Below are 69,472 nucleotides of genomic sequence, written 5' to 3' on the forward strand. Positions count from 1 at the left end.
AATCATCAATCAACTTATTTTCCTGGAAACAACTTGTATTTTAATCTGGATGGATAACCATGCTGTCAGGTGGAAACCTTCTAACTCCACATATTGTTGTGGACATACTAGGTTTCTGACAGTGACGATAAATATCAACATAAAAAGAATGGGTTGAGCCTTTTTGTCATATTTTTGTGGAGCCTGACAAAAAGATACACCTTCTTTTTCTTTCTCCCATCATGAGGGGTCCCTTTCTGCTCAAGGGCCCCTGGGCACACTGCCCGAATAGATCCAGCCATGATAATACCTGAGTGTAAATTTCCTTTTGTCAAGTTTCCCCAGTTTTTACGTTTTCGACACTACTGACCCTGTTGCTTTTGTCAGTTTTTGCCTGCTTCACAATCCTTCACAATTTTCATATGATGCCTTCACAGTGCTTGATTTTGCTCATTTTTTATTCAGCCCGCCCCCCTGGCCTTTTTCGGCAAGTTTTGGAACGATCACACATACCCCCATTTTGGAATTTTTCAACACTACATCACTCCTCTTGAAGTTTAAACTTGACATTTCATTTTCACTGGAAGTTTGACACTGCAGAATAATTCCACAAGGAAACCTGCAGTGTGAAACTTTTACATTTAAGGGACCAGTGTGTAAAATTTAGTGGCATCTAGCTGCATGGTTGCACACTGCAACCAAATGAATGCTGGCTGAATAAAGGCTGCAAAAATGGAAAAGTCCCTTTCTATATTCAGTGTTTGGGTTGTCTGTTCTAGATTACTGTAGAAACATGGCGGTACAACATGGTGGGTTCTGTGGAAAAGGACCAGCTCCCTACAGTAGGATACAAAGAGCTCATTCTTAAATTACAAAACAGAACAACAATTGATATCTTCATGAGATTATTAAGTAATTAAAACATACATGATCATAATCATATTATCTTCCATTTCTGCCAAGTCCATTCCACTTAATACCACAAAATTCTACACATTGCACCTTTAAATGACTTTCCCTTGTCAAATGAATTCACACAATGCTGGTTAAGCCTACACCAGATAAATCTCTCTGTATTTCACAATACAAGCAGTTTTAAAATCTGGTGCCGCTGGCGACATTCCCATGCTGACTGGATGAAGAGACTTCCACTGGCCAAACATCTAACTTCCGGTCAAGCCCTTGCTAACTGGAATGGGGACACAATCATTTAATTGTGCGGCTCTAGATTTTCTAAATGTTGGACCAAATGGATCAAATTCTGGTAGTGACGCGAGTAATTTCTCACGAGTTGTGTGGCACTCAAAATAATTGATGCACCCTTTTACAGAAGCAACTGTAGCAACAGAGCAGGCTACAGCAGAGCCAATAACTTAAGCATGTCAACACTGTTTTGTAATTATTCTCATTGTCAGAGGGGGGAGACAAAAGTCCCACACTCAAGCTTTAAGTTGCTGCAGGTTGAAATACCGCAATTGAAAGAGTCAAACTGGAAATTGTGAGGTTCCATGATGGTAGTACTATCTTTGCATATGAAATAACTAGTAGCGTATGATGCTGTGTTTTTCAATCCTGGTCCTGGAGCACCCCTGCACTGCATGTTTTAGTTGTTTCCCTGCTCCAAATACACTATTACATTGTGACGAAGACCAACTTTTGTTTTTCACCTAGCAGTAACCACTCTTCTTTAAATAAATGGAAAGCCTGCCATCTAGTGGGCATGTATTGTAGATGTAATTTGAATTCAGGTCTGCTCCTTCACACACCCTAATACAACACTGGGCCTGTCATTTATTAAACCTGTAAACATTAATAAATAGCCATTTAGTGTGGCAATAGTTGATTCAGTACCTATTCTAGAGATTACAATATCACTTCATCAACAGATACTGCTTGCAAGTTTAAGTTCTGAAATTCAATCCTATTAATGAAATTAATGCAATATAAGTCCCAGAACCTTGAGGTGAGATTGCTTGGTCAACCACACAGTCTAGCTAGAGTTTTAAACCACATTTACAACTGGGGCTCTGTAACTTTGATCAAATTTACCTTCATTGAAATTTTTACCTCAAAATGAAAAACCTATGAGCTATGAGTCAAAATCACAAATTACACCGAGGGTTTCAAATACTAACACAACTAATGACGTTTTATTTAAAAGTATGCACAAATATTGTGCATACTAACATTCATTTATTTTTCAAATAGCACGTTTTAATGCAAACCCACAAAATAATTTGTTTAAAAGGAATACATTAAATGACACAGAGTTGTCTATGCCAGCTGTGATGTCTGTGACAATCAAATTAAACAAGCTTATTGATTTTAAATACATTCACCCACCAAATACAGGAAACTGAAAATTTCATCTTGTGTGAAGCAAAAGAGAAAAAAATAGGTGTTAAGAATATTCACTGATTAAAATAACGTTTTTTGCTGTGTTTTTTTTTTCCTTTGCACGTTGTTGGTTTGGAAATTCTCTCTTCTAGAGTGACATCTGTGGTGTAGACAGCTGAAATGATATGTAGGCTGATGGATGGGTTAGAATATTCTCAGAAGGGCGTAGCTTTAAAGTAGTCCTCCAGTGGAATAAGTGACGTCCCTCCGATCCAGTCCTGCAGCCAGACCTGGATCAACTCCAGCTTCATGAAGAACCAATTGTGTCCCACTGGCCACTTTGCCATCACAGGATGTCTACAATAAACAAGAGCAACTCTTTGAGATTCTGCACATCTGCCAAATATCTTTGTTCTTTCTCATTTTCAGGGTCTCAAGGAAGCCAACTTGCATTCACACACTTTCCTCCATACACTTGGTTACCTTGAGAACATTGCCTCCTTTGCAAAAGTGAGCTCCTCTGGCAGGACTTCCACCATCTTGCCTGTTAGGGTAAGTCGAGCACATCTTGGATCTTCTGGATCATACACCATTTGCCTTGAGACATATAAGACCATGTTACTATAGTAACACACAAGCACGGATATTAAGTGTCTATCTTTTTTAGTGTTTCAGTAACGTCCCCGTCAGGACCACAGAACTAAAGGGCCCCAAAACCTCCAGGCTTACTGTATGGTTACTAATTAAACAGAAAATATCAGCTGACCTAATCGGCGCACTGAGATAGGTCCTGTTTCATTACCTAATCTTATGGCCTTAGTTTTAAGACCTTGCATTCAGTAATTTTGCATTTAATCAAATGATCACACAGCAAACTTAGGGCAAGGTATTTACCTTAGAAATACTGTACACATTGCACAGAGTGTGGGAGGAACAGAGGAACAACAATTCTGTGGAGGTCCATTAAAAGTTGAGGCTTACCTGCAGAATTCTCCCTCAGCCTCTGAGAATGTGAGAGAAGCGTAGGGGTTAATTTTCAGATCTGCCACAGTGTTGTCCATAGGAGTCACATAAAAGTAGATAACTCCAGTGCTGTTGTCCAGCGTTCCATCACTGACTGAGAAAATGTTCCCAAAGGGGAGACCTTTGATCTGGAAAAAACAGGATGTTACCAGACGCACATTTTTACACAGTAAATTCAGTGTTAAGGGTTTCAAACAAGTTGATTCCTGTGAATTTCAGTGGCAATATTGAACTGAACATGAACAATTAATTACCAGAGTTGATACCCTCAGTATTGTGTGGGGCGGATATGGACCTGAGGCACAGTTTACAAGCCACACATAGGAAATAGGTTTTTATAAAGGCAGTCACCAAAATATTTTAGACAATGTATTTAAAGTAGAGAATTTTTAGGTTCAAGGGTTCATGTTACTTCTGCGGTTCAGTTTAATCAAGATCTAAAACCACACCAATGGGCTCTCAGGTCAAGAGCTGCTACAAATAATTATTTTTATTATTGATTTAATCAATTAAATACTGCTTGATTCAACAATTTGTCCATAGCCCAAGTTGACATCTTTGTATTGCTTGTTTTGTGATATTCAGTTCTTTATTATAGTATAAACAGGGCTATAGCCAGGATTTTAGAAATACTGAGATGGTGAATCCCTACAGCTGCCAGAACATTTTAACCAGGGACACTAAAGGTCTGCAAATATTTAGAAATCATCTGACATATGAACTTCAATTCATTTTGTTTTGTTGCGTTTTCCTTGGGTAAATGATTATCCAAAATTAAGATTTATATATTGTTTGAATGTTTTCTTCACACTGAAAGGAATTATTTAATTAACTGGAAAAAATGCCAAATGCCTTTATCATTTGTTGGACCACCCAAATTCACAAATAAATACAGTGGACGTAACCACAGTGTCCTAATTTAAAGGAAAATTAAACCAGTGAATAGGTATTTGCTTGAATGTGACTTAAATGATGAATCAATTATCAAAATTGACAATTGGCTGTTATTTATCCTATCAATTAATTGCACTGTTTCAGCTATGGTCAGGTCCTTAGTGTAAATTTAGTTTATTTTGAGAATAAAGTCCTCCTCCAATCAAAAATATGTTTTTCCTTTTGCTTCTTCAGATGGATATTTGAGTTTCACAGTGCAGTCTGATATGTGCAGAGTTTGACACTCGAAGACTGTTTTCACATTCATCTGCTGAAGCCAATTGGGGTATACAACTTACACAAATGTGATTGGCAATCGTACAATTTGCAGTGCACATACCACGAGAATTAGTGACACCTTGTGTCCAGCAGTTCAACTTCCAAAATGAAACTTTGCACTGATTCTTAATTTTGAATGAAGTATAAGGAGAGGCAGCCATTTTAAGGATTTTAACAGTTAACCTAAATATTGTTTGGTGGGAAAACCATGCCAGACACTTTTTATTACTCAAACAAACAGAGGCAGCCTGTTGTATAGGACACACAGGTGGTCACCTAAGGTACCAGTTCAGGAGAGGAGCAACAAATGAAGGGGACTTTTTGTTTTGTTATTTTCTTGCCAAGAGGGATGCCTGTATACAGCTTTTGTACCTTTTCCTCCCATCTTAACATTACTCCTCTCTCTTTATCTTCATTGATTTCAATAGTTTTCATCAGATTTGATATTCCAAAGCCTTACAGGTCAGTTGGTCGGTCAGTTTGAGCCCCGACCACCACCAACCACAAAACTGGAGGACTTGGAGGATACCAGGGTACCATTGCTGTTCTTCATTTGAGTTTGAGTGAATATTTTTAAATTATTATTTCTAGGTAAGGTGTATGACTCCTAAACATGTTTGGAGGGAATCTTTAAGCTTTTTTCTTGGGTCGTCCCGTTTTAAACATGCAATTAAAAACATAAAGACTATTCTTCCTGCATATAGCTGCTCTTACTCCCTGTGTGTTACCTTGTCCTGAGTGGAAATGGTGGCCAGATGTCCCCAGTCACTGTAATGAGCTATGTATCTGGCAGTCCTGGCTGTCTCCTGGTGCGGAGGAGGGCTGCTGCTGGCGGACTTCTTCACTTTCTCCAGGCGATATGAAAACAGGCGAGAGGAGAGCTGCGCCACATTGTCGCTTTCGGGCTTGACTAGTTCTCCGGGGGTCTCCACACTGTCTCCGAGGACGTTGGAGGACGGATACGCCTGCTTCCACAGCCCGGCGCTGTCCACCAGCAACGCCGGGGCGACCTCCTCCGACAGGTCCGCGTCCTCCACCACATCATTGGAGGAGACGACCCAGGACACCGAGCTTCTCAGTGTGTAGGTTTGACCCAGGTACAAGATGTTGGCAAACAGTGCCAGGGGGAAGTATAGCGGCCTCATCGAGCTGGAAGAATGGCCGCTAACATATACTCACTCTCCGTTGTTTACAAACTCACGTGTATGCGCTTTTGTAACGTGAGTGGTGTTTTGCAACAGAGAGCCTACAGCGACCTCTACTGAGGTGTCAGGGGAATTGATTTTATAATAGACTTTATTAGAATGACACAACCCTCCCTTTGCCATTGAATGATCAGATATGAATGATCAGATATACACTTAAGATTACTGAAGAGATAAATAAAGCTTAACTACAAGTAGCCTAAGAATGGTTAATTGACATTAAACTACACATTCAGGTGCGAAATTGGAGCAAGTAGCCTACTTTAAGGCTCTGCACATGTTTTCACTTTTTCAGTCTGCTTCAAAGTTCAAGGTCTTTATTTATCAAATGTGCAAAAAATTTAAAAAGTATGAGTCATTGCTGGGAATGACATGCGTGGCCTTTAAGCTCTCCTGACAGTAATCATAGGTTATATGTAAAGACAAATGAATAAATGCAATAAATAAAACCTAAAAACCTATGAAATTTTAAAATGAATTTTTAAAAAATAGTGCAAATGTAAAGTGTAACCACGTCCCTCTCCAAGAATGATAACGGGGCAAGTTGCCCTGCCTTAATAGGTGCTATAAAGTATACAGGAAATGTCAATGTCAATGACACTCTGACCCGCAGTTGTAACCATTACGCATGCTACACTGCACCACGCCGGGCTGCAGCTACATGCCCGCTCAAAGTAGAAGGAGAGGGATTAGGAGTGGCCACATACCTGAGGGTCACAACGCAGCCCAACAATTAAGGTTCCAGTGAAGTTGGCACAGTGGTAGGGAGGAAGCTTACCTATCTGGTTACGCTTAAAAGGTTTGCACATTTAGGGGAACCTACTGAATATGCAGCAAAATCTTACACTATATAAAACAACTCATGCAAGTATAGAAGATTATAATCCCAACCTGAACAGTTCCATTCCACACACTGTTCTCAGAATGTGACCCAGCAGTGATCTAGAACCCTAAAATGGAACCACAGAACTACAGAGAGACAGAGACAGTGCTATCTGAACACATCAGTCCTTCAGCTCACTTCTACTGAAATGCACCAAAAATCAACTCAGAGAGACTTTTCTTTTGTTCTTGTAGTTCTTTTCATGCGAATTTCTACATTTGAATTGAATTTGCTTCACAAACTGTTCACGGTATTGAGTGACATGTCAAGTAAGCTGAGAGTGGTAAGTTAAACATTGATAAAAACCTCTAACAAGAGACAATCATTATATTTGTCTTTAAAGTTAGACTACCATACATTTAGGGTTAGGGTTAATATAAGATAATATCAGTACAAAGTAAATACAACAATGGTGAAATAATGTTTTGTTTTTGTTTTAAATATTTGATATGATAAAGCCCTCAAACTGTCTATGTTAATGAGATCAAATCTGAATTATTCTCCATGTGTTGTGATCTGGAAGAAAATGCAGTTGGAATAATTCAGGAATGACTTTTTATATAAGTTGTATGTAGGACATTTGTCTGTTCTTCCTGGTATAAGATTCATTTATCAACAAAAAATCTGCCTGCCTACCTACCTACCTATCTATCTAGATTATAAACATTTTCTATTCTTTTTGACCACTCAAAGCGCTTTTACACTACATGTCTCATTCACCCATTCACAAACATTCATACACTGATGACAGGGGCTACCACACAGGGTGCCATCCTGCTCATCAGGAGGGAACTAACATCACATCCATTCACAAACTGTGGGCACAATTGGGGGCATGTGGACTGTCGTTGAATCAAACCGCCAGTCTTGCAATTGGTGGACAACCGCTCTACCTCCTGAGCCACAGCCACTCCTAACAGACCTGCAGATGGGGCTATAGGCTAAATAAGCATAATAATGGATTCCATTGATACACCAATACTTGCTCTTTTACAAGGAAAAAGCTTTTTTGCCATATTTGGGTTTTCAGTCACTGACTCAAACCTCATTGTATCAACTTTAGTGTTGAATAATACTTTGTACATAAGTTCCTGAAGAAATAATGCAATTATGATTGTTGTGTCCACATTGAGTTGTTATAGCCCCACATGGACTCGGAAACATAATTTCTGTTTTTCTTGAGTCAATAAAGACAGCTTATTTATATTTTAATGTTGTCATTATATATCTTATCTATCGTTACATTAAGGCACTTGACAACATAGGAACTTAACATTAGAAACTTTATTATATAACATACACTATTAATAGCAGTAAAATACTGAATCAAATGAAACATTATTTAGAAATACCCTTTATCTTAAAGTGGCTGTGGTAGAGAGGAATTATAATGAACTGTATTAATTCAATATATACTCGCTGTGTCTCTCAAAATCTCTCTCAAAAATGTTAACATTTTATACTTTTCAAGACACAAACACAACAGCCGTACGTCCTCATAAATTAACTGACTCAATACTTTTCTCAAAGTCCCATTAATAAAACAACATAATAACCTTCATTTGTTTGTGTGGCTGTTCATAGTGTTGTGTCTACATCCTTCAAATCTGTTTGCCTTCTTAGTCCATGGTCTTATCACTCCAAGCCATTGACTTCCTTTTGGCCAGTTCCATCCAGGACGGCTGGCCACTCTCTGACATAGACTGCAATGTTGATGGAAGTGTAGGTGATGACGAGGGTGATGAAGATGGCCCCAAATTTTTGCGGGACCATTTGTCCTCACGAGGCCTGTCTGGAACTTTGGTGGGGCTTGACTCTGAAAAAAGAAACCCTGTGTCATGTTGCTGCATCTGGAGATACTAAATACCAATTCAGTATTTATACAGTTCTCATTCATAATTCATGAGTCAACACACCTGCAAGGTTCACTCCTTGTCTTCCCTCCAGTTTTGTGTCTTTGCTTATAAGTGTGGTTTTCACTGAGGCAGGGGATTCACCTGATGTCTGCATTTCTGCTTGAGTTTTCCTCACTTCCACCTGAGAAAAACAGTCCGAGTTAGATCATCTGCTCAGGTAAATTATCAGTCTAGTAGTTAAAGGATAAATCTGATGATATACTATATATTTCACTCAACAAAATCCTGTGAAAAGACCAAGACAATTAATTGATCCTACTAACGAGTATTGCCTGTGTAGCCAAAGCCTGACATATCGTTCCTCAGTGCCAAAGAGATTAAAAAAACATTAGTGAGTCATACCATGTTCCTTCATTACAAAGAATATTGGCACTGCAGTTTATTTAAATTAAGTCATTCATACACTTTCCTGCTGTCATAAATACTCACTAGCACACACAGTAGTCCCAACAAAAACACTATGTAGTCCTGTTTGAGTAACATTTACAAAAAAACTAAAGTGCCCTGCTTTTTAGGAAATACCTAACCCAATTTTTAAGATCACATCTTTAGTAGGAATTAATGGGTTTGGTGTTGAGAGCCACATACAAGGAATGAAGGGATTTTTTAATCAGAAAAATGTCATCATCACCAGAATTATCCTGTAATCAATTCACAGTCACAGAAAGACAGCTATAAAGAAGTACCACAAACCCCCTTGGTTTCAGGAAGAGTGGTCCACTGTGCTCGTTTCTCCAAAAAAGCAGCCTTGTCACCCCTTATTAACCCATCCCAAACTGTCTGCTTCTCTTGCAGTGGTGGGCTCTCTTTCTCCAGCACAATTACTGGTTTTTCCCCTCTTCCCAAGGCAGACAGTAGAGATGGAGCTGCGGCTGTTGAGGTGGTAGAAACTGAGGTCGGAGCGGACGTTGTAGATTTGGGCTGGTTGGAGGGCTGGAGACCTCGATTGCTCCACGGGGGTTGCTGCTGATCTGAGGGAAGATATGACGTTTGGGTGGCACTCATTTGTGCAAATTGAGATGTGGTGACTGTTTGTGGAGAAGAGCGCAAAGGAGACTGGGTTGTCCATAGGTTTGTCTGCACAGCTGAATGAGTCACAGAGTGTGACACAGGCTGAGCTGTAATTGAGTGTAGTTGGTGTTCATTGATTTGTTTTGACATTTGCTGCTCTTTAGAGGTGTTTGACTGAACAGGAAACGTTGTTGACGACTTTTCTTGCATAGTTGGCATAATTGATGATTTGAAAATTAGTGGTTGGCCTCTAATTTGGACTGGTTCTGCTTTGACTGTATCAGTTAATGGCTGCTGTGCAGCCAGCAGAGGTGCTGTACTTTGTTGTAATTTTACGGTCTGTGTCTGTATTTGTGACTCGGTCGATGTCTCTGTTTGATTTGTTGGCTGTACTTGCACTTGTGGTCGAGGCACGGGCTGCCCGCCTGTAAAGTCTCTGGGAAATCTACTAGTGAAAAGCTGTTGGATGCTTCTGGTCTTTTCCATCGCCAGGCTCATCCAGGACACCTCAGATGAAGCAGTTTGAGGGGCTGGCTGGGGCTCCTGAGAGGCGCAGAGGGCAGCTTCTACTTCTTTGGAGCATGTTTGGACTTCTGTACGTATGGTGTGAGAATCATCACTAGATGGAGGGTTATTCTTGACAGGAAGGGAGAAGCCAGAGGGGGATGGCTCTAAGGAGTGACAGAAGTCTGTTAGACACACTTGGCAGCACTGTTAAACTTAGCATGGGTGGCATTTTAATGAGTGCAAAGGTTCCCTGTGATCAGTAAAAATCTTATCAACGCTACAGTGATTATTTACTATGTGAAATCTCCTTTCACTGACATAGCATTATCTTTTAACCTTATAAGGAACTGAAAAGACAGCTGTGAGTTGTAATTTCAGACTTTGAATAGTAGCACAATATGGAGTAAAAAAAGACCTTTGTTTAATTAAAAAGGTAAAATTCGCACTCACCTGTCGCCCTGAGGTCTCCAGAGGTGGATGTAGGCAATGTTTTAGACATGTTGTCGGCATTATCACTTATTTCCTGTGTTTTTTGTTTGTCACGTTGCTGCTCACATGACAGTGGCTTTGAATGATGGTTGGAAGGGGCGTCAGACCTAACTCTCATGGACTGAGATGTGGAGCGCAGTTTAACACCAAATGTCGTCTTTCTTTCTTCTTCCTGGAACTCCTTTGCTTCTACTGCCTCTTCCACCAACTCCTGACTGCTCTCCATCTCTTCCCCCTCTAAAACGCCTGCATCTGTGGTTACATTTTTAGGTGGTGTCACTGATTCCACTTTTTTCAGACTGTCCCCCCTGTCCCATGGAAGAACTGAGCTTTTGTGTGGAGCTCCCTCTTGTCTCAGTCTTCCCACAGCAATGGGGCCCCCTCTTGGTTGGAAGTCTTTACGTTCCTCTCTTTCCTTCATGCTTGGAGGGGCTGTATCCTCTGATCCCCCTCCAGTCTTCTTCCAGGCCCCCACCTGCTCCAGCACAAAACTGCCTGATCGGGGTCTCTCACTATCTCGGCTTTTGGCAGTGGCAATAGGGAATTTGAAGGATCCAGATCCTGGGGTAGGTCGCTTTATTCCTATTATGTTCTCTGGTTCACTTTGAACCTGTTGATAAACAGAAGGAGACCTGGGTGCCACCACTGAGCCAAAGCCAGTAGAGAGTTGGTCAGAGGAGACTTCTTTAGAGTTTATATCAGCCTTGGTTAGACTATTCCTCTTGTCATAGGACATGACCTGTATTTCAAACTCTTCCAGGCCCTCTCTCTTTTCCTTCAGTTCTGACGGTATGAAGGATGAGTGTGGCCGTTCACTCTGCATTATATCTCCATGTCTAGGAGGCTTAACTCTAAGTATCTGGGAGGATATAGAGGGTGATCTCCCAGGAAGAACTGGGTCCTGTTGGGAAAAAGGAAGACTGGATGATTTGGGTGCTGCCTCTGATGTGATCGACACTAGTTCTGGGGTTTTTGAAGGAAGTTGTTGAGATGTCATAGGGGTGTTGTCCCTTCCTTGTTCTTTTTCCAATGTCACCTCCTCTACTGCAGTAAACTGTTGCTCTTCTTCTTTCTCAGACTCATGGTGGTCAATATTGTTCACCGTGTGTAAATTAGAATCATGCTGCCAAAAAAGACAGAGAAAGCATGTAAGCGAAATGCAGTAGGTGTCTTTACAAATAGTGTACTGTGTAAGATGGCAAAACAGGTAACTCACTGCAGTGATCCTCTTCTTGGTGCTGGCCCTCTGGTTCCTAGGCTTGATAGACATTCGGTGGCGTGCGGCAGACGTGTCCAGGCAGGGAGTAAACTGAACTGGAGAACTGAAGTCCAACGGGGGCTCAACAGCAGCAGGAGAGGGATTAGAGGGAACAGAAAGAGGGAAGGTATGGGATGGATTCGGAGGCACTGATTTGGTAGATACAGGTTTGAGGATGGGCGAAAGTGGACGACAAGATGGCTGGGATATGGGCTGAGAAGAAAGGCAAAACAAAATCATATGACTGCAAATAAAAGCCACACACAAAGGCTCATAAAAACTTAACTCGTACCCTAAACTAAACCAAATCTCAATTTGAATCTCAAATCATAAAAACCTAAAATCTTCCTCATGCAAACTCAAACTGATCAGTAAATCACCATGCTCAGGGCTCCCCCAGTTGTAATGTCACATCCTGAGATTTCAGAAGGGCTGTGAGGAAGACCATCATCCTCTGAGTGGCTGCATAGCTCTTCTGGACGTCTGACTGGCACAACTGGAGGTGGTGGCCCCAAATGCATCTTCTGCTGCTGAAGCTTCATCTGTCATATCAGAGCATAGCTTTGTGTTCTTAAAAGAGCAACAGTGATAAAGACTACCCTTGAATGAGTCTTGAATGAAGGGTTACCTGCAAATCTTTGATCTTGCTATGAACATTCTCCTGGGATAAGACCCTGGCTGGCTCAGCGTCTGAAAGGACTAGATCTGCCAAAAAGATACTGTCATGGGAAAGTGCCCGGGATCCCATCATTCCTTGGGAGCATCTGAGGTAGCAACAGAGAAAAACAGAGGAGTGGTGAAGGTACAGACTTGAAATCAGAACAAAAATTGAGCTGTGAAAACGACATGCATTGCACAAGATCATTTATCACTCACGCCAAATCTTCATCTGATCCAAGTCCCTTTCCTGGAGTGATATCACTGGTCGACTGGCTGAGTTTGTATTTTTCATCTACACTGTCTGCTCTCTTGCTCCTCCCGAAGAGACGAGATTTTAGAGACTTCAGCTTGGACTTTTTACGTTCTGACAGAGATTGAGATGGAGATGGATCCAGGTCACAACGGCTCACACATGCATAGAGCTCTCTATAATATAATCTCTCTACATTGTGCATACTCCCTGATGATCTTTATTTAATTATCACATCAAATGGATGTGCTGTAGTTTATGATCGATCAATCATTGACAGCAAATGGTCCATGCTCTTGTTATGTTGACAATGTACCTCATTTTGATAGTTATTTTTTTAAATCAAAGACTTGCTTTCTTTTCACCATAATTCTCTTACGTATAACTACATGATGGACAATCTCACCTGGAATGTCCTCCGTGCTTCCTTCTGTATCTCGAGAGAAAGACTCCATTAGCCTGATACCTACAAGAAGCGCAGAACAGATGGCAGGAAAGAGTAAAGAGAGGACCTGATAATGAGAAGCAATTGTGACTGTACAGACCTCAGGCAAACAGGTTTTAGAGGCTGTAGTCATATGCTGGAAGGCAGCTAATGTGGTGTGAATGCACCAGTGACAAGTGCTCACATATGCACACAATACACGGGTGTGATTGCCTGAAGATGTGACGCTGGACTTGAGGTTCAAAGGTTTATTGGCATTATCAGTAACAGAGCAAACCTTTACAACAGCTGGGTGGGGAGTGGTAAAAAAGTCCTTATGATCAACAAACAGCTTTTAAAAGGGGACTATATATAAGACACATTAAATACAGTACTCCCAAGGGCATACATAAATAACACAGTATCTTAAAACACTGCACCCTGGATAATGTATTTTGTGAACAAAGCAAAAGCTCAAATCTTGCTCTCAGGCAGCTTATGCAACACTTGCCTTACAAACACCCAGACTGGGTTGATATGTTACTGAATGCAAGATTCACTACAGTGTGCTTGTTAACATTTGTTTAAAAGACTTTTATGTTTTTGTTTTTATTACTATTTTAAATATGTACACACCATTTTCAGTGTACCATACAATTCTGTCTGGGTAACCTAGGAACTGATGTCAGCATAGTGTGATCCTGCACTACACAGGTGCCTGATAAGACAAGATGTGTCAGGTTACAGATAAACATGCAAAGTCCACGCTGCCCCTCCCATATCACAGATGGCTGTCAGACTACTAGCATGTTCTGCTGAAAAGGACACGGGCATAAGAATGGGCAAATGAATGTCCAGTAAAAAAAGTTTAATGTAATATTTCCTATTTCATTAACACATCTGAACCTTTTTTTCCTGCAACAAATCAATCTCCTGCTTTTGGTATTACGACCATAACCCTGTACAAAACTAAAGCGCTCATGAATCAGGCTATTCCTCAGAGTCTTGCCATCCTGTGACCCAAACTATAGTCCCAACAGAATCAGAGGATAATCCTGTGGATTATTGACATTGCAGAGAGATCCTTGTAAGATTTCAATGCACTATAATCCACAACAACAGTTTGATCATAAACTTTCCATGTCACGCACTGCAGCACAAAATTCACCTGACATTCAGAGGGAAAAGTACTCCTCCATCTCAGTGTGAAAACATGTCAAATACAAACATTAACACAATATCCAGCACAAAAATGAATGATCTTACCTGCTGTCTGTGGCCTCTGCTTCTCTGCGTCCCCCTTTCTACACTGAGTTGTCTTGTCACTGTCCTAAACCTCAGGCTTGTATCGTCCACATCTGCAGACGAGGGGGGGAGGTAGAAAAGGAAAGAAGTAAGGGGAGTGGAAGGAGGAGAGAGAAAACCAGGCAGGGAGAAAGAGAAAAAGAGAGAGAAAGAGAGAGAGAAGGTCACTCCATGGCAGGGTAAGCAAATGCACAAAGAGAAAAGAGGACAGAATATAATGAGAGAGAGGGAGAGAGAGAGGGAGAGAGAGAGAGAGAGAGTGACAGAGCGACAGAGCAAGTGAGAGAGAGAGAGAGAGATACTCTATTACATTAGTGGCACACTGTGGCCCTCTGCGCTAAGCTCCTTATAAAACGCTAACCTGATTTTAGGCCCAGAAATGAGAGTAGAGGGAAAAAAATAAAGCTCCAGTTGGAAAGAGGACAAGCACACAGGAATTACGGCTCATGGAACTGTTTACACATTACACCAGGTTTCTTACACCCCCCTGCCCCCCACCACGCTGGCTGATCACAGAGGGGAGTTTATGTGTGTGTGAGTATGTATATATATATGTGTGTGTGTGTGTGTGTGTGTGTGTGTGTGTGTGTGTGTGTTTAGGAGTAAAAGTTTAAATTTAAAAAACATCAATCTAGTCCTAGTGAAATGCAGTATTCAAATCCAAATATACCAGGCATGTGTGTGTGTGTGTGTGTAACACTTTCAATGATGCCTGTGTCTATAATAAGTCTATAAACACGCTTATGATGTGTTAAAATGTGCTTACAGCACTGGATAATTACAGATAGACGCACTCATAAATATTCATAGTGCTTCATATCAATAATCATAACACATTATAACACATTTTATATTGACTTGTAAAGTCAGGTATCATAATACTTCATAATATCCAATCACTCACTGACATGATTTTGCAAATATTATGTGTATTACAATTCTCATAGTTGTGATACATTTGAATCATTTTACAATGCATTATAATGTGATTATAAATTACTCTATGTGGTCATCAGAGTGAGGAAGTAATGAGGCAGATATAATAGATTACAAGCTGATATATATCACTGTAAATTGACATTGTTTGAGTGAAGTAATGTTAAACAAAAATAGTATTAAATCTATGCAAGAACAGCACAAAAAATTGAGAACTCCATTAATGTAATGTTTCCCCAGAAAACTCACTCTGAACATAACTGATTTAAATAACTGTAACAATTTCCCCTTTTCCAATAGTTGTATATTTTACTTTTTTGTAAACGTTTGATCAACAAAAGTGGCACTTAAAAACACTTTTCAGATTACAATGTGTTACAACTATGAGAATTATAGTGCACTATGATCCTTGCAATTGTCTGCGAGTGACCAGCAATTATCAAGTATTATCATACTTGAGCTTAAAACTCATGAAATACTTTGTGTCATGATTATTGTTATAAAGGATTATGAATATTTATGAGTGATTATAACTACAATTATACAGTACTATTAGCAGATTATAACACATTATAATCATGCTGATATTGCATTATGGACATGGGCATCATAGAAGGTAGTACCGAATAGGTATTTGCATGCCCACACATTACTAGTCAGGTATTTTTTGCATCTATAAAATCGAAATGATTGCCCACTATCATTCAAATTTTAACAACAAAAAATGACTCATGAGAGACAGCTCCCACATACACTCTTTACAATCAGTAACATGATTCCGGTGTTGCAGCAGTGAATCCCACTCTGTGAACATTCACACAGAACAGGATTCAGAGATGGAAGCACTATCTAGGCCACTGGGCTACAATCTGTGAGAGGGAGGGCAGGAAGTGGAAAACAAACCTTTGCATCCACATTTTTGTCTGAATGTGTGGCAGAACAGATTCTCTGATGAGGCTCCTCATTACACAAATCCTTATCTCCTCCACCAGAATATAAACCCAGCCGGTGACATCTGGATTACATGCTACAAACCACATGCAGTATGTTAACAGGCCGCTGTGACATAAGAGTCTGGGATGTGGTTTCCCTTTTTTCCTCCATTCATGGATTTATTGTCTGTAATCTACACACAAAGGGCAATGTTGTGTTTACAGCTGATCCTACAGGAAGGCTGTTTGTACATATTGAAATATACTCTCTGTTTACAGCATTGAGTGTCTTTTGCATTGTGATCCTCACCCTCTTCAGCTCGAGGAGATCTTAGGTTCTGACGTGTGACAGTTACGGTCATCTCTGGTTCATGTGGTATTCTGATGGATTATAATTTCTTCCTCTCAGAGCCCATGCAGATGAGGACTGAGCATATCGAGATTAAGGCCGATAGATAATCCGATCACAGCGTTGTTTGAACTCATGTTGGTTATAATTCATTCAATTCCCCATGAAAATCTAATGAAGGAAATATTCTTTCCCGTTTCTTTTTTTTTTTTTTAATGGAGAAAATATTTTTCTCATGAAATTTTAATTGGGCTAATATTAGATGCATCCCTGTAAGCAGGAGTATAGTCGGTTATTTACCAATATCTAAACCCCAGAGGAAGTGCCAGTTTTTATTATGTTATTTTACATAGATATGACTCTCATATTAACCATTAACTACATGCCACTGTCTGCGCTCTTCATGCAAACTCAGGAATGTTATATGTTAATGTATTAACTACACTTTTAACCACCAGTTTAGAAACTGTGTGCTGCAAGCCAGCAGCAGAAATTCAAAGGAATTGCATAAAAATAATGGCTGTATATACCTGATATAGCTGCAATCTGCAATAGATTTAATCTGCACAGTAACCCCTCATGTCTGACAGATACAATACAGTATTTCCCTCTGAAATGTAGAAAACCCATCACTGGGAAATAATAAAGTAGGCTACATCAGAATTGTACTGGACATAGTTACTTAAGCATAACAGTTATTAATTTTTAACACTGTATTTTATAAGAATTTAAATTTGAATATACTTATATTGCAACAAATATGCTGTAAGTAACTGGACGATCTCAAGCAGTGGTGAAAATTAAATGATAAAACACAAAGAGGTCTGAAGATATTATAAAAGCACTTTTAATATAGTTTTAATTTATTTTCTACCAGATGACAGTAAAACACCTTAATCTGTAGATAACAGACCCATAAACCACCCATTTAGTCATATAAAACACCACTTGAAAGCATCATCTACATATACAAATGAAATACTTTCCAATTAATACATTTCATAAATATTGAATATTTCATCACACAAATGGCTGAATTAAAGACATACCAGTATGACTAAAGGCACACTGTAAAATTGTAAAAACTGTAACTGAAATTGGTCAGTTCTATTATTGTTACAATGGTCATCACATATTCCTGTATGTTAAGGCAACTTCAGCAGCAGCAGATATGTGTGTTTGTGGCAGGTAAGTAAATGAAGTCACAAAAGGTAGATAAAAAGGGGAATCTCATAGAGTTTTTGTGTGTTTTGTGTGAAAAATGTCTACGGTGGTCTCCTGGCACTGCCTGAGGTCATAGTCACAATAACCAATGGAGAATCTGCCCTGTGGGACAAAATGAACATGTCTTACAAACAGAAGTAAACAACTCTCCATTAGTAGAGCAGCAATAATGGGACAAATATTAAGTATATGTACATATACTATATATTCATATATACAAGTATATAACATGCAAGTATGAAGGATGAAGTCTCACTTTAGGTCTCTTGAAGTAATCCAGCCCTCTTCCTATCTTGATGATCCAGCCATTGTCAAACCTAAAAGTATGTTAATTTCAGACTTCTGCCACAAAATGAAACCATGTGGAGTGACGTGCTGATCACAAATCTCAAATGTGATGAGGCTTAATTAGAACTAGTATGGAATCCTCATGTACCTGATCTCCCTGTCATGGATGGTGGAGGAGTACTGCAGATCCAGAGTCACTCCCTGTGCTCTGAGACTCTCTTTAATCTCAGCCAGAGCGCTGCTCTGCTGGCTGCTATCCGCCTGCTGGATAGGACGAATGGCAATGAAACAAAACAGCATAAACATAGAGACAACAGACTGCTATGGCTGCTATGCATACATGTGACCTTATTAGTGACATAACCTACTTCATCCTGTGAGGTGAGGAGATGGATCCTTTTCACTTTGCAGGACGCTTTGAGCAGCATCTCACAGAACCGCAGGAAGTTGTACAACTGTAGCAGAGAGAATGATATGTTCAGCATGTTAGAGTAAAGTTTTATGTTGATGTTAACATTCTTTCATTGTTTTCAGACAGCGAGCAGTAGCATTTTGTTTCCATTGCTTTCAATGTTAACACGACGGTAGTCTGGCCACTGAAAACAAAAAGGTTACAGTGTATAGTAAAAAAGGTAAGAGTTGAGAAAAACTACGTTTCATGGCATCAACTCAATGGGGTCGGCTCATACAGTATTATCTAGTTAATACATTCAGAGCCAATTCAAAAATTATAATCATGAATCCTTGATGGTAACTTAAAATGATGACTTGACTTAATGTCCAGTTGATTGCTTACTTAACCAAACTTTTTGTCTTTGTAATTAATCAAAAGATTCTGTTATTGGCTTTTGTTGAAGAAGAAGTCAGTTTGTTTATACAACTTTTTTCTTTTTAATGCTGACAATTCATATTTCCAAGTCAGAGCAACTTGTAATACAAATTCATAATATAAGATGGCATTTCAATGTGGAGGCAAAAAGATGAAATACTGTATATGCAATGAAATAAAAGGAAAAACAAACTTAAGAACAATTTGGTGTATATGATTAATAAATGTTTTGATGCCAAATCAGTGCTGTATAATAATTTGATTAAATACAAATTAATTCATGAATATGCAGCATGGAAGCAAGATCAGCCGCAATTATGGTCTTAAAAATAGATTTTGACCCTCTTCAAGACCTCAAGGTTGGGTATTAAAGCAGCCTGAATGATAAAGAAGATCTTACCTGGTGAGTGTGTCGTATGTATGGGTCATCCACCCAGACCTCTGTGAGTGCGCTGCTGATGTACGGTTTGAACATAGCCTCATAGCTGTGACCAGTGGCATCCTCTACTATTCTTATTTGCTCATGGTACTTCCCATCTGAAAAGGTACACAGATCAGTTCTCCAAAAATGATGAGTTGTTTGTTTTTTACACAGAAATATTGATGTAGAAAAAGGATCACTACTATGAATGTAACTGTTGTAACTGTTACAAATAAAAGTATTCAACATACTAACAAACAAACACATTCCCTCTCATGATAAAAGGGTTGATGGTTTATTCCTCTGTCTGTACAGGCTCTCCATTGCCTTATATGGTGCATCTTACCACCATTTTGTAATCAAATCAAAGTACAGCAAAGGTCTTGCTACACAGACCAACTGGGGCCAAAGGTGGATTACCAGCCAGGCAAACCAGTCAACTCCCCAACCCCCTGCCCAAATCCCTCAGAGGCCTTAAAAGCCCCATATTCATTGTGTGGGAATTATTAATTGAACATTTGCTTGGGTTCTGCAGAATTACCTTATAAGACAGACATAAAAGGAGACACAACATTAATATGGTATATATTCCTAACTTTAATGTGTGTTGAACTAAATAACACAGTCACTGACTTTTTAACCCCACAGCTCACTACTCTTTTCAGGCTTAGTTGCCCATTTTTCTCGAGTTGATCATCCACCTTTGAGTGCTTGTGATAAGTACCTTCTTTCATCTGGTTCACATGAACTTTGATTTGCTCTGCTCTGTCCATGTAGCCCTTTATCTTGTCCCTGTAGTGCCCTCTCTTGGAGTCATCTTTCACAGCTGTTGACAGGAGAGAAAGAAACAAGACAAAACATGATGATCCATAACTGAATAATTGCTACTGCTTAATCAATTATAGATCTGCTTATAAGATACCTTTTAGCACGTCTATGAGCAGCTGGATACCCTCCTGGTAGCACACTAGAGACTCCTGGAAGCGGCCGCTCTGGTCCAACTCCACTGCCCGTTTCAGGACAGAGACTGCGGAGGTCTCCATCCCTGACACGTGGTTCTGAGACATGTTTCACTTTCTCCCACTTTTTTTAAATGGCTCCTAGAAAACTAACAATACATTCATGTCTAACTAGTGACAGGGAAGTAAACGGTAGGAAACGGTGTATTTTCCCCAATCAATGTAAGTGGCTGAGTACGCCACAAAAATAACTCCCGAAGGAAACGTAACAGCTGTATAATGGTCGCGTGAGGGTAAGATGTGTAAACTTTAAAAAACAACACAGTGATAAATTACACACATTTTAATTGCATCTTAAACACTGTAAATATTGTAATGGTATGTTTTAAATTTAACATAAAGTTTTAAAAGAGTGACTGTAGGAACCTTATTGAAGAAACATGTGTCACGTCGGCGCGGTTTCAACTCAACGGCACTTCCGGTGAAAAGCAGGTTGTCATGACTTCAACGTGAACGATTAATATTGAGCTTCATATATCAGCTAATGGTTTAATGAACCTCTGAGTTTATTAAATATGTTATGAGTATATATTTTTAGTCGTGTTTTATATTCATAGCCTTTAGTTACGTTTGAACCGTACGCTCATTTCTCTCCGCTCTTCGGGGCTGTAACCTTGGCGTGTGCAGCTGTAGAGGATCTCTAATAAAACATGTCGGGGCTGTGTCGCAGTGTGAGCTCTTCATCAGTCAAGGTAAAGACAACACTAACTGTCCAGTCAGATTCAGACTTATGTATGTTGTAATGTACTTGAAGATCCATTACCCCCTGTTATTGGTAGGACACATTCATACTGCACTTTACATACATGCACTAATGTTTAATACAGACTCATCCTTACTCAGTCAATGTAACATACTCTCTGTTTGCAGCTGAAAACAAATGATCAGCAACTATTTTGATAATGAGTCTTTTTTTGAAGCATCTATGTCAAACTTGTTGATGATTTCAGCTGGCCAAATGTCAGGATTTTTCTGTTTCCTCGTCTTGACATCCACAGGAGTGAATGTATTTGGACTGCTGTTTGAATTTATCACATCAAGCTCTCGGGAATGATAATGCACATGTTTTACTGTTTTCCGAGACCCAAACACAATAATGAAAATAATTGTATGGTAGAGCTCTAGAAAAGTTTTATACAACTATTTTTTTAATACAGAAATCAAAATCCCACAACCCCAAGTGATATCACAATATTTCAATCTAGTAATTGAAAATCTGACTTCACCAAGAATCAACTAGTGGAGAAAAAAAAAACATCACATGAATAAATGACAAACCAAGTACAACAATCATATAAAAAAAACAGTATTGCTATAAAGTCCTCCTACTTATTGACTTGCAACAACCCACAGCACCCTAATAAACCCAGATAATAAAGAGATAGCTACCATGGTGTAAACTACATAGTTGACACATTTCTGTTGTTCACATTAGTGTTGTATTGCCCAGGCTTACAGGACATTGTATGCTTCTACAGTAGTCAAAGCTTTGCTATAATACCACGCTGGACTTTTAACAATGTGTCATCACTGTTTGTGTGTTTTTACAGATCCTGACAGAAGCTGCACTTTCACCTTGTCCTTGGTTTGTGTCAGCACGCAGCAAGTTTACCAGAGCAAGAATCCCAGAAGAGGTAATAATCAAAGCTGGATTAGCAACATGGACAAAATGGGCAACTGCACCTGTGGCCCCAAAAGCCTCAGATTCACTGTGTGTCCAGTGGTTGTACAAAAATGTATTGCGAATATGTCTAGGAATTTGCAACACTTATCACATTATCAACTACAATACAAGCAGGGCACAAAATTAGCACCCACCACCAGCCATTTGCTTCACTCACCAGCCAAAAAAACAATGGTAATCTATCGAAATCTTGAGCTATTGTAAATTTTGCATCCTTCCTAAATACAATATCAACTCTGGCATTATTACCTGGTCTGTTTCCCCCATCTTGTAAAAGGACCCTGTGTCAAAATCTAGTTTTAAGACCTTAAATCATGTTAGTCTTGATTAATCAAATTTCTTGTATCTGAAGCAATGCAATTTTATTCCATCATTGAAGCACTGTTTACTTGCTGGGTGTGTAATGAAGCGTTATAGTCTACTGTGTGAACTTGTGTGTGTGTGTGTGTGTGTGTGTGTGTGTGTGTGTGTGTGTGTGTGTGTGTGTGTGTGTGTGTGTGTGTGTGTGTGTGTGTGTGTGTGTGTGTGTGTGTGTGTGTGTGTGTGTGTGTGTGTGTGTGTGTGTGGGTGCACTCACTGATAAAGTATAACTTCAACTCATCCAGTCTGCCGTCAGTGTTCAGGAGTTCTGTGTTTGTCTTCACAGCATTTCGCACAGAGATCGCAAGAACATGAGAAATATGGTGGTGACCCAGACCAACCTCATAAACTCCACATAGTGACGCGTGTTAGAAGTGTGAAGCGAAGGCCGTACTGGGAGAAAGAGACTGTGAAACACCTGGGGCTGGAAAAAGTAAGGCTTTCATTCTGCTCAAAGCTGACAACACATTCATGTGTTGTCAGCACATTCACACACATTCAAATGTAGTTTTTTATATTTAACGTTGAATACATTTTTTCCTGTAATATCCTCCTCTTAATTTCTAGCACTGACTTTGCTCTCTTTGTTATCTGTCTAGTCACATGTTCCTGTGATTCACAAAAATACACCTGCTGTCAATAACCAGCTGAAATTTGTCAAGCACCTTGTGAGGTAAGATGAAATGAATAGAGTAAATCATAACATACAGCAAAAATTAACATTATAAAGTATCTTTTAACAGTGTCTGTCTGTACATTATCAGGGCTTTTAAAGAGACATTTTCTATAATTCTGCCTTCTCTCTGGGCTCATTCAGGATCCAGCCACTGAAGACTCCCTATGGTCTCCCTGCTGAAGAGGACATGGCAGACACCTACATTAACACCAAAGGAGAGCTGATTGTACGTCGACTCCTCCAACCTGTAGAACCCAAGGCTATTGAGTCGTAGCTCCGCTCCTAATCCAACAAATAATTCAGCTGTACATAAATATCATGTAAAATCCTGTTTTCCATAGCAATCACGTCTGATTTCTTAGATGCTGTGGCATCAGTCAGATGTGGATGTTCATGTTCTATATTAAAACCTCAACATGAATTAAAGCTTTTTTACTTGTTTTTTGAGGTCAGCTCTTTCAGAAGCCAGGTTAGATGTCTTTCACACACACACACACACCTGATTTCACATAGGACAGGAACTGATGCATCACATCTTCAGTGCAAAAGCAACCTAACTGACTTTAGAATGATGCAGCTGTGAGCAACCTCTCCATTGGTATTGCATTGTAGGTTACACTCAAAAAAATGTTTTAAGGCAGCATACTTAGTTTTTTAATTGTATCATTCTTTCATTGAGTTCAGTCAGCCATCTTTAATCTGAGGTTTTATCAGCCCAAGTGATTAAAGATACTGGTGTGGGTGTACTATTTATATAAATGAAGATTTCCAAATCCTACATGATGCAAACTATACAATATTAAAGGGGTACTCAAATCTTTGCACATCAATAGAAGTACTGCTGCCTGTAAAATAGTTACATGCTGAACCTCTAAGTTACTTCAAAAGTCTGAGAAATGAACCCTGACAATATATATTTGTAACAAAGCCTGTGTTATTAATTGAAAGCATATAGCTTGAAAGATGTGTGCACTGACAATATTCACCACTGAAACTGGATATATCGGCTGCAGTCACTCCCAAGTACCCAAACTTTACAAAAGAGTATTACTATATCAATGAAACACTTTTTAAAAAGTCATTTTGTACAGTTTTATTAAGTCTGCATTGGTTAAGTCAAACTCTTGCTACAAGGAAATGTAATGTGTAAAAATGTATTTGGATGCTAAATGATCTTGGCACTGACATGCATCATGGTTTCTATTACATCATCAGACCGACACAGAGACAAATCAACAGCAAAGCTAAAAACGAGTGGATAAATGGTTGCTGCAGTGGCTCAGAGTATCATCCTCAACTATTTGCTGTGTAATGTTTCATGTTGGTTTCCCACTTGGAAGTGCACATATTTCATTATTTAATTATTCAAATACAAAAACATTACACACCCATTTTGAAGAAAGGCTGAAACAAAAACAGATTTTTATAAACTTGTTTTCAAATCTAGTAAATTAAATTAGGGGAAATTGATGAATAGGTAAGTCACTGAGGAAGAGAGCAGGAGAAAGAAAGCGGGCTGTCCGTTACCGACTTTTTCATGAGGTAGCCCTGAGAGAAGAAACCACACGGCTGTTTCATATTTTTCAATCATCTCCAGAATCAGAATCAGAGTCGTAAGCTCGCCCTCTGATGGTTTTCTTCTCCACTTTTGTGAACTTTGTGCCTGACTTCTGTGTCATTGTAGGAGGCTCCATCAGGTTCCCACTGGAACAGGAAAGAAAAGATTTTAAAATAAGGTTGTTTTTATAAGCACATTACTCTGATTCTGTAGCTACGATGCATTGACGTGAAGAAGGGAGTCTCACCTGTAGTTAATAACTTCTGCACAGCCAAGCCTCCACTCAAGCATCTCTGTGGGAAACTCGTCTGTGTTTCCAATGTCAGCGAATCCGACCACATAGTCCTTTGTCTTTCCGTCTATCAGCAGAGCCAGCGTGGGAATGACCTTGATCCGCAGCCTCTCTGTCAGAAAAGGGGCCTTTTCTACATTCAGCTTGATGAATTTGGTCTCAACGTGCTTCTTTGCCAAGATGGCCAAGTGTTTGTCGAGGATCTTGCATCTACATGTAGGAATAGAGGATGGAAAAACGTTTCTGTTTCCGTCGACCAATAGTCCCAAACAGCAACATATTCACTTTGCTATCATTGACAGAACAGCATTACATTTTCCCATGTGAGATGCTAAAACCAAAACATTTTCTGCGTTTACCTGAAGGTGGAACTTCTGTAGAAATGGCAGACAACGTTCTTGCTTTCCTTGACCTCGCTGAAAAAGTCTTTCTCACTTGGAACTTCTCTGTATTCCCCATGGCCTTTAGACAGATACTCCTTAAAAACACAGAGAATGGAGATGAGCAACAGAACAATACATTTCAAAAGAGAAGAAAGGCTGGCTTTCATTCAAGCAGTATGAGAGGTTTTTTTGTTGGCTGATTTGAAACTAACAATAGAAAACCACTCTAGTAACATAACAAAAAAACACTTCTATTCCCAGTGTTTAAACCCCAGTGCAGAGAGTCAGTTGATAAATTAGTGCAGGGTTCCCACTAGGAGTGAAATTTAGTTACTTTTCCTAAGCTTTAAATTACAAATCTGGCAGGTTTTGTAATACATAGTTGTGTCCAGATTTTGTTGCGCCAGAAGGTCAAAGGGCCCCGCTCACAGTTATTACAAGCACCAGATTTGTTTTTAGTACAGGCTAAAGAGCTAAGACCTAAGAAAAATGTTTCAAGAACTTTGGCAGGTGGTTTGAGTGATTGGATCACAATGTGTCTTAGTGTTCATTTACACTTGGATTTAGCGCTGTCCACCTGTGATCGGATCACCTGACTCGCATGTGTAACGCCAGGTGTAAACAGGGTATGAGTGTGTTAAGAGGTGCAGAAAATCCCCCGTACCTGTTTCTGTTTCTGGGCTTTTTTCAGAGCCTCTAATCTCCTTTCCTTCAGTCTCTCCAAATCGTCTTCATCCATCTCACTGACTTTGCTCAACTGTGCATCGACCTGCTCCTCTACCAGTTTGGCGGTCTGCTCCAAGACCTTTGAGATGATGTCCATTGACTGGTTGGCCATGATGACTGCTCACTGTGACACGTTTACTCTGAAGGGGGTAAAGAACAGACAATAGAAGCTGAGACATGACACCAAGTAACACAAAAGTTAACAATGAGACACCAGTTGACATGTCTCCTGTCTATATCACAAGAACACGTCCCAATGATAAGAGCAGCATCAGAGAAAACAAGGTGAAATGCAGTTATATATGATGAACTGTACGCTCCATTTATTAGGTTACCCAAACTAAACAAATACAAAGCTATGTGTACCAAACATACTAAAAACTCAATATAACTTGCAGCCAGGTTCAGTCATCCCCCATTCACACCTTATTTCACCTTTCCTGGCCAGTAATCCCCCTTTCCTCATCAATCACTAATCTGACCACCAACTCCTACAGTTGATTGCGCCACACACCTTCACCCACTGCCTCAGACCTGCCAGTGCTGCACACCATGGAGGACGGGGCTTTGTGCTCTGCTGCACTACACTTGTAGAACAACCTTCCTAACCATATGAGGGCAGCACAGGCCTAAAACCTTACTATTCAGGAAGGCTTTTTCCACCTTAACCCTAATTATTTTTCTTTGTGCATTATTATTAATATTATACCTGGTTGACACTTACGTAACACATAGCAACTTGACTTTAATCACTACTTGTGTGAGAACAAGTGTGTATTCAAGTGAGGATCACTTGTAACACTGCTGTAAAGTCATTGATAAAAACATTAAGGTTATTCTCTGATGAAGACAAAGCCATGGCAACGCCTGGACACGCCTTGTTTCTGCCGGTTGTTAGCTGGCATTAATCTACCAGTTACCAAGTTATAGTAGTTCGTCATTTTGTTGTTTAAAAAAAACAAATTTAACTGAGAACCGTAGTTACGTACTAAATGTTACAAGTCAGTGAGGATATATATGTGCCTGAGACACTTTTAGCCTGCTAAGCTAGCTAGATAACATTAGCCTAGCGTATTCGTAGATGTAACAGCAGCGAGGTTGTGGACAAACACACATGAAATGAGGACATGAAAACATAATCAATCAGCATGTGAGATAAACATAAACGTTAGTGATATACGGAGGTAAAATAAAATACGATCACTCATAACCACAATATCGCATGTTGATTACCTGCTCGTTTTAGTGCGCAATTTCTCCTTCTTCTTCTACTGCTGCTGCAATTTCTTCTTCTGTTGTTTATTGGCGGTTGACAGCTCTTAGGCGCATTACCGCCACCTTTTGGATTGGGGCGTTTTTATCCCCCAAAGTTATTAACAGCACACTACTAACAACAGTACTGGAGAATAATAAATACACTGATGACAAAAAGACAAGGAGAAATAAAAGTGTACAGTGTAATACACACAATCACAATACTTAAATTAGAGGAGAAAGATAAATAAATACAACTTTAAAAAGGTCAAGAGATGAGATGCCTATTTTATTAACATCACAGTAATATTACAAGGCAGACAACTGTACTAGGAGCATTGGTTAAAAATAAAATAAACTGATAACAAAAACATAGGAAATAAAATTGTACAATGTAATACACAATAATAGACAAAAAGAGAAAAACACAAATGTAACTTTAAAAAGTGAATAAGCAATATTGCAAACCACCATTGGAATAAAAATGTAAACATTTACAGAGACGCATAATACATGTAAAAATTACATTTTACAGAACTACCCTAAAGTGATCTTTTTCTGTTCATGAGAAAGGGACTGAGGCTGGAGTTTCTGAGATGTTGTTATATTACAAATCATAAAATATTTCAGTGCATTAAGCACACATGTAGCTTTCAAATTGCAAAAATGCAACCACAATAAAAATAAAAGAGATTTAAGTGTCATTTCCAGTACTACCTTTGATTGAACACCCCTCTACTTGGACTGTATGGTTGAGACTTAGAAAATGACGACTGACAAATAAATTCATACAGAGTTTACAGTTTATTATCAAGATTTAGAAAACTTACAAACAAGTTCACAGCTTCAGGTCTTCAGGCACAAGCCAGTTTATAGAAGACAAGACTGGCCAATTTTAACTTGTGGTCATTCACTTTAGGAAAGATATGACAGTTGAAGAGAAGCAACCTCTTGAGAGTGAGTGGAGACTTGCACATTCTGAATTACATTCATTTCAACAGCTTAAAAAATGACATATTGATTTGGTTTGCATATAGGGATACCGTTTTGAACAAACTTTTCAACCATGGACACAACATGTGTTGCATGGTGAGATCCAGTCATCCAGCTGCATCTGCTGAGTACTTTTCTTAACACCATTCATGGATGCCAACTTCACAGAAATACAATGATGTATCAATAAGCCATAGCTTATGTTAAAAGGTTACAAAGTTAAAAATCAGATCACCTGTTCCTATTCAAATCCAGCATTATTTCAACAATAAGATTTATGAAACAGGTAACTAGGTTGGAAACACACTAGAATACCAGGATTCCTTCAATATACAAAGGCTGTATGAAATGTTACATTATCTTTAAGGAACATCTCACTTATTAGCGAAAAAGAAAAATGCATAGGCTACTTATTGATTGCCATAACCCCTGTCAACATGCTCCCAAAATCAGAGTGCTACCGAGAATCAACAGTTAACCTCACGTGAAGTGCTTTGGCCAGCTTCTGATTTCCATGTTGGAACAATGAGAAACAATTAAAGAGCGAGAAGGTCTACAATTTAAAGACAGTTACTAAGAATTCACTACATGTAAACAACACAAGAAGTAAACCCTTTACATACATATCTTTTCTTTTAAAACTTTTTAACAAGTATCTTTAAAAACATTATTTACACACTATAATGACAAGGTTTGGCACTTTTTTTGCAAGAGACAAGAAAAAGATTCAACTGTATGCCGCAGACTATAATGTGACATAGCAGTTGTCGATATTTCACAGGTCAGTACGAGTGGCATTAAGCACCACAGAAAAACTTAAGTAATATATGAAAATTGTATTCCTTCTATTTCTGGGTTTATCATCCCTCTCTTGTATGATGATTGTATTCAACTTGAAAAGTGTCATTATTTTCAATCTGGGCTGATGTAATCTGACAGATGAATAAAAAATAACCCCATAATGTGCCTTTGTAACAACATTCAAACATCGGCATACTTGCCAAGAGAAAGGAAATTAAAAATGTGACAAGCCCTGGCTTAGGCTGAGTGTATAAGAAACAGCTGAGCACTGCCTGGAAAAATCTTTACATACAATTTGAATCTGTGCATAAACAAATCCACATGAAAACTTATGACTCTGCAAAAAACTGCTACGATTACCACTGTACCGGGTTTTGGTTAGTATATCCTAAATGCATTTCCTGCCCTTCCGTTGGCAAAACTCTTGTCTTGTAGAGTGAGTACAGAAATGATGTACTGTACAAACTTTGATCAAATACTGTCATGGCTCTTGTAACTAGATTTCTAGATATTCATTAGTGTCACAATTGAGATAGGAGGGTCAGCTGTGATCTCTGTGAACTCTATCCACAAATATGCCAGAAATGATGGTTTAGATGTTATAATGTCCATAGCTGATGACTTAATGAAAGTAGCAAAACGAAACAAATTGTTGTAAAAAGGTTAAAAAAAAAAAAAAAGGGGGGAGAAACGGAGCCCTCCTTCTTCATGCTATCTTCAGGGTGCTACCGTAAGCCTGCTGCACAACCACCTGCACATTGTCTAGGATGAAGTCAAAAGCCATACTCCAAACAGACTCCACCGACTGCTGCATAAGCCTGCAGAGACAAGATCAATATGCAACTAACATGAATGAAGGGAAAACAAACAAAGAAAAAACACAGAGGAGTGTGGGAGGCTAATCTGTACTCACCTTTTCATATATTTTATAATCAAATCCAACTTCTCCAGATCTTTATCCTCAATCAGATCAGTGCAATATTTCACCACTTGCAGGATGTCCTCTTCCATGGGGTCTAACAGAAAGTATGAATACATTTTTATAACCAGGGTTGCAACAAACAAGCATTTAAAGACAAAAAATTGCTTGTCTTGTCCAATCAAGAAGCTAAAACCAACAAGTATTCGGTATTTCCTTCATAAATTGATAATCAAAATTGACCATTTATTTTCTGATCATCAACTAATTGCATAATCGTTTCAGTACTATTTACAACCCCACAAAGAAATATCTGCATCTCACAGGCAACTGCACATGCTGGAATTACAACAGCTCCTCATTGTATACCTGTTATAGTGGTGACCCATTCCCGTAAGAGTGTTTTAATATCTGTGAGGTCATAGGCTCCAGCCAGTGCCGGAGCGGGACGAGGAATGAATTTAGACAGAGACTCTGGGATGTTCTGCTTTACGGACGATGTGGACGGACCGTTTTCAGTCTGGGGAAGAAGAACAGGTGTGAGCTGGAGAGACCAGTCAGGTTCCAAACTGTCATAAATGGTCTATAATCACATATTGCCACTAAACATAAATGACTTTCATCTTCATGTATGAAACTGTTAATAGGCTCACCTTTACTGTGTTTATTGATTCCCTTGATTTTATAGGAGATGGTAGGCTTTTGGCTGGGCTGTTTGTTGTGTGACGCCTCTTAATAGGGGAAGGACCTTTTTTAACAGGGCTCACTGCATTCTTCCTCTTGTAACGCCGCTTCACCCGTCCGTTGCCAATTCCTACTGACTGTTTTAGCTGCAACAGTGGATTCTTCTGCTCCACTGCAGAGAAACCAAGATGGAGAAATGAGGGTCTAAATAGAATATGCATGGTGCTAATAAAAGAAAAGGCCAAAAAGTCATTCACCTAGGGACTTACACATATTTGTTTGAGGCTGGACATTTGTTACACGGCTGTAGGCGGACTTCAGTTCTTCCTGGAGCTCTTTGGGAAGGGCAGCAAAAACGTCTGGATCAACCTACGGTCAAAGAGGCTAAGTGAAGCTGAACACATAAACACAAACAATAAAAAACTATTTTTGAATCTCAAAAACCTCACCTGTGAGAAATTAGGGAGCTCCAGAACAATTCCTGGACTGTCAGGCTCATTGGGAATCTGCAGTACCAACGCAGGAGGAGGACGCAGAGGGGAGGTTGGACGGGATCTAGGAGAGGAAGGCTGTGGACTGGATGTATGGCGGTTATTTGGCCTGCCTTCTCGGTGAGTCCACGACTGCTCTACTTGTTCCCTCAGCTCTGCAGGCAGGGCCTCCAACACAGAACGATCCACCTTGGATTTCAAAAAGAAACAATTCATTTCCGAAATGGAAATCTATGGAGCTATCACTGACAGACAGGCCTTTGCAGAGTTTGTTAGGATGCCCAATGGCTTCTAAACAACATAATATCCAGAGTCAGTGAGTTAGATTTTGTATGGACGCCTGGTTTGGCTTAGCGAAACAACTCAACATCTGGAAAGAAATCTGAATCTTAATTTTGGGGCAAAAAAGGAAAAAGGAAAGGGAAAAAAAGAAAATTTGTTGAAAATAAAAACCTCTCATTGTTTAGTTCTTGATCTATCCATCTGACATACCCTTCCAGTCCTTACCTGTGAAGGGGAGGGGATTTCAATACTGAAATTGAGACGTGTTCGAGAATGTTTTGGAGTCTGCCTGCTTGTGTGCTGTTCTTTGCTTGTTCCTGGGACTGGCTCAGCAGGGGACTGAGGACGTTGAAAGTTGCCAGGCGATGGGACCGTGACAGAGGAAGACTTTTCCTGATGTGTGCTTTTGCTGGCAGCATCTGTAATATTTAAATTAGACTCAATTGAGTTTACAGACAACAGTAAAGATAAACTGAAATACAGTTAGACCTTACACACACCTCTGTTACTGGAACCCTGGCCAAGCAACATGGCCTTGATGGAGCGTGTCCGGAGGACGGCAGAGTCGTGGGGCACAGAGTGATTCCCCTCAAGAAGCTGAACCTGGATGCCAACTCCTCTCAGGTCCTGAACCTGCAGCTTCATGGCATGGAACAGTTTGATGACTGCAGCAGCAATCAGCTGACCACTGTCAGTGCATTGAGCAAGCATCACAGTCCTGATGGAAGGGGAAACAGATAAAGATAAGTCAGAACAACTTTGACATGAATAAGCAATGAGTGGACATTTTTTAACCACTTACAACACATGTGGATGGCAGTCTCTCTCTCTCCCTTACCTGGCCAGGTTATCACATATGCCATGACCTCCGTATTTAGCTGGCTCCAGTGGTGCTCCCATCTTACGAACCATGAGCTTAAGAGTCACTCTGCGACCTCGCAGCCCAGCTTCCTGTAAACGTCTCTGCACTTCCATGGACAAGTTAGTCAAGAAACACTCTGCCTCATCAACCTGGTAAGAGTGGTGGAACGAGAGAGTTTCAGAGACATATTGAGAAAAAAGAATGCCCAGGAAATATGAGGAACAGCTGTGAAGAGAAGGTCTAACCTTAGTAAAGCGTATGTTGTAGTTCATCTCAGCGGAGACAGACTTCCTTTCCTTCTCGTAGCGCACAGGACGGTCATCTAGACCCCTGCAGAAGCGAAACAGGGTTTGTCCGGTGCGGGGTCCAAACTTCTTCTGCAGCTGAGAAAGAGAAACCTGTTGGAGGTCCCCACACGACCTCACACCAGTAGCAGCCAGCTTTCTGCCCATAACAGGCCCAACACCTAGAAAAAAAGGCATTTCCCATTATTTCAAATATTCACATTAGGTAAGCTGATGAAAGAATTAATGGTCATAACCGGCAGGCACTGCTGTATCTACCTGGTAAGCTGGTCACTGACAGGTCCCTGATAAAATCATCCACCTCCTCAGACTTTAAGAAATACTGCCCGTCTGGCTTGGCCTTACGGGTTGCAAGCCGAGCCAACAGGATGTTGGACCCTGAGCAGATGAGCAGTCAGATTGAATTTGTAAAACAGGAACACAGTCTTGGTCTATTTTACAGTGTAAGAAATATAAACTCACCCATGCCCACTGAAGCACAGCATCCTGTCTTCTCCTTGATATCTGCTCTTATGGCTTTGGCCAGATCTTCTGGGTTGATGCCCAGCTCAGCTATCAGAGCAGAACCATCAATCAGAACTTCATCACAGCTCAGGGCCTCAATGTCATGGGTATAACTGCAAACAAACAAACAAAGAAGAAGGTTTGCATTATGTCATTTTGCATGTAAAGTTCACAAAAATGAATTAATAAATAGACCAAGCCGTTTTTCTTACCCAGCCAGAATCTCATACATGGTGAGAGCCACCTCTTTATATGCTTCAAAATCATATGGGACAGACTGCAGTGAGGGACACAACTGTTTCGCTTTGCCAAAAAACATCCCATTCCTCACACCCGCCTGCCTGTGAGACAAACATTAACATATCTGTTAGTGCAAAATACAAACATAAAGGTTGTTTAAAACCAAAGATGAAATGTGATTGTGTCCTTCTTACCTCGCTTCATAACTGCAGGATGCAATCTCTGCCATTGAAAGTGCAGCAGCATCCTGGTCCACTCCATTGGCATGGGATTCAGGACTCTCTTGTGAAGGAGTCCTGTGAAAATCCTCATCCTCTTTCCCTGAGAAAAAGAAAAACATTCAGGCTGGATGTGCTTTTCTAGGAGGAGTGAGGTGATTTTAACATCACCAGTGCTGGTCACTGATGTTGATGCAGTCCAGAGAGCTTGTGTGGTTAATTTTTCAACCTCACTCCAGTTGTACAGCTGCAATTACCAGCTGTTCTTCAGTGAAATTGCTGGTCCTTTTATTTTAAAAATAGATCTCTGAAATCTCTGAGAAGAGCTGCTTTTCCTTATACTGACATTTCATCAGCAACATGTGAAATTTTACTTTTGGGTGAAAATGAAGGAAGTTGAAAATGAAACATGTTAACACCAACATATGGGAACCATTACAATGCACCATTAGAAGAGCCTGTAAGATCATCAAATAAGCTGTTGTGTTTTAGGCTAGTCATGAGGTATATCCATGTCAAGGTCAGCTGTCTCCACAAGAAAAAGGTTGGGTAGGACAATCTCACCAGGTTGAGCATGAGTGTGCTTCTTCTGGTAGTACTGCTGCTCCAGCTGAGGGTTGGCCCCCGGTCTTAGGGGTACTCGACCCTGCCCACGGTTACTGGTCACGGCTACTGGCTTCCCTGCAAAAAACATATCACAATCTCATGCGGGAGCAATGTCTAAATGTATGACATTTATTTACATGTGTGTGCCCGTGTTAAATATAGTATGACACATGTAAATAGACAAAAGATGCCTTACCTTTGAGATCTGGTCGATGCCGGATCCCGACAGACACAAAGAAACAGTCCATGTCCACATGGAGAATACAAGATTTAACACTGGCTGGCAGCGATGTACCTGATGCACATAAACAAATACCACATCATCAGTGGGGAGTTTTCAGCATCTCAAAAAGACATGTGCAAATGATCTAAACATGAGAACTACACGTGGCATGAATACAGAGGCTATGGGACACATATTGTAAATATTTTAGATGACAAACAAGCATCATCATCTTTTAGGCCTTAAGAAAGCATGTTCATCATGATGCATCCAGTGCTTGAAATGATATTTCTGACATTTTGTGTTTATCATACAGTTCACAGTAGAGGGCAACAAGACACACAGCGAGAATGAGGGAGCAGAATGACATACAACCAATCTCTCTGTCCGACTGGGGAAGTTGGTGTTCAGTGGTTTTAGACTCTGCCACCATGACATCCTAACTCATTATTCTTTAACAAACAGCAATGTGAATTTTAAAAGACAAAAGTGACCCATCCTTCCATAGTACCTTGACTGTCAGTGGAGCGCTGTGCCACAGATTTTCTCAGCCGTTCTTTGCCTGAAAAAGAGGTAACATTCGCTGCTTTCCGTTTGCTATGGAGTTCATTGACGTATTCAGAGAAGCCGGTCCTCCATGTAGAGATCTGGTGTAAACGTGAATGAGAGTAGTACTCTGAGATCAAACCGCCAGTCTGTGCCAACAGCTGTGTTGAAGACTCAGATGCTGATGATGTATTGTCAGTGGGAGGATCTGGTTTGACTGATGACTTGTTTGTGTTTAATGAGGCAGGGTGAGATGAAAAGGCATTGTGGTGACTTCCGTTCAGTCGAACTGGAGAATGTGAGAGAGGCCGGGATGCAGGGGAATGAGGAGGATGTCCAGGATTTGAATCAACCTGACAGGGTGGTTGGAGCTGTTGTGGGAGTGCGTGGCTTTCGGTGGCTTTTATAGCTTCCTCGTATGTGGGTGGCGGCGGTTTAAGTCTCTGCTCACTGGCTTCTCCTAAGCTGGATTGCTCAGGATGGACAACAGACTGGTCGGACTGCTTTGGAGGACTGTGGGGAAACTCATACGGATCAGGTTTGGTCTGGAAATTTACTAGAGGATTTGTAGGTTGATCTTCTGGACTCTTAACTCTGCATTCAGCCAGGTCCTTGTCAACAGAGGGTTGATCTGCAACAGGGGACAAGTCCTCTGGCTTTAAGGCACCATTAACAAGATGAGTGTGTCCATTGGTCAGCGGTGCTTCTTTGCTGCACTCTTGCATTTCGTCCTTTTTTGAATGGCTCATCTCGTCCCGCGAGGTCTGAAATAACCCGTTTCTGTGAGAAAGAGAAAGGACTCATTAGAAACTTAAACTATTTGTAGTTTAAAAGTAACTGAAAACAAACAAAAAAACAATATCTCCCTCTCATTAGCTTCATGTACTCACAATCTTAATTGCACTTCCCTGCAGCCACTCTGGCGGGTGTTGCAGGAAGAGGTGATCTGAGGTTGCGGTTGGCCTGCTGTCTGGTGCTGGAGACTAGGATGATGTGTGATGATACTTGTCTGTGGGGGCTTCATGGAGCTTGGGTTAGACAGCAGGTGGGTGTTTAAAGAGCTACTGAGGTGGTTCTGTGCAGGGCTTGAGTGAGTGGATGTTAACTGACTTGGAGGTGGGTTTATGAAGCAGGCTACAGGGCTTTGCTGGATGGACTGAAGGTGGGAGTTGCCTTGGTAAAGCTGATTGTGGAAGGAGTTATTCTGATAGCTGGATGAAGACTGCTCCTGGTTGAGAGTAGATTGCTGAATGCTGCGCTGCGGCAGATGAAGCTTTTGATGGACACTGGGCTGAAGCGGCCCATGGCTGGGTCCTGCAATCTCAAAGGTCTGACGCAGATTCATGCCAGGGAAGAGCGGGCCCTTCTGTTTACTATACAGCTGGTACTGTAGGTAAGGAAGGAGACGCCCAGCCTGGATGCTGTTTTGAACAAAATGACAAAATAGACTCATTGATCTTCATGTAGTATTGTGCAATATGATGGTATAAATGTTCACATGAACACACCTGTCAGTGATCCATTCTGGCCTGATGACTTTTTCCCCTTTGAGCTCCTGGATTTTGTTGTTGGGCAAATTAGTGGCGATGATGTGTGTAGTCTTAGAGCGAGAGTAGTAGACGTGGAACTGGCCACCGTGCAGCATCATCAGTCTGCGCAGCTCATCTGCACTTGGCTCTGCTCACAAAGAACAGGCAAAGGATTTTAAAAAGAATGACAAAAATTACACTGTATGTCAAATAAGTAAGAAATCTCCTATGCGTGAATTCATTTTACGATTGTATTACTGTCACATTTTGACACCTGAAAAATATAATGTCACTTTGTGTATTAACAGCAGTAGGTAACCTTGCCAGTTACCTATTCACAGCTGTAGGGTGCATGCATTCAACTAAATAAGACTGCCAAAATAAAGTTAAGTAGTAAAAGTAAGTAAAGACATCAGTCACCACACAAACAGTGACCCTGAAAAGATGTGAAAAAAACTTAACACTGATTTTGGGCAACATAAACTCATAGCTTATAAACAGTTCATCTGGATGACTTTTTCTAATATGCAACCAAGGATGTGATCTGTGTGTCCTTGACAATGAACATGGTCACACTGTTAAAATGCTGGATAATTATAATAAGGTTCTGTGCAGGTAAAATTTAATTAATGTGTTGAAAATTACTTTTCTTTTTTACAGCCTACCAGATGTTTAAAAAAAATCTTTCTTTTGATTCTCATCTGGGACAATCTTGGAGAACATTTACATTGCTGTTCTGTTCTTCACACGGTGAAGGACACACTGTGTCTTTTCTCCCTCCTACAATTTCCTCAAACAAGAGATACAGTATGTAAAAATGTGTACATAGTGTTACCTGTGTATCCATTGACATAGATGGCCACTCCACTGAAAATGCTGGAGCATGTGCCATCCTTCTGTTTCTCTCTCGGAGCATCCAGTTTAAACTGCTCATCCAGCTTGGAGATCTTTGCAGCCATGTAGCCGCCCTTCAGAAAAGTAGGAGAGCAGTGACAGAAGAAGTTACATCTTAGTTAGAAAATTGTTCACAACAACTATGCATGTAGAATCGCAGTGCTGAAATGACCTTTTATATGATTTGTGCATATCAAATTCTGAAAGCACTACATGCAGCTCTTCTAACAGTTGCATTTAATCTAGCCTTGACTGTTGGTGTTGTTATAATGAGAGCGGGGAGGTAAAGGAAAACAGGCTGGCCAACTTTGATTTTGCCAGTAAGTACAGTGAAGTGGATTATGCATACACCTTTTAACCCACTGCATCATTTATACTCTGAACACAGTATTAATGTATCCCATTCAGCTGCCTATTACACCCCTCCCCACAGTCATATAACCTATTGTATTCCTTCATTGAAGGGTACCATGTCCTCATACTGGTGTAATTTCTACCACATGTAGTTGATGTTGATAAAACATCAAATTTGATACTCACTCTTTCTTCCCAACCATTGTCACCACTGGCATTGGCTTTCTTCTTTGACCATGCATCTCGACTCATACTGAGCTACCTGAAAGCACAGGGAGGATTTAATCATTGTCTACTAAAGCACACGAGTCAAAGCTGGGTTCAGACAGGCAGTTAGTGCTATCCCTCACGTACACACTAATGCTAGCAGATCTGGTTTCAGGTAATACACACCTTTTTAAATGCAAAGTGCCTTCAAACATGAGCCTGAATTCAAATGAGATTTGAATGCCTTTACATCTAATGTTTGTTTATGACTCTTGTGACTTTTTATTCATTTTTGTTGATTGTGTAGTTGTGTAGTTGTGTTTTATCTGTTTTCTTATCAAGGTTTCTTTCCCTCAGGCAGTGTTTCCTCTGTATTCATTTAGCACACCAACAAAGCAAGAACATTGAACACCACTGCAAGAGAAAATGTCAAATGAATATAAAGACTGCAATTTAGCCTTAATGTTATCTAAAATGCAAATGTAGTGCAGATGCTTCAAGAGTACTAAAACAATTTTAGCACTGCAGTCTCAACTTCAAACATAACATAGACCCAATCAGTGACAGATGTGGGACAAAACTAGAATTAATGCATGACAGCTGTATCAGACTTTGAAAATAGATGTTAAATCTCAATGAGACCTCTTGATTAAATAGAAACAACAACAACACACAAACAAACATAACAAATCCTGACATCATTCTGCGTGTAGCTTAATTTGAATACAAATCAGATATGAGTGTAATCTGTTTTAATTGCCAGGCTACTGACTCAATAAATCAGTTAGCATTATAACATTTTGGGAAAATCAACTATTCCTGTGTGTTTTGTTTTCATCTGTTTTTAAGGTGAAAAACCACCTGACACTATAAACAACAGACAGCTACAGTGTGTTGCTGTTTATTTATGAATTCAGTCTTGTGTTGCAGTGCTAGTTAGCAGCACCATGGTCTGATATAGGTTACATGTCCAAAAGGAGGAGGTTAGTGTCCATGAACATGTCGGGGCAGGTCTCCTAACAAAGCCTCACTTCGCCACATCTTTGCTGTCAGCTGCTAACTGCTTGCTAACATTAGCTGGCTGCTTTAAAGGCGATGTCTCCCTAGTTAATCATGCATGTCGCTGCACACGACGCCACTGTAACATCATGTCAGTTCAAGCAAGCAAAAAAAACAAAAACAAACACACGTACAATGTTAAGTGTGGTTGTCCGACAATGCTAGTTAAATGAGCTGTTAAACAATGAATATGTAACTTCTGAGCAGTGCACGGCTGTAAACAAACAGCGGTGCAGAGTGACTGTTGCCTTTTTACCTTTTCTCCTGTCAGAGGGTGTTGTTAGCCACAGACTTCTCTCTGCAGACACAGTCCAGCAGACACGTTGCGTGCGTGTGTGTGGTAATAAAAACGAGGGAACACGAAAGCAAGATGAGATGAAAATCCAGACAGTTAGCTCGGCTTCTCGACCCGGACCTTATTCTCCAGAGGACTCCTTAAGGTGAGCTGAGATCTCCTTATTTTGTCACTCTCCCATGCCATGTCTCTTCTACATTTTCTCTCATCCTCCCAGTCCTTTTGCTCTCCATTTCTACCGCCTGATCCCTTTGCTTTCCCTTCTGTCAGTTGATGTTAAGCAAACCAAAGCCAGCAGAGTAAATCCGGACGAGATTTTCAAAATAAAAACTTCTTCTTCTCCTTCTGATGATGATGATTATGCTTCTTGTATCAGATTATATGCAGCAAAGGTGTGTTGCTGCTCTCCATATGTCTGTTGTAGAACAAGAGCAGGATTTAGTGGCATCTAGCAGTGATTTTGCTTTATTTGAACAAGTCAGCATACCTCACACAGCTTGGACACCAACACAATTTAATGAAATGGTCTCCTAAAGCTTCTTTAAGGTGGCACTGAGGTGTCAAACACAAAAGTAAGGAACACATTTCACAAAACACGACATTTAGTGATACAATTTGGACAACAGTACTTGATGCCAGAACAGATTGCATGTATGGTGATGCAGAAACTTGCATAGATGGACATTTATTCATAAAGTGCAAACTGAGAAATTCTGGAAAGATTTGTCAGAGAAACGCAGTACCAATACATTTATGTTGACATCTTTTTCAGGACTATTCCTCCCTTTAAAAAGTACATAAATAATTTTAGTGTCTATTTAATCTCATCATAACAACGAGACTAGAGTATAGTAAATGGCCCCCAGTACTATGTTATTGCAATATTGGAGGCTGCAGTTTCAGGATCGTATGTCTAGGATCCTAGTTTTAAAGGTTTATTTCACTCGAATACTACTTTTGTCTAACTACTTATAAGGTTAATTCGTAAAACGGAGGGTCCTAGAAATGCGACCCTGAAACTCCAGCCTCCGGTATTGCTGGAATCCCCTATGGTCTATGTGGTATTACTGCAGTGCCACATAACGCCACAGGGTGGTGCCTCCTTTTGTTTCGTTGTGATGCACCAGAGTAGAAGAAGCTGCATACACTGCTGTTGTTGCTACTCTGACTGATGTTAAGGAAAATCCTTTCATCAGTAACGAGTTTGGTGCAGGCTATGTTGTCTATGTTACTATTTTCATGTGTGACAAGTGAATATACTCCTGCGGAGACGTGTCATTGTATGGTCGACGTTTAGTGTTGTAGAATAAAGTGGCAATGCAGAAACGCTCATCTCATTCACTGTGTCTGAGCTAATCAGCTGTTCCCGGGGTGATTTTTTTTCCCGCCCTACTCTTCCTATGATTGGCTTATCCTGATATTCATACTCTAACATTAACCAATCCCACCCCTCATACCCAATCCCAAAGACGAAGGCAACGAGTACTAGCCAATCAGGGGAAGAGGTGGGCGGGTCATGACTTCGGCGTCCTACGAGAAAAAAAAACATGCCGGGTCCCTGCTAACAAGGCTCATGCTGCTAACCTTCTCCATCTACGCCAGCCACGTTACAGCACGCAAACTAATACTTAATAATAAAAATAAACCAATGAAAAGGAGCTTATGTTTGTATATGTTTGTATATGTTTGTACTTATTTTGAAAAAACTGACACGTCTCAACTTCCGTTTTTCTTGTAGTTTTTTATGTAGCTTCACCCAACTCATCCCCGAGCTTCATGTTTTTAGCTTCAAGTTGTGTTGTGGTGCTGCCACTGTGCGGGGAACCGATGCATGTCACCTGAAACACAGCTCCTAAAGGTGCAACCGTGAAACTTTCACACCTATTTACTCAGTATAGTGTGTGGACACGATACGAACATGTGAACTGTTGGTGTGAAGCACGTTTGACTTCACTGAGCCTGTTGGTTATTATCACACACTCAGAGTGGAAACAACTGCCTCTCTGGTTTTAATCAGCACGTCTTCACTCAGCCCGCTTCCCTACACTAGACAGTCGATGAAGCAGTCTGTTTTTTTCCCTGGTGTCTGCTGTCTGGTTCAGAGTTGTCCTCACATGGCCCGGCACATAATGCACTATGGCCATGAGTGACGCAGGGTGACGACGGCACGCTGTGCGCATGGTCCGACACACTATAATAATCTGTAAGTATTAAGGGGGGAGAAAAAAGTCTTGTGCTCATTTCAACTCAGAGCATGGATTAAATTATAATGGTGCAGTGAAATAAGGTCAGATGAATAATGAGCCAGCAGGAAAACAGAAAGCACAGTAACATGGTGCAACTGTTATGTGATGTGACACGTGATCTATCTGATTTCCGAGGGCATGAAGAGGTTGATTGATATCCTTGACTGCCCCCTCATATGGCACAAAGTAGGTTACAGTCCAAAGGAACGAGAGAAATGTGTGATCAGGCTCTGGATTAGCTTTCACAAAATAAAAAAAAGAAAAGAAAGTAGGATGCTGTTGACCTTAGGCTTGTCGTGTCCCGAAGAGTCCCCTTATTGGTTGTTCTCTGTTGCTATGGTAACCAGACATCGGATGCTGAAGTTTCATGCGCGACTTCTGTGTAGGTGCAGCTGGAAGTAGTTGCAGTGATGGAGAGTCTGAAGTGTGTGTGTGTGTGTGTGTGTGTGTGTATGTGTATGTGTGTGCACAGCGTTATTACTCATGTTGTGGGGACATAAGTCTGCACACAGTCACGTTGTTAGGCGATGACAAATAAGTTCCCATAACGTAAATTATTTCATTTTATATTAATAAGTTTAGGGTAAGGTTAGGTTTAGGATTAGTCTCCATGAAATGAATGTAAATAAATGTAATGTCCTCTGAAGTGATGTGTCTGTGTTTATGTGTGACTGCATGAGAAGCCAGATAAGGGGAGAAAGAACCATCAAATCCTCTTCCTCTCCAAGACAACACATTAACACATGGTTGATATAAAAAGTACTGTGCCAACAAAATTATGATTAATATAATGAAATAAAAAAGAAATAAAAAACACATGCTGACTATTCACCAGAATTGACGAGTGATTATAGTTGGACACCAGTCTACTGTATAATCTTTTCCCACAGTGATTGCATAGTATCCTGCAGTATTGTACTGTAGGTGTATTGCATGGCTGCTCATGATGTCCATTTTATACTCTTATTTAAGAAAGAATATTTCAATGTAAATGTGGTTTAAATTTCAAGGAGAAGGTTGTGCATTGTGCAGGTGGTGAAGACGAATGTGACAGTAGACGGTGTACACCTATATTTGGAAAATGTCACCCTTTCACAAGGTAAAACACCTTTGTTAGTCTGATAACCAGCATCCAGGCAGATGGTTTAAGAGTTTAAAACATTTTAAACCCACAGACAAATTTTAATCCTTCAGTTGCTGTTCAAGTTAAAGTTAAAACATAAGCATGACCAAAACTGGTTATACAAGGTTGATAGTGATGTTAGGTTTCCTGTGACACTTGTCATGCCATATAGAATTATGGCTTCATCTTTGGATGTGATTTCTGTTGGTTTGTGCTACTTGGTATGAAATGCACTTTAATACAAGCTGGAGCAAACAGAAAAACTCTTGAACAGATTGAAGAGAGCACATTTATGTGGAAGACTTCTTACCTCTTTGACTTACTTCATATTCAATCACACAATCCCACACTCAAGACAAGGACAAAAAAGGGACCTTGAAAGTTGGCAGCTAGACGCACTCAACAATTTATTCTCTCTTTTCCTTTTTTCTAAAAACAGATAATCCATCAAATATTGCACAGTAAAAAACATAAAAGTGAAAATATTAGAGATCTAAAATTTAAGTAATAAAAACCTTCATTAGAAAAAAATGCAGACGAACTTTCAACTTTGGAGAAAGTGGTACAGGATTGGTCAGTCTTGCAGCATTTTCTCCTCTATTGGCCCCAGTGAAACAGTCCACTGGATAATGATTGTTTCCAAAAGTATGAAAAAGGCTGTCCATGTATGTGAGTTGTATTTCTCTCACCATGGGACATTTGGCAAATGATAACTTGAAACCCAATGCGCATGCAACTCTTCAGTTTAATCCAGTGGTGGATGAGGAAGAAGGTACATGTGGTTCATCTGTGAGAAGTCCAAAGATCGCTCCATTTTTGTTGATAAAATGACCATATAGGCAGGGTCGGGGTTCAGAAGGCTTTGCACACAGTAAGACTCTGGAGGCGAGCACCCCACAATCCTATAAGGATGACAGATGTGAGGCTCCAAAGGATTTCATCTATCTGCATTTCACGCAGCATAGTAGGTATCAGTGCTGTCCTGTCAGCTGCATAGAAATGATCTAGGGCTTTGTCTCTTCTAAGTGAAGCCTGGAGATCTAGTGGACATTTAGTTAAGTTTGGCACTAATGCGGATCCACTGGAGAGCTTGTCTGGTGTACTGGACTGCATGAGCAATGCTACTGTGAAGCGTCAGTGGCCCAGACAAAGTATTCAAGTAGTTGAAGAACTCTATTGAGAAAGAAAGACAGTGCTCTTAAAACTTGTGTTTGTCAGCAGTGTTAAAACAGATATACATTTGATAATGTTGTTTAATTGCATTTGTAAATTAGTTAACACGTGTGTGGCTTCGAGGACCTTCCCACTTCCTTACCTTTACTCTCCTTTGCAAGGTTGTCTGCCACCTCCCAGTACTCATAGCTGTACAGCACACTATTGGTAATGTTCAAGTGGTTTGCTGCCATCTGGTGGATACGTTGGGGAATGCTTATAAGAGAGGGAGAGGTGGTGCCTCCATGTGAACCTCGTCTGAGGTGTTTGGCATTGGGTGAGAGCGAAGAAGGGGGTCCTCCGATATCCCTGGGAATAGAAACACATACAACAAAGCGATGGTGTTCAATCCAGGTTCCGCGACGGGAATGAATGTGAATGAGAGAGCCTGTAATACAAATATACTATCCACCTACTTCTCAGTGTCATTCCAACCGGGTGGCGTTATAGGCACTTTGGGGGAACTCTGTAATGGTACCAAAAGCAAAGCTAAAAGTCAACCAAATCCAGATGTTTACATTCAACCAAACACTTTCTAGAAATTGAAAAAAAAGTCTTATCCAATGTTTGTAACTATGTCTCCATGTACATGAAAAACCAAGTTTGTTGTTCTCATATATACCTTAAAATAGTCCAGCAGTACTTTTGAGTATTTTAATGCGTGGTCCTTCTTTAAACGAAACATCTGCCAGTAAAGGAGGGCAAGGCATCGGAAACTGTGGATACACACAAGTTCAAGTAAAAGAGACTCAGACGCACCACAAATCATCCTCAAAATGCAGGTCCTTCAGTGTGATGATAGATGTGGCATAAACATAGGAGATGACATACGCACCACAGAACGGCCAGCTGTTTGTCTTCCTGTCTGGCCCCAGGGCCGGAGTGGCTCTTTAGCCTCATTGCGTACCTTAAGACACAGGACTATTAACGGTGGAGCTGCAGTTCATGTAGATACACGTGTGGATGTATTAGTATGTTTTCCTTGTGCTTTGAATGTGTAATTCACCTTATAAGCTCCACAGTCTCTGAGTACATTGTATAGGGAGACTTTGCCTCAAGTGGCCCTTCCTCCATTGCCTTCCCACATTCCATGAAAGAGAGAGCAGCATCAATGTAATTCACAGCCTTTCCAAGCTTGTCCACCTAGAAAACAGACATCCAACATGGGCAAAGATGGAAGACAATAATGAAGTAGTAGAAAAGATTAAATAAATACATTTTGGAAACATGCTTGTCTTTTAACAAGTGGGAGTTAGTTGGAAAATTTCAGATCAATATACTCAAAAAAGTTTGTAGAGATTAGCATAGTTTAAAAGAAATGACTCACAAGTTTCTGTATTCTTCTTATTGTCAACAAATATCATGTGGAGATCCACAACAACAATGATTTGAGCTACTTTAAGCATTGTTTGTGTATGCAAAGCCTGATGAAGTATTTTGAGAAATGTACAGTTTAGTAAGTCAAGAGGCTGTGATATGTAGCAAAACGAGCCAGCTAAGCTTTGCAAACAGAACTGTGTTCCTCTGCATGTAGTTATGCCTTACACAAAACTACTCTCCAGAGACTGAAAACGTGAATGTCGTTATTGCTCTTTGGAGACATTTCTAAACAAATTAGTATGCCCAAACTCTTCGTAACAGCCAGTGTAACAGTGACCACTGATGTGCTTTTTAGAGTTTTTAGAACAAAAGCTGAAGTCTACAGCACAGAGGAATATAGTAGGCTTTAGATACAAGGTCAATACTTGTTAGATCAGTTTATTGTTGTTTGGGTCTGCACATGAGATATGTTGGAATAAGAATATAGAAAATCTGCAATAATACAAAAATGGACATGGAGAAACAGTTAGCCTAGGTCTGTCGCAGGTGTTTTCTAATAATTTTGTGGATTCACTCTCCTCTTCTTCTTTCAATGTATATTAACTCAAAGTCCAAGATAATACCTTTTAAAGATACAACCTGCTTTATTCTATGATTTTTCTGTTCTATGTTGAGTTCTGAACATGCGACTGAATCATCTCTGGAATCACATGCGTAATATGAATACAGTTTTAAACAGGTACAGTGCATGCGGAAAGTATTCACACCCCTTCACTTTCCCCACATTTTGTTATGTTACAGCCTTACTCCAAAATGGATTACATTCTCCCCCCCCCTTCAATCTACACACAATAACCCATAATGACAAAATGAAAAAGGTTTTAGAATTTTTTGCAAATTTATTAAAAATAAAAAAAACTGAAATATCACATGTATTCACACCCTTTCACTCAGTGCTTAGTTGAGGCATCCTTGGCAGTGATTACAGCCTCAAGTCTTCTTGAGAATGAAGCTACAAGCTTGGCACACCTGTATTTGGGGTATTTCTCCCATTCTTCTATACAGATCCTCTCAAGCTCTGTCAGGTTAGATGGGGAGTGTTTCTGCACAGCTATTTTCAGCTCTTTCCAGAGATGTTCAATCAGGTTCAAATCTGGGCTCTGGCTGGGCCACTCAATGACATTCACAGTCCTGAAGCCACTCATTGTCTTCATTGTCTTGGCTGTGTGCTTAGGGTCGTTGTCCTGTTGGAAGGCAAACCTTCGCCCCAGTCTGAGGTCCTGAGCCCTCTGGAGCAGGTTTTCATCAAGGATCTCTCTGTACTTAGCTCTGTTCATCTTTCCCTCAATCCTGACTAGTCTCCCAGTTCCTGCTACTGAAAAACATCCCCACAGCATGATGCTGCCACCACCATGCTTCACCGTAGGGATGGTATTAGCCAGGTGATGAGAGGTGCCTGGTTTCCTCCAGACATGACACTTGGCATTCAGGCCAAAGAGTTAAATCTTGGTTTCATCAGACCACAGGAACCTTGTTTCTCATGGTCTGAGAGCCCTTTAGGTGCCTTATGGCAAACTCCAAGTGGGCTGTCATGTGCCTTTTTACTGAGTAGGGGCTTCCGTCTGGCCACTCTATTATAAAGGCCTGATTGATGGAGTGCTGCAGAGATGGTTGTTCTTCTGGAAGGTTCTCTCATCTCCACAGAGGAACGCTGGAGCTCTGTCAGAGTGACCATCGGGTTCTTGGTCACGTCCTTGACCAAGGCCCTTCTCCCCCAATTGCTCAGTTTGGCTGGGCGGCCAGCTCTAGGAAGAGTCCTGGTGGTTCCAAACTTCTTCCACTTATGAATGATGGAGACCACTGTGCTCTTCGGGACCTTCAATGCTGGAGAAATTTTTTTGAACCCTTCCCCAGATCTGTGCCTCGATACACCCCTGTCTCTGAGGTCTACAGACAATTCCTTTGACTTCATGGCTTGGTTTCTGCTCTGACATGCACTGTCAACAGTGGGATCTTATATAGACAGGTGTGTGCCTTTCCAAATCATGTCCAATCAATTGAATTTACTACAGGTGGACTCCATTCAAGTTGTAGAAACATCTCAAGGATGATCAGTGGAAACAGGATGCACCTGAGCTCAATTTTGAGTGTCATAGAAAAGGGTGTGAATACTTATGTACATGTGATATTTCAGTTTTTTGTTTTTACAAAAAATTCTAAAAAACCTTTTTCGCTTTGTCATTATGGGGTATTATGAGAAAAAATAATACCCCATAAGAAAAAAGGGAAATTAATCCATTTTGGAATAAGGCTGTAACATAACAAAATGTGGGGGAAGTAAAGGGGTGTGAACACTTTCCGAATGCACTGTATCAAAGTCTCATGTAAGCCAACAATTGTGTGTCCCTAAAATCTCAATTTTTTGTCACTATTAACAACTTTTGTCAAAGATCACAGACTCACCATTGCATCTGCACGATGCTTCATCCTTTTGGCTTCATGTAAGTAGTACTCAGCATGGTGGGTACTAAAAGGATTGAAAAAGAAAGGACAGTACAGTCAGTGTTTCATGTCATCAGCATGTCACAGTACCCATGTCTCTGTTTATATGTCCAGCAACAAACAGTGTGGGCTGTGCAGTGATTCACTATGTGATGTATGATTGCTCACGTTTCATGGTTTGGCATGGTCCCCCTGTGTCCTGCAGGGCCCCAGGACTCAGACGGTGGCTGGGGCTGTCCTGACACTTTTACACATTCCACCTCCATCTTAGGCTGAGTGTACAGGTCAAAAAGAGCAGAAATAAACCAAAAGGTGGCAAGTAAAAAGGCGGGATAGAGTACACTCATATATTTTGGTATTACCTTTACAGCAGAATCTCTATTCTTGTCTTTGTTCTTATGATTGTGAATGTGATGCACCTCAGCTTTCTTTGTTTTGGTGGACAGCTTGTTGGACTCAGGGCTGTCTGACAGTGGAGACAGGGGTGACAATGGCCTCTTACTATCCAAGTACTCCACCAAGTACCTGCAAGCACAAACAAAGAAATAGACATATTTGTGCATACAATATGATTGTGCATATATGAAGGAAATGAACATTGCATGTCTTCTTACCCATTGTGTGTGGTCACGCTCGAAAAGTTGTGCTCAGCTTGAAATGAAGACTCTGTGTGGCCTGAGAGGTCATTCGTATAAGGAATACTCCTCTTGCTTTCTTTGTGTGACACACCATTCTCCAGCTGTTCATACATATGCACACAAACAGACACAGAAACATACATAAGAGCATGGATTGAAGAACACACACATCACATTTAAACGAGAAGAAAACAAAATATTCATTTTGTCTACCTTGCGTTTCCTTTTGCCGTCTTTCGTCTCAGTGTCTGGCATAAATAGGTGTTTCATAGCCTCTGTTTGCTTGTCCTTGGTGGATGAAGAGGAAGGTTTCTTAACAGGGGAATTAGTAGTGCTGTCCGGGACCCTTTTGAGAAGACAGAGGTCTATCTGTACCACTAGATTTCTCAGCCCGCGCTGATGGGACGCTGTGGCCTTGTCACCTCGCCCAAATGGGACCAGGGTGTAAAGTTTCTGCTTCCCCTCACTCTGCTGTCCCTCACTTGGGTTACTTGAGGTGGGTCCACTTGGGTGCACCACCTTCGGTCTGTTGGTGTCAGTTCTGCCTGGGCCTCGTTGGCCTCTCTGGGTGAGTCTATTGTGGGAGGTAGAATCTGCAGGAACTTTGGTGATTTGGGCTTGATATTCAGATTCTGAATCTGAATTTGAAGAGGAAGAGGCAGAGGATGAGGAAGATGGTGGATGAGTCAAGGTACGTGAAGGAGTGGGTGAAGGGTCTGGGTGTGATGGCCTCTCCTTTTCACTTCTCCCTCCCTTGTTTGTCCTGCCTGGGTGTTGTGAGTTGTCTTGAGGGTGGTGTCGCTCGATGCTGGTAGGCAGTCTGTGTTTGGCCTGGACTGTTTGCCATTCGTGTCTATGTTGCTGCTCCCTTCTTCTTCTGTTTTCCGCTCTTTCTGTCTCCTCTCTCCTCCTCTGCCTCTCCTTTGCTCCTTCCTCCTCTTCCTCGTCCTCGTCTTCTGAACTCTGGATCCACGGACGTCTCAGTAGCTGCTCCTCCGCCAGCCTCCTGTCTTCCTTTCTCTCCTGTTTCCCTTGTTCGACTTGCTTATGTCTGTCCTCTTTTCTCTCGTGTTTTCTCCCCTCTGCTTGGGTTAGATTAGCTTCTCTATGGTCTACCTCCCGTTCCTTGGACTGGGGTTTCTTCTGTGTTGTTTTGCTTTGAATACCATGCACAGGAGCTGGGACTGTAGCCTTAGGTTTTAGGCTAGGACTGGATCTAAAGTTCGACCCAGTATTAGAATAACTGACAGCTTTAGAGGTGGATTGGGAATGAGAACTGTGACCAGTTCGACTACTGGGAGCTAAATTCTTTGCTCTTGTGGGACTATGTTGTGATCTAGGTTGAACTGTAGGCCGGTTCTTGTGTTTAGAGTTGCTCGAAAAACTATTTTGCCCAAAATGCGTCTGTTTGGCTTTGGGAGGCTCAACAAGTTGTTTAGAGCTTGGATGAAAATTAGGCTTAGATCTAGATTTGTGGCTTTGACTATCGTTAGAGTCCAAAACTGCAGGGGCCTTGGATTTATTTTGGCTTTGGTCGTGGTTCTGTGCAGGTCTAGACTTAGGCTGTGTACTATTTGTGGGCTTGCTCTTGGAATCAGTGTTAGGCAACGTAGCAAACCATGACCTACTTTTCGTCCTGTGGGGAGTGGTTGTTGCGCTAGGTTGCGTTTGGTTCAGCTGATGATGACTCTGAACCTCGGGGTAGTGACGGACCCTGGAAGGAGGCAAGCTGGGACTTGGGCTTCTGGGAGGATCTCTACCTAGAGGTATAGGGCTAGGGCTACGGCTAGCTCTCGGGCTCCCACACGGACTTGGGCAAACACTTGGTACTGGACTGGGGATCGAACTGTGCCTTGGACTAGGGCTAGGACTTGGACAGGTGCTGGGGAATGGGCTTGGGCTGGGGCAGAAGCTGTACCCGGGGCTCGGTAAGGGGCTACTGTTGTGGCTGTAATTGAACTGTGGGCTGGGAATAGGGCTTTGGCTCGGGCTGTATTCTTGATTGCTGTCCCAGCACCTAGCTGGAGATGGGGCCCGCTGGGTGTGTGGAGAGGGCAGGCGTCCTGGATTGCTCTGGGCTGGATAATGCTCACTGATGGCAGTTTTTTTCCGGGACTTCTTCAGCCACTTATCCAACTGCCACTGGGCAGCAGAGGGGTGATTGGTCTGAGGGAAGCACAGAGACACGTGACAGGTATTAATCCATTAAACTGGATTAATTTTAAATGAATTTCAAAAAGTTCTGAGAGCTTTACACTTAGACATTCATTCACATCCAGTCCTGGCTGAGAAATAGGACTAAGCACATAATGCACTGTTATATTTAACTATGTGAGGAATGACACATATCTCAAACAATTGTGTACATACCACAACATATGCACATTCCAATAGAACCACTTAAAATGCACTATATTCACTTCATATTACAGATACCTCACCGAGTCAGCTGCTCTAAAAACTATTCTTCAAATGGCAAATCTGGATTATGACTCATGTCTAAAAAATGTTAGTTCTATAAAAATTCCAACATTCCAGCAGCCTACTTACTATATGGTCTGACTCCTGTTGCTATAGTCCACATCTGTGCTTACAGTAGCGCAACCCCCATCCAATTATGCCAAATGACTCACTTAATGTTTGCTCAACAACTGGCCTGCTAACCATAAGAATTAGAAGACCACGAGAGAGAGAGAGTGAGAGAGAGAGACAGACAGACAGCGAGAGAGTGAGAGAGAGAGCAAGAGAGAGAGAGAGTGAGAGAGAGAGCGAGAGAGAGAGAGGAGTTTCTACTTAAATTAAAACAACGAAGAGGATACTTACAGCTGCAGAGCGAGCTTCCTTCCTACTCCCTCTTTCTCTGTCTCGCGTTCTCTTTTTCCCTCTTAGCTGACCAGAGCTAAATTAAACCTCCACTCCTCAAGTCAAACAGTGAGCCCCCCGCCCCACATCCCTCGCCCTCTTTCCAGAGAAGACACTGCATCTCTTGTACCGTCTCAGCTGCCCTCCCTCCTTCTTTTCTGTCCCTCCCTCTCTCTCTCCCTCCTTCTTCCTACCTGGAACTCTGGATTTGCTGCTTCCACAAATCCAACCCCCATCTCTTTCTTGGGAGACACTCAAACACTCCTTGTAAATGAAAAACACATGGTGTACACCAACCACCACCCCACATGCCCATCCCCATCCCCACCCCCAAACACAAACTCCACTCCCTCCTTCTCTATAGGGGCCCAATGTAATGCATGTTTAGTAATGCAGTGTACAGGCCCTTCCATTCATAAAAGAGGAGCAGGTTTCCCCTTCATTCCCCACATAGCACCAGTCTCAAACCAACCCCCACAATGCCCCATTCCTTGTGGAGTCCATCATACATACCATGCTCTACACCTGAGCTCTAAGTTACATATTCAATATTTATTTGAGATAATAAAATAGTAGTCCACATTCTCCCATGTTTTAAAAGGGAAGGGAAGTCTATTAGACGGAGGCTCCAGTCTTGATGACTCCCACCTCATGAGGGCTTTCCTCTTTAATACTCAGCTGGTTGACATGACACCTAGGTACTAATTCCCAAAGCTACCTCTTGCCCTCATCCCCCACCCATCCTCCTCTCCAAATCACATGCATTCCTTATTCCTCTGTCCCTCCCAACACCTGCCGCCAACTGCCTTGAGGCCACCACTCCTTGAGGAGGATTCACCCGGCAGGCGCACAACCAAAGGAAGACACAGACATGTCAGACATGGACAGGTCAGACATAAAGCAGAGGAGGAAGTAGTGGCTCAGAATTGGTACCTCCTTGTTGTCACGCGGGGGCTGAGTGTTGGCAGGCGATGCAGGATCTGGGTGAGCTTCTGGGCTGGAGCTCCTGGAATGAAAACTACTGCTCACCGATTCAGCAGTGGAGTCTGAGCCTGAGGAGTCTGAGCTGGAATGTCTCACCCGCCTGCTATGTGTGTGCGCTCGCTGTGCTGACAGGCTGTCAGTCAGCACACACAAACACCAGAGAGGGGTCAGCATACGTACACAGCCAAGTGGAACACACACACACACACACACACACACACACACACACACACACACACTTAGAGTCAGACAAACTGTAGTTATTCATGGCAAACACAGCTAAGACATTTGTATACACACAAACAAACATGCAAAAACACTCAAAGCCCATATACACAATATGAGCACTAGATGTATTAAATTACCTGTGTCCATCCCAGGTTGCTGACTCATCAGTCGCCTTCAGGGGCACAAAACAAAAATAACAGAAACGTATCATCCTCAGCAGCAGCTCAGTGAACAACTTACTCTTATAGTTGATTTGTCTGCTGCTTGACATCTTACTATAATCAGTAGCAAATAACCAGCATGTTTGTGTTTGTGTGTGTGTGTGCTCCTAGAGAAACTCTTATCAGCATGAGTTGCCAAACACTACAGTCATAGTCCCTGTGTTGATTTACCCTACACTTTCTCTTTCTCACACTCACACGCTCTCCGTCTGTCTGTCATTAAGATGTGTTCAGCTGAGGTTAAAACTACTAATTAAGGAACCAATAACATCATGCAACATTATCTACAAATTGCCATAAAGGATAGTCATCTGTTTTCCTGCTTTCACCAAAAGATGCAGAGAGGTCACCTACCCTTTGGGTGTCATCTTCATCACTGCTCAGCTTCAGGTCATCAGCAAGCATCCTGTAAACAAACAAATGGTCAGAAAATGACATCCTATTGTAGATTTATTCGATTAGACTCATTTAGCTTGTCTTGACAGCGTCCTTTTTATCATTATCAACCACCACATTAAAATAACAAATAATGTTTGATGATAGTGTCATTAGGCTAACATAACAAATAATGTATGATGATAGTGTCATTAGGCTAAAATAACAAATAATATATGATGATAGTGTCATTAGGCTAACATAACAAATAATGTATGATGATAGTGACATTAGGCTTTTTAATTTCTTAAAACAAAAACTGTGCCAGTCTCTTCTACAGTATGATCATTTGTATATAATGTTCTAAACATTAAGCAAAGAGTTATATTTAGTACATCTGCACCTCCAATAAACCTTGCAAACCAGTTATACTTCGAAAACAAAGATGACTGAATTCTCCAAAGCCTTAGCCAATTTTACATTTCAGGAATTGAAATGAACCGTAGGTAATAATAACCCAAAATCAATTTTGAGTAATAATACATTGCAAAAAGCACTGAATATCTGTGGAGAAATAAACTTCCCCCAAACTTTTGCACAACATATAAAACTGTTGTGTTACATAACAGAGGTTGTGTGATAATGTTGAAACACACATCTGGCTTTACACCAATGAACATGTGTTTCACATTAAAAAGAGGATGTAAAGAGTTAACAAACAGGAGCTCATCGGTCTCCGCTGACAGCTTTCAAGAATGTCAACTGACCTTTGACCTCTCTTATGTTATTTAGCCTGAAACACTCAAACTGTTAGCTGTGCTGACTGACCATATATTCCTGCTTTCCCCTTACCGTTCTTTTCTGTTAGTAAAAGCCAGATGAGGATGTTCATGATTTGTAAGTAATTATACAAAAATTGCTTAGAAGAACACATGAGTTTTGTGTTTGATTTTATCGTCTGTGTGTGTGCCACAGCCATAGTTCAGTTTTAATGACCTTCACTGGATCATGTTTCCTCATATTCACTTACGATTTGTGAGGCGCCACGTGGGGGTGACGGGTCATTCGTAGTGGAACATCCCCCCGATCTAATGGAGAGGGGAGCATATTCAAAAACAATTAAAAAATCACATAGTACTCACTTATAAACGATTGCACATATCAGATGCAAACATATTACTCAGTAAACACATACTTTGCCTTTGTTGTGTAGTTGACTGTTTTCCATCCTTGGGAAAGAAGAAGAAGATCAAAAAGTTGGAGTAAAAATCTAATGAATAATTTTTAAAGACAAACTGCAAATACACACATACCTTATGGTTGTAGAGAATTCGCTGGGTCTGGTCACCCCCTAAGGCTTGCTGGGACGGCCAGGACTGAGTCATGTCCTGTAGAACAGAAGGCAGGGTCAGAGGTGAATTGTGAGAGGTCACTGTGATTGATAGTCTTCACATACAGAAACCACAGGTATCCTAAATCTGTCATTAGAACATATTTCATACTCTCATTTAGAAGTAACTTATCTCTCCCATTTCCACACATACAGTGCAGAGAACACATCACATCACATGACAGCTGCCTCTTGTTACCAGCACTGTTCCTGCACACCAGGGAGAGAGTGCATTTGCTTGGTGTGAATATGATAACCCACATTCACATATATAGTTTATGTGTATTGTATATGTGTATAGTGTATGACATACTTAGTGTGTGAGTGTGTACTTTGCAGTGATGTCAAGATTTCTGCACAATCATTAAATTAAAGACCCTAGCCCTCTAGAGCAGCTACTGTATCACTAACATGCGGCAAATTACACAGAATGAGCTGGTGTGATTTTGTGCTCCAGGAGGTTAGATCTTAGTATAACTATACTGTAGAGTTGCTGAGCTTTTCAAAGGTGCCAATGTCAAAGGTGTGCAGTCACTGAACCAAACGTAAGATAGCTTATCAAAACATTTGTTGCTTGTAAGGAAGCCCTGGAGAGATGAACGTGAAAGACATCAAGTAGCTCAGAACATAACAAGTAATCATCAATCCCCAGTGGAACAGTAAATTCACAGTACAGTTGAGGGGTACAATAGCCAATTATGTAGCTCATAGTAAGGGTAGACATTATAAATCACTTTGCAGATTTGAATATTTTACACTTTAAAGAGTATGAACTAAAGTCAATGGTGTGACTATTGCTCAGACAAAATAAGCAATTTTAGGAAATCACTTCTTTAAAAAATCAATACATTGCATTATGATAATTCTTAATAGCTGTAACTAAAAATAAAGTTTTTCAAGCCTTGAATGCGCTGTGCAACTGCAGCAAAAACCACAGACCAAAACTTAAAGATCCGCTTCAGACATATCTTACAAAATATAAAAATACTGTTTTGAAAAATAATATGTGTCTGATATGGTTTTTCCAATAATGGGTTAGTCTAGTGTATTACATGCTTGGTGTGTCAACATCTTGTCCTCCTCCCTCATTAAAAAAAATCTGGAATCCATGAATATGCAAACATTGTTAATTTCAGAAGTTTAACTGCTGGACACAAGATATCTCCTACTTCACTGTAAAGTCCATCCCCAGTGTTTGTGCACTGGAGGCTTCAAGTTTCCACATCACAATTGTGTAAGATGCATACTGGACTGCGATTGGCTCACACCTAGTTATGATGTCACAAGCCATGTTTGCAGGTATTTGTCTTAAAGGTGAGCACAAAGAAACTTTACACGTTCTGCATATTAATGTGAGAACAGCTTTGTCATGAAAACATTGTTGAGTGGAGGGAGAGTTTAATAATCCTACAAAAGTTGATACCATTTCACCTATAGGTTGTGCCACAGCAACATGATCATTTGTATGGCCATAACTCTCTACCCATGGGTCCAGCTTCCTTTTTTAGGATTAGGGATAGGACAGGATTTGGGTATTGTCCAAAAGCCACATCTGTCATCTCCTGATAAGCGTGACTTTCTATTAAAATAACACATTTAGTGGATTAGGCAGGCTTTGCAGAAGTATGTGTGCTCTTAGCGCAGTATTTACTAAAACATGATAAATCTTCTACTTCATCTACTAACTAACATATTTCAAACACATGTGGTGGATTACCACTTACAGTTGACTGACAGTGACTGCTTCTTTCTGTGTACATGTGTACATACCACTGCTCGCTCAGCAGGAAGATGGTAGAGTCTGGGATGATTACACATGATTGTACACCTGGACTATTATGACAATATACCACCTTTCTTATTTATTTTCTCTAGACAGCACTTGAGAGGAAACCAGCCACATGGGGAGAGCCCTGGATACACAGTACACTGTCTTTGCTCCTGCTCTGATTATAATCTCTGCTGATTAGATTGCCTGCAGTCACACAGACAAACCAGGCCATGTGGATGCTGACAAAATGGCCTGATTTTGTACCGTTAATATACCAGTTCAGCGTGATCTCAGCTGTGTCATAATGTGGAAGCACGGGAGTTGGTGTGTGTGTGCGTGTTTGTGTGTGTGTGTATGTATGTGTGCAACAATCACTGGGTGAAGGAGAGCATGAGGTTGCTTGACTGCTTAAACAGTGAGCAAACTCTGGAAAAGGTTATGTTTTATCAGCTCTGATGTCAGAGGATGAGTGGCAGGCTGAGTGCATGTTAGGATGTGGAGTAACAGAGAGGGAACTGTTGAGGTCTAACACAAATGGAATAGTTCAACATTTTGGGATATATGCTTTTTTCTGCTTAAATGAGAAGATTGATACCACTCATATATTTGTCTGTTAAATATAAGGCTACAGTCGACAGGCGCTTAACTTCGCTTAGCATAAAATTGGAACTAGCGGAAAAATGTAGACTGGCTCAGTGAAAAAGCAATATAATTTTGTTTTTACAGTTCCAATTTTTGTACAAATTAAATAAATGAGATACAGTTTTTGGAATTAGTATTTTCAAACTTTGGACAGTCAGATTAGCTGTGTCCTACTGTTTCAAGCCATTATGCTAAGATGAGCTAACTGTCCCCTGGCTGTAGCCGTACATGAGTATGGTATCAATCTTCTCATCTAACTGTCAGCAAAAAAACAAATAAAAATTTCCCACCATGTCAAACTATTTCTTTAACGCTAATAGGAGTAAGCTCATTCTCAGTTTCATTCATTGCTTTCATAACATTTTTATGAACACTGACAGCTGACTCTAAAGGTTTTCTCTTCCTCTTCTCCCCCTCTCTCTTCCCATCCTCTACAGTAAGCCCTGGAGGGCAAGTATTTCCTCTCGCTGTTCATCCTTTCACTTCATTATCTTTCCTCCCCAGTCACCAAGGACACAACGCACAAGCCCCCACTCCTTTCCTCCTCCAACAACAACAAGGCCTCCCAGGTGGAGCATTATGTGTTGCTATCTTCCTCCCATCCCACTCCATGTTCTGTATCTCTTCGGTTTTGGTCCCTCTCCGTCCCACACAAGTGACAGTACATAGTTATCCTCTGCATTATAAAACCTCCAATATAGCATAAAAGGTGCTTAGAAACCACAGGACCACTGAGCATAGACTAAAATATCTGTGAGAGTAGAGCTGAGAGGATTAGTCAATTAAATGATTGATCGTTTATGACAATTGTCAAGGAAAAATCTCCAGGCAGATCTGGATCTAACTGTTCCAGTAGGAGGATTTGCTGCTTTTCTCTGTCTTATATCATTGTCAAGTGAACATCTTTGGGTTTTGGACTATTGGTCAGAAAAAAACAAGACGTTGGAAGACAATGGATTAACTGACAATGAACATTTTTTTTTAATTTACAGACTTATGTGACAAAATATGTAATCAAATGTGAATCCTTTAAAACATAGAAAATGCTTCCAAAATGACTTGATAATGGGTGCTGCATCACTGCACAGGACAGGTTCAAAGTCATTTACTGAAACTGTGATTATAACTATTACTATAACACCATAAAAATTAAAGTAGCTAAAAAAAAATCAAAAGTAAGTCCTCACCTCCAGAATATCTTTGGCACAGCTGTTGTGTTGGCTTCTTGTTACCTGTGTGAACAGAAGGACAGAGGTGATGATGAGTGAGGACAGAGTCAAAGGAAGTTTAGAGTTTTGGTGACACCTCACGTGTCCAGTTATCATCAGGACAGGGCACATGGAGTAAGAGAAGTCAGCTGTAGTTGACTCTGCACAAAAGCCAAGTTTGAGGATCTGAATTACAGTTAAAAAATTCAGTGCACACTGATGCAAGCTAAATAGCAAATGTGCCTGTGCACATGCACTTGCATATACAGTGCATACATGCATTCATTGTTTCACTACTCCTTGCTCAGTCTCAGACACGTACACACACTAAAAAAACAAAACAACAACCACTGCACTCATTCTTCCCGCCTTTTTGCTATAATATATGCAGTTCAGTGCAGCACTTCACTGTGACACTCACATGCACACATGCACAGTAATGGTGAGAGCTGAGAGGAGCTTGATGCCTGTTGGTGACTCATATCTTAGAAATCACAGCTGCAGATGATCAGACAGATGCTGATTCTGTTGCAAGCAACTTTCTGTTTCCATTAATTTAAGGCAACCCTGCTCTCTCCTTCCCGCATCTTTCTCCTCTCTTCACAATTCAGGTCACAATTCAAATTTATGGCATGAAAGCTGAGTACAGTGTTGCTCAAGCATTAAGGTAACAGACCAATACTTTGCATTACTCGCACTTCCTGAACTGTGAGTAGGTGCTTTCTGTTTAGGTGTTTCATTCTGAGTGTGTGTAAAATCAGACAATCCGCCTACGCACTGGCACAAAGTCATAGAAAAGGATGTTTCACTCGGTTCTGTGTTTATAATAGAATCCTAAATTCGACATAATAGTATCCGTATATTAGTCTCCATTAGTTTAGACTCTTCATTGTGAATTTCTGTATTTCTATATGAGCCTCATTTGCTGAACAATTACCATTAATACTGTCTTCCTACTTATAGACATACTCTCCTTACTCTCCTTTACTCAATAGATTCCATTTGTTATCATTTCAGTGATCTACTTCTTACTTCTACGTTCCTCTTTGTCTTCTGTGCCATCTGTGCAGCATAAGTATTCACAGCAGAAAATATGTGTGCAGTGCAGTGTCTGTGCATGTGCATGTGTATATGTGTGTATGTGTGAGTGTGTGATACAGTCTCTTTTTGCATGCATGACTCACTAAGGTCAGTGTCTGAGCTGCTGGACTCTAAGCCTGCAGAGGGAAAACAGTGTGTGTGTGAAAACTGTCTGATTATTACAGCCAAAAGGCAGTTATGAGGCTGTAGGCACTCTATGAAAAACATAAACACAGACAGACAGTATTTTACCTCCCTGTGGTGGTGCACAGGCAGAAAAAAAAACAAAACTAACGGCTTCCTCAGTTTGCACTTACAGCCCTATTAGTATGAATATTATCAAGTGCAATGTGTTTCACACTTTCATACTCACTATGATCACAGGCCACAGCTCTGGTGCAATACCCTGATGAATGCACCCCCATGGGGCCAAACAAACCACAACCCATCATAACACCTGCAACAAGCAGCATGTAAGGCAACCAGGCTATTCACCACCTGTTACATTCTTAAAGTATCTGTAATTTACTGAAGTTATATGCTATACTTATTGTGCACTTTATCCAAATGAGAAAGCATTTAAAACAATTAGATTAAACCTGCAAACTGAAGAATTGCAAGGAGCATAATACCCTGAATGCCCCTGCAGGAATTATCCCCTCATTTTATTCATTCATTCATTTGAATAAAGGATGAATGTTCATACAGATTGCCTTCAGCTTCTGTATGTAAAAAAAAAAAAAAAAAAAAAAAAAAAGTAACTTAGAATATTTCTTTATCTGTTGCAACAACAATCAAAGACTCACTCAATCTACTCATCTATCAAGGTTTCATTTAAAAAATAATACAACATACTCTATTCAACCTCTCACCTGAGAATATGCGCATCGGAGCAAAAAAGAGACAATGGAAAGTTTCCCTTTGCCACCGAGGACAGTAGGCATGGTTCCGGGATGGTCAGTGCTCTCCTCCGGTGTCCATACCAGTGAGGACTCGCGTTACGAGCAGCGGATGTGATGCTCCTCCGCTCCGTAGCGCTGACAGACTGACTGCTCACTCGTCAACCCGCCGTAGAGCTGCTGCTGCTGCTGCTGCTGGAGAGTCTGTCTATCACTGAGGGAGACAGAGGGCGATGTAGGCGGGCCGGGAACGTCAGAGATGACACACACGCGGCTCACGCACTGACTGAGATCACGACTCAGTGTGGCCCTGTGGATGCTCGACACTGCCGCTCTATTTGTAATTTCAAATGCGTGTTTAGGATGTCACTCAGAGCTGCTTAATACACTGGCTGTAGTAAAGCTTATGACCCTCACTCATATGCCAGGGCCTGACCCAGCACATTAAGGGCCCCAGGACAATCATACCTTGGTGCCCTCCCCACCCCCACCTCCAAGTATTGCTCATATTGGAAGAGGGGACTATACGACCATATCTGCAACTGCTTAGTAACAGTTAGGCTATTGTTTTTCTTTACCCATTCCTTTTGTTCATATATCCACAGGTTATCTATATAAAATATTAGTACACATGTACTTGTGTACACGTTCCCAATCCTAATTTGGACAGCCTGCCATGACACTTTTTCATTCCAACCCAGAATAAACACATGTGCATCCACCTTCTTACAGGATTGGTGTGAGGTAATATTAACCTTGACAGGGTTAGTATGAGGAAATGGTGACTTAGCATTACCGGGCGAGCTGAGCTAACACTAACCTTATACAACACACAATGGCTATAGCTAAAGAGTAAGTATATTAGGTTAATTCTCCTGTGAGCACTCCGACCGAGCCACTGGTTTAGAGCTGGGGTGGTTCCCCACGCTCCACACAATGGCTGTCCACTACACCTAAGGGCCGAGTTAAATGCACAGTTCCAATTTTGCTATGTTGTACTGTGTGTGATTGTATTTGGCAGTAAAACCTGATTCACATTTTATACAGTAGACCAAAACTAGTCTAACATTGTTTAATTTCAATTTCATGACACAATTAAAATGACATAAATGAGCTACTGTATAGCTGACATGCACTCCTGCTTTTGCATTTTCATTTCTTCTGACTCTAATGCTCCCCACATACACTCGACTACACCGAACAAATTGTGGAGTAAAATGAAGATAAGTACTTACTGATAGTGATTGTTGTATTTGCTAGATGTTAATCAAATGTGAAGGGATCATGATAAGTGGTTGGAAATGTATGTTATTCCACATCAGCTGATTGAATGTGCACTTATCAATTGAATTTTCTGTATTGTAAACCCTATGGATGTAAAATGTAGTTGTAAACCTTTGCTGTTTGGTACTGTGCAGGTAGTGTACAGTGAGTTTATCTGAGGGGTTTTTTTCAGTCAGCCTACTGCTGCGTCTGAGGTTGATGAGAGCTGAGAGAGTAAACTAAAACAGTGTAGTCGCTGCAAAATCAAAACCATGTGAACTGAAACGCCACACAGCAGAGAATGAGGTGAAAATCGGTGGGCACATCACTACAAACACAGTTGCATTGTTAATATAGATGATTAGAGCACCTTTAAACAAATGTGACTTCCCTAACATTTAAAACACAAAACCAAACAAAGGTTTCATGGTTAAAAGTTAGGTGTTGAAACTTATAATATCAGATATCAAACATTCCAAATTGAACATACAACATTGTGACATGTGAATGGTAAGCCTTTCACTACATTGCAGCAAAGTCAAACACCTGGTAAATCTTGTTTTTAAGATATCTCTCTCTTTTGTTCACAACTAGGATAAGTTTGATTTCCCAACCCAGTCCCAACCAACTAGATCTGTTGTGTTACACAAACCTCACCTGATACCTGAGTTTTTCTCTATATTGTAGTGCTTCTCAGTGAGGTGACCTTGAAACTAATGTGGACCTGCAAGATTCTCAGTAGCTGTTTCCAAGGTCATCAATTACATTTAAACCCAACTTTTAAGTCAACATGGGGAAAGTTTGAACCTCTAGTTTAATCAGTTCTATAGCAACTGAGAAAAAATGACTGTGCTGACGGCATAAGTGGATCTTGAATTGACAAAAAGAACATAGATTTTATTTTACTGACTTTCCTTTGTAGTTTAGTTTGATGTATTTCTGAAATGATATGTATTTCTTAACTATATATAAAGCTATAGCTGACTTAACACAGCTCTTTGCCTGAAAGCATATTGTGTCCACAGACAAAATGTAATTAGTTGGCACATGCTATAAGCTACATCCTCCTTTGTAGAGTTACAGAAAATCTATGTACTTTCCTCTGGACTTTTCTACATCTTGGCATCGTGTACTTGCCTAGTCCATCCATTATTCTGCTTTATGTATTCTGGCCTGCAAAGTGACTCTGGGTTGCATGGATTTTGCCTTGTCATGATAAAATATGACCTGTCTACCCAGCTCAGATGGCTCTGGGGGAAAGCTGAGAGAAGAGGGAGAGAGAGGCACAAGGAGTTTCTTACATTGTGACTGAATTGATTTTAGGACCATGTAGGTGACACCACATTCCTTATAACCGCCTATTACGCTCTAAAACAGCAACATATAATTTAAAAGGACAGGATGGTGAGCTTTTTCAATTGATTGAATCTGGAATTTGGTATGGGCTGCACACCCCTGACACCACAGTTTCCCTAATTTGTTTATGGCACCTGTCATAGAGTGAACACAGGGGTAGTCCCAGATAAGTGTATGTGAATACCCTGTAGTGCAGATATAGAAACTCATATAATCTGCAAGGTATTGAAGAGAGGCAAAAAGAATCCTCTTTGCACCTGCCTGCATTTTTATGTGTTTGTATCTAAAAGACAAATATCTGCTTTAAGAACGCACACACAGCGCAGTGCAGACCAGTGTGAGCTTCAATTCAAGTCCATCAAAATTAAACCGCGTCGCATAGCTCTTCTCCAGTACACCATGCTTTATTTATACCAGACCTTTTCTCGCCTTCATCAGGGTGTATGCATATCTGAAAGCACATGAAAGACATCTGAGGACTAGTGCAATTGCTTCTTCTGTTAACGTGTGAGTGTGTGGGTGCATACTGTATAGACTGTACAGTTTTGTTTGTGGCCTGTGTGTTTCCGTCTTTCAAAGAGAAGTTTCACTCTGTATATGCCTCCTTTTTTTGTTGGCGCTTTGCATTTGCTTATTGAAGTGGAGTGTTTGTCTTAGATAAGCCATACACTCACTCTGAATGATAGAAAGCACTTATATTTGACACATTTTGTTCTTTAGTGTGTTAACATTGTCAATAAATTAAGTTCCTTGCTGGATCAGGCTTTTTCATTGTATGGTAACAAACTGGGCAATTCATAGATCGTAGTGGAGTTAAAAATAATTTGTAGTTTTAACAGGTAGTTTTATGCATTATGATAAATCCTAATAAAGCATTGTTTGAGGTAAGGTGTCCTAGCTGAGGAGACATATGGATGCAGACAAAGCTTATTGTTGTGAGCTATGTCAGTATAATTTGAATGTTTCTGATTTCATGCACCAGTGACAATGTGAGAAAAACATGTTTTTACCAATGCTTGTAGACACCTTTTCCACTCCAAAGCTGTGCTGTAAGAGACACAGATACCAGTCCTGATCCTTTCCATCATTCTGCAGGGACACCGATTTGAGCTCCAAAACATTTTAGCTCCACTCTGACCGAAGTGTATTCTGGTGTTTTAATTAAAAAGGCTATGAAAGTGGAATTGATTTCTACTAGCAAATGATTAGACTCTCACCTCCAACTCTCATTTCCAATACATTAAGTATAACTATTAAGTGCAAGTCAGTGGGATGTTCTGGTGTGTGACATATTCATTTATGTGGCTTTCCTCTGGCCTACAGCTTCACAACATGTGGTCCTGGTGTTACAGAAGCTCTTAATCATTTTCCTATACTCTATCAAAGCAATGAGACTAGAGAAATAGCACACTTTTCCCGTGGAAGAGAGTAGAAATGTGGGAATGAACTGGGAATGGAAGGATCTAAAATGCCTGGGGCCAGTCTCCACAGCCACACAGTGGCATCCTTGGTTACAGACCCATGACGACGGGACCTCAAAGGCGCAACAGCATCCCTCGACACTGCCTGTTAAGAAAGTGGCTGGCCTCAAGGGTCAGTCTTCTTGACAACACACTCACTCTCCTTCTTTCTATCTCACACATTCAGAGTCTAAACGGCAGAGATGGAGAGATGCTGGAAGAGACTGAGTGGGCCCGAGCTAAGCTGTCCCTGCAGCTTGTTCTAGTAACCATGGAGATCAGGTGGGTATTCCAGATTCCTGCAGGTAGAGGGAGGGGCTATAATTTTGTACCACTTCCTGATGAAACACCTTTTCTAAAGACTTTAGAAGCTGCAATTCATGGCTTTATCAATAGTTAAATCATTCTTTAGTGGTTTCACTTCACTCACCATTAATAACAAAACCTTTTGGGTTACCATACTGTGAAAAATCACCTTTACTGGGGTTAGAAATAGTGGTAAACTATTGATAAATATTCATGGTGTCTCCCTTCATCAATAATAAGTAGTTATATGTTTTTCACTTTCTAGTAAGCCAATGGCAAACGTTAGTAAGTGGAATTGGAATTTAAACATTTGCAATTTATCAATAAAGACTTTTTACACCAGTTAATATAAAAGTTATTTTGACCAGATGTTTTGTAGTTTTTCAGAACAGAAGTGGTAGTCTACTGCAGGGGTCCTTCTGATGAAGTAAAGACAAGACAAAGCAAGACACATGCTAGACGAGGATAAACACTAGCCCACTTTTTTTCTAAGTAAAGGCTTGTAATTTATTTATAAAGTATTAGCAAATGAATTATTATCATTATTATATTATTATAATTATTATAATTAATAACACCTATATAAAGAATCCTATATTAGAAGGTATCTCAACCATTTCATTTCACATCATTTTCAGAGCCTTAATGTGAGCCACACACAAATTAAGAATGTGTACACATTTGTATTTTCAACTTATGTAACTGAAGGATTCTTTAGATCATTAACAAGCATTTTAACACACAAAAGTGCATTTGAAATGTGTCTTTTATGGACATTTCTTGGTGTTGTCAGTTATAATTAACTTGGAAACGGAAGGCATTGTTACAATGAAGCTGATAGGGGTCATTTAAGGATACTTGCTGACTTTTGCAGTTTACTCTGTTTGTGTAAAGCTGTAAGCCACAGAAAAAGTGCCTCGTGACTCTGATGGTGGCAACTTCCATGTATCATTGGGTGAGTAAAGCAGATCAGATCAGTAGATGCAGTGTGCAAAGAGCTCCACCCAGTGGTCAGTGTGAGAAATGAATCTGTATTGTGCTACACTAGAAGCCCCTGTTTTAATGTAATATGTATTTTACATAGTTTATTTTTCTTTGGACACAATATGCACACAGTCACATTGTGCTCCGTTGTATTTCTTCCATCCCAATTGACACACTGAGAAGTCAAAATGTCCTAAGTAAAAACAGCCTATAAACGAATTACTTCAGCTCTAATATATCTTGATAGCTTTGTGGTCACAGTCCCGGGAATTGCCATTTTTTGTTGTGCTTTGGGTGTTTACATTCTATTCTGCAACATCTAGAGGGTCCTGGTAACTATGCAAGAGTTCTTTTTATCAATTACAGTTCAGCTTTTAATACGAATTCTGCCATCTAGACTGCATGATAAGCCCCTTCATATGTTGATCAGTCATTGTGCCGGTGGATATTTGATTTTTTTAGAGGGACAGTGCCGGTGGTTAAGTGCAACAACAAAACATCAAAACCCCTGACTGTCAGCACTGGGGCCCCCCAGGGGTGCATTCTGTCCCCTCAACTGTTCTCACTGTACACTAATGACTGCATCTCACATCATCCATCAGTTAAATTTGCTGATGACACTACAGTAGTGAGTTTAATTACCAGAAATGAGGAATCAGAGTACAGAAACCATATCTCATCTCTGCTAGACTGGTGCAGTGCAAACAATCTGGAACTCAATGTTGGTAAAACCAAGGAAATGGTTGTGGACTAAACATGATGACCACCCACCCTTGACTATCAACAACATAGAAGTGAAGTGGGTACACAGTTTTAAGTTTCTGGGAGTGACCATCATGTCCACCTTGAAATGGAAGGACAATGCCTGTATGATTTTAAAGAAAGCTCACCAGAGACTATTCTTTTTAAAACAGCTGAAAAGAGTTGGGTGTCTAGCAAAGGAGTTTTACCAGGCAGCTGTGGAGAGTATCCTCACCTATGCTGTAACTGTCTGGTTTGGAAACGTGTCTGTAGAGGAGGAGAAGCAACTGAACAAGGTGGTGTGCACCACATCAAATATCACTAGGTGTGAGGTTTTTCCATTGCTTTCAGAAATCTACAAGGCCAGGCTGCAGAAAAGAGGCCTAAAGATTTTAAGGGACCCCTCCCACCGAGCTAACTGCCTACTGAACTTTCTCCCCTCTCATAAAAGACTGAGAAGCATAAAAGCAAGAACAACAAGACTTAAGAACAGCACGTACCCCCAAGCTGTATGACTTTTTAATAGCCAATAGTTTTATATATGATTTTAATTATTATTGTTTATCGCATTGTGCACTTTAACATGCATTATGCACTTTATTAAGCAGCTGCTGCTGCTCCAATGCACTTTAACACGCATTTTGCACTTTATTCAGTTGCTGCTACTTGGCCCCCCACAGTACTGTTTTTCTATGTTGTATTTTTACTTTGGATTTTATTTATCTTATTCATGCACTTGTTTTTATCCTGGAATGCAGAGAGTGAATGTTGATGTATTTGTGAGACCCATTGCAACAAATTCCAATCGACTATGTCGACATGGCAATAAAGTATTGAATCGAATCTTGAATCTTTTCCTTCCACGGTCTAAAAACATGCAGCTGAAGCTGAATAAAACTAGTTGTGACTGAGAAAGAGTTTACCCCCTGTGTGTAACTGTTTGTAGCAGGTTTAGGCTGAGATAGCAAATATATAAAACAGGAGTGGATCATTTGATGCAGTGGTTTCTCACCTTTTTTTGGTTGGTTGTTACACTTTAAGACAATATAATGTGTACTTCCCAGGTTATGGCCTCTGTGTGGACAGTTTCCCTTTTCAGATTGTTTCATTTGAATGATTCATATGCATGAAGTTGTTAAAGTATTTATGAGAAAAAGCAAGAAATTAGTGAGAAAAAAACAACATTCTTGTATGACAGAAATATTTTTTCTTAATGGTGTTTTGCGCCCCAGATGTATCCTATTGAGAACCACTGCTCTCATGGTAAAGTAGCTCATCATGACCCAGCTGTTTTCATTAAATTATCTACCTCGTTTTTTGTGTTAATAAATGATAAATGATACTTAAATGATTTCCAGTTTAAAGGCAGCGACAGTATCGAGACTGGTTCTTTATACCAGACTTTCTTGATCTCCTGCTAACCACTTATGAATTGAGTCTTGTCCAAAACACCACAGCTTACAGCAGATAACAACATATAGCCTGTGGCGTGGTGATAATAAACGGATAAAAGCGCAGGATATGCAAAGCCACACAGAGAAAGCCTGTTCATGTCATGCTGAAGTGCCATTAACTACTGGTTGGACTGGCTTGTCCTTCTTGTGTGATGTCATCCAATGGATGAGTGGCTGGCGGCTGCGATGCGCATGTAGCCTATGCAGTCCGCTGCCTTAACGCATCACAACGAACCGCACTTGACAGCTTGCCAGGTTAGAGGGGGAAACACACACACACACGCACATCCACACACCATTCAAGGGAGGAAACCAGACCTGCTGATTTTTCCGCCAGGCACAACCCGAGGTCTCTCTCTCTCTCATCGACATCTCATGCATCATTTTTTGGGATTAATTATGCGTCTGTTCTTCAACGCACAGATGACAGCGTAACCGGGGCAGCAAGCTTTAAGATACCCCCCCCTACACACACCGCCGCTTTGTTGAATAGGATCTGTTGTGATTGGACATGAATTCGGCGGAACAGACGGTTACATGGTTGATTACGCTCGGGGTTCTGGAATCGCCGAAGAAGACCATCTCGGATCCTGAAGCATTTCTGCAGACATCCTTGAAAGATGGAGTGGTGTTGTGTAGATTGCTGGAGCGGCTCAGCCCGGGGTCCACGGAGAAAGTAAGGGCAATAACCCCCCCCCCCCCCCCCCCCCCCTCCTCCTCCTCCCACCCCTTCTGTCCCCACTCTCCCCACCGCATAACCAACCGCCCGCCCCGTCGGCGTGTCTGTGTGCTGCCCAGATCCGTGAAACCGACGCGGTTTGTTGTCTGGCTTCTCTTTCTGCCCAGTGGTCCATGAGGCGATTTCTTTTGTAGGTCACGACAGCCCGGGTTATTGTCTGCGAAAACAGCCTATGCTATATGGTTGCACATGTCAGCATGTAAAAAAAGACAAAAAGAAAGAGAGAAAGGCCGCTGCGTATTGATCTCTAAAGCAGGCAACATCTCTGAAAAAGGAAATTGATGGATCAAACAGGCTTGGCAGTATCACCGTATACGTTTTATGGTGTTGATAATGAAGGCCTCGTCTGGTATGTGTTAATGCATGGTCCAAACACTTAAAAGAGCTGCTGTTAGTATCGTTTGGAGCCTCTCTTAAAACACTCTTTATTCCAGGCTGATGTGGCTTGTGTGCCAATGTATTTTAATACAGTATGCACACTGTATGATCAGCCAGGGGTGACTGGTTATCTGTACACAGACCACAGCTATAAGAGTGGGCCGCCATTGACTGCAAAGGCGCACACAGACACACAGATGGACCCCCTCCCCTTTTAAAGCAACAGCGCAGTGTTTGTGTCTTGTCAACGTATAGCAGCAGCCAGCTGAGACAACCACCTAAAGGAGGCAATGTTTTCCTTAAAAGAGACTCATGCACCTCTCCAACATAGCATGAGTAATTTGCCTGTTAAATGTCAAACAGGTTCCCCCATGGCAGTGACAATGAGGTACTATTCCATTTTTGTGACATAACCAAATGATGTTTCACCATTTGGTTCACATGTTGCTGGAGGTTAAAAGATAGCCCCTCTAAATATATGCAATCATCTGGCCTTAGGTGTGTTTGAAAAGGGGGAAACACTCGTGAGGACATAGGCTATGTGGAATCCAAATCAACGTGACATATTCAGCCAATATACTGCTGATCTAAATTCTGTTAAATCTTCTGCTATCTCATTTAGGGAGGCTGTTCTTTAGAGATTATGTTCTCCACACAACTGCTAAGAAGATTTTCCTTAACTCGTAAA

The 69,472-nt window shown here is 40.7% G+C and overlaps 7 protein-coding genes across 8 annotated transcripts; 1 reads left to right on the top strand and 6 right to left on the bottom strand.

Moving 5' to 3' along the window:
* Window positions 1–2,106: 2,106 nt before the first annotated feature.
* Window positions 2,107–5,744, bottom strand: creg2 (cellular repressor of E1A-stimulated genes 2). Its single transcript, XM_053328973.1, has 4 exons — window positions 5,280–5,744; window positions 3,298–3,467; window positions 2,800–2,913; window positions 2,107–2,673 (listed from the first exon to the last, which is right to left on the bottom strand). Exons 1-4 carry the CDS (start codon window positions 5,694–5,696, stop codon window positions 2,532–2,534), a joined length of 843 nt encoding a protein of 280 aa, XP_053184948.1. The 5' UTR covers window positions 5,697–5,744; the 3' UTR covers window positions 2,107–2,531.
* A 2,514-nt stretch (window positions 5,745–8,258) lies between these two features.
* Window positions 8,259–13,185, bottom strand: cracdla (cracd like a). Its single transcript, XM_053328270.1, has 10 exons — window positions 13,137–13,185; window positions 12,697–12,844; window positions 12,449–12,584; window positions 12,201–12,362; window positions 11,779–12,033; window positions 10,524–11,685; window positions 9,887–10,237; window positions 9,249–9,526; window positions 8,556–8,676; window positions 8,259–8,455 (listed from the first exon to the last, which is right to left on the bottom strand). The coding sequence occupies exons 1-10, from the start codon at window positions 13,183–13,185 to the stop codon at window positions 8,259–8,261; spliced, it is 2,859 nt and encodes a 952-aa protein (XP_053184245.1).
* A 4,528-nt stretch (window positions 13,186–17,713) lies between these two features.
* mitd1 (MIT, microtubule interacting and transport, domain containing 1) lies at window positions 17,714–20,604 on the bottom strand. 2 transcript variants are annotated; one of them, XM_053328969.1, is made up of 7 exons: window positions 20,361–20,604; window positions 20,163–20,264; window positions 19,418–19,554; window positions 18,557–18,643; window positions 18,337–18,449; window positions 18,157–18,217; window positions 17,714–18,002 (listed from the first exon to the last, which is right to left on the bottom strand). In XM_053328969.1, the coding sequence occupies exons 1-7, from the start codon at window positions 20,503–20,505 to the stop codon at window positions 17,907–17,909; spliced, it is 741 nt and encodes a 246-aa protein (XP_053184944.1). In that variant the 5' UTR covers window positions 20,506–20,604; the 3' UTR covers window positions 17,714–17,906. The 2 variants fall into 2 exon arrangements, with proteins under 2 accessions (XP_053184944.1, XP_053184943.1); XM_053328968.1 differs by having other exon boundaries at window positions 18,337–18,452.
* A 277-nt stretch (window positions 20,605–20,881) lies between these two features.
* On the top strand, window positions 20,882–23,604 carry mrpl30 (mitochondrial ribosomal protein L30). The gene is made up of 5 exons (XM_053328972.1): window positions 20,882–21,149; window positions 22,008–22,091; window positions 22,788–22,934; window positions 23,101–23,174; window positions 23,319–23,604. The coding sequence occupies exons 1-5, from the start codon at window positions 21,108–21,110 to the stop codon at window positions 23,449–23,451; spliced, it is 480 nt and encodes a 159-aa protein (XP_053184947.1). The 5' UTR covers window positions 20,882–21,107; the 3' UTR covers window positions 23,452–23,604.
* Window positions 23,605–24,255: 651 nt separating this feature from the next.
* txndc9 (thioredoxin domain containing 9) lies at window positions 24,256–26,275 on the bottom strand. Its single transcript, XM_053328971.1, has 4 exons — window positions 26,075–26,275; window positions 25,387–25,505; window positions 24,983–25,237; window positions 24,256–24,881 (listed from the first exon to the last, which is right to left on the bottom strand). Exons 1-4 carry the CDS (start codon window positions 26,246–26,248, stop codon window positions 24,761–24,763), a joined length of 669 nt encoding a protein of 222 aa, XP_053184946.1. The 5' UTR covers window positions 26,249–26,275; the 3' UTR covers window positions 24,256–24,760.
* Window positions 26,276–28,175: 1,900 nt separating this feature from the next.
* Window positions 28,176–39,657, bottom strand: rev1 (REV1 DNA directed polymerase). Its single transcript, XM_053328956.1, has 22 exons — window positions 39,364–39,657; window positions 38,028–38,103; window positions 37,429–37,561; window positions 36,573–36,741; window positions 35,955–36,485; window positions 35,030–35,844; window positions 34,492–34,590; window positions 34,254–34,370; window positions 33,666–33,792; window positions 33,444–33,572; window positions 33,190–33,344; window positions 32,986–33,105; window positions 32,668–32,888; window positions 32,399–32,571; window positions 32,061–32,278; window positions 31,786–31,979; window positions 31,237–31,467; window positions 31,057–31,156; window positions 30,757–30,959; window positions 30,473–30,623; window positions 30,098–30,200; window positions 28,176–30,002 (listed from the first exon to the last, which is right to left on the bottom strand). The coding sequence occupies exons 2-22, from the start codon at window positions 38,091–38,093 to the stop codon at window positions 29,891–29,893; spliced, it is 4,167 nt and encodes a 1,388-aa protein (XP_053184931.1). The 5' UTR covers window positions 38,094–38,103; window positions 39,364–39,657; the 3' UTR covers window positions 28,176–29,890.
* Window positions 39,658–43,788: 4,131 nt separating this feature from the next.
* Window positions 43,789–60,158, bottom strand: aff3 (AF4/FMR2 family, member 3). The gene is made up of 19 exons (XM_053328957.1): window positions 60,077–60,158; window positions 58,104–58,148; window positions 54,427–54,501; window positions 54,309–54,342; window positions 54,144–54,201; window positions 53,093–53,144; window positions 52,655–52,689; window positions 52,239–52,422; window positions 48,657–50,609; window positions 48,420–48,544; window positions 48,168–48,330; window positions 47,974–48,077; window positions 47,767–47,830; window positions 44,990–45,126; window positions 44,819–44,890; window positions 44,606–44,699; window positions 44,400–44,449; window positions 44,087–44,292; window positions 43,789–43,944 (listed from the first exon to the last, which is right to left on the bottom strand). Exons 1-19 carry the CDS (start codon window positions 60,146–60,148, stop codon window positions 43,823–43,825), a joined length of 3,645 nt encoding a protein of 1,214 aa, XP_053184932.1. The 5' UTR covers window positions 60,149–60,158; the 3' UTR covers window positions 43,789–43,822.
* Window positions 60,159–69,472: the final 9,314 nt, after the last annotated feature.

This window comes from Scomber japonicus, chromosome 11, assembly GCF_027409825.1.
Source record: "Scomber japonicus isolate fScoJap1 chromosome 11, fScoJap1.pri, whole genome shotgun sequence".
Taxonomy (NCBI): domain Eukaryota; kingdom Metazoa; phylum Chordata; class Actinopteri; order Scombriformes; family Scombridae; genus Scomber; species Scomber japonicus.

Excerpts from the sequence above, each read along its gene's own strand:
- mitd1 (XM_053328968.1), bottom strand. The coding sequence starts at position 20,505 with ATGTCTCAGAACCACGTGTCAGGGATGGAGACCTCCGCAGTCTCTGTC. Across the intron at positions 18,218-18,336 it reads ATCCATGACAGGGAGATCAG|GTTTGACAATGGCTGGATCA; the intron begins GTACATGAGGAT and ends ACATACTTTTAG. Across the intron at positions 18,003-18,156 it reads ATTACTTCAAGAGACCTAAA|GGCAGATTCTCCATTGGTTA; the intron begins GTGAGACTTCAT and ends TTTGTCCCACAG.
- mrpl30 (XM_053328972.1), top strand. The coding sequence starts at position 21,108 with ATGTCGGGGCTGTGTCGCAGTGTGAGCTCTTCATCAGTCAAG. Across the intron at positions 21,150-22,007 it reads TGAGCTCTTCATCAGTCAAG|ATCCTGACAGAAGCTGCACT; the intron begins GTAAAGACAACA and ends GTGTTTTTACAG. Across the intron at positions 22,935-23,100 it reads AACACCTGGGGCTGGAAAAA|TCACATGTTCCTGTGATTCA; the intron begins GTAAGGCTTTCA and ends TTATCTGTCTAG.
- aff3 (XM_053328957.1), bottom strand. The coding sequence starts at position 60,148 with ATGCCTACTGTCCTCGGTGGCAAAGGGAAACTTTCCATTGTCTCTTTT. Across the intron at positions 53,145-54,143 it reads CACGTGGCGCCTCACAAATC|GATGCTTGCTGATGACCTGA; the intron begins GTAAGTGAATAT and ends GTTTGTTTACAG. Across the intron at positions 52,423-52,654 it reads GCAACCTGGGATGGACACAG|CCTGTCAGCACAGCGAGCGC; the intron begins GTAATTTAATAC and ends GCTGACTGACAG.
- rev1 (XM_053328956.1), bottom strand. The coding sequence starts at position 38,093 with ATGAGTCGAGATGCATGGTCAAAGAAGAAAGCCAATGCCAGTGGTGAC. Across the intron at positions 33,793-34,253 it reads GCACACTCATGCTCAACCTG|GGAAAGAGGATGAGGATTTT; the intron begins GTGAGATTGTCC and ends TCTTTTTCTCAG. Across the intron at positions 32,279-32,398 it reads ATATGTGATAACCTGGCCAG|GACTGTGATGCTTGCTCAAT; the intron begins GTAAGGGAGAGA and ends CCCTTCCATCAG.
- cracdla (XM_053328270.1), bottom strand. The coding sequence starts at position 13,185 with ATGGAGTCTTTCTCTCGAGATACAGAAGGAAGCACGGAGGACATTCCA. Across the intron at positions 9,527-9,886 it reads GACCGTAAAATTACAACAAA|ATCAGCAGCAACCCCCGTGG; the intron begins GTACAGCACCTC and ends ATCTTCCCTCAG. Across the intron at positions 8,677-9,248 it reads CTCTTCCTGAAACCAAGGGG|GTGGAAGTGAGGAAAACTCA; the intron begins GTTTGTGGTACT and ends TGTTTTTCTCAG.
- txndc9 (XM_053328971.1), bottom strand. The coding sequence starts at position 26,248 with ATGGCCAACCAGTCAATGGACATCATCTCAAAGGTCTTGGAGCAGACC. Across the intron at positions 25,238-25,386 it reads TACAGAAGTTCCACCTTCAG|ATGCAAGATCCTCGACAAAC; the intron begins GTAAACGCAGAA and ends TCCTACATGTAG. Across the intron at positions 24,882-24,982 it reads GCAGAAGTTATTAACTACAG|TGGGAACCTGATGGAGCCTC; the intron begins GTGAGACTCCCT and ends TTCCTGTTCCAG.
- creg2 (XM_053328973.1), bottom strand. The coding sequence starts at position 5,696 with ATGAGGCCGCTATACTTCCCCCTGGCACTGTTTGCCAACATCTTGTAC. Across the intron at positions 2,914-3,297 it reads GCTGAGGGAGAATTCTGCAG|GCAAATGGTGTATGATCCAG; the intron begins GTAAGCCTCAAC and ends ATATGTCTCAAG. Across the intron at positions 2,674-2,799 it reads AAGGAGGCAATGTTCTCAAG|ACATCCTGTGATGGCAAAGT; the intron begins GTAACCAAGTGT and ends TGTTTATTGTAG.